The 57123-nt window shown below is 36.9% G+C and overlaps 1 protein-coding gene across 1 annotated transcript; it reads right to left on the bottom strand.

Annotated features, from left to right (window-relative positions):
• Positions 1 to 426: 426 nt before the first annotated feature.
• LOC149071781 (uncharacterized) lies at positions 427 to 56081 on the bottom strand. Its single transcript, XM_089247730.1, has 5 exons — positions 55946 to 56081; positions 12609 to 12741; positions 7203 to 7348; positions 6937 to 7072; positions 427 to 3231 (listed from the first exon to the last, which is right to left on the bottom strand). The coding sequence occupies exons 1-5, from the start codon at positions 55995 to 55997 to the stop codon at positions 2973 to 2975; spliced, it is 726 nt and encodes a 241-aa protein (XP_089103856.1). The 5' UTR covers positions 55998 to 56081; the 3' UTR covers positions 427 to 2972.
• Positions 56082 to 57123: the final 1042 nt, after the last annotated feature.

The following is a 57123-nucleotide window of genomic DNA, read 5'->3' as shown; positions in this document are numbered from 1 at the left end:
AAGCTATTTCCCAATTTTGCTTATCACTAGTATGCTATCAAGGAAATATACGTTTATTAACATATTAGAATTTGTACTTTCCGTACTTAATAATGGCAAAAAGATTCAGATTTTTAATGGTGCACTTTGATTCATACGTTGAACAACATAATCGGTATCAAGTGGTACACATTCTCGATGTGCACTGAAGCCGAACATTTTTAAAATGGGCATTAAATTACAGTATATATAAAAAAACAGGTAGAGAAAAAACAGAACTTTCAAAATTTTATTTATCTTTAAAAAATTATTTTTTTTGTTAAGTTTATCGAAATTAAAGCAAAGTCTGCCTTTTTTTTTGTAGAATTTTTATAAACTAAATTTGCTGATACAAAAATCATGATTTTTGTTTCTTCCAACTTCGAATTTTCCAAAGAAATCAAAAAAAAAAAAATTCGAATTAAACAAGAAATTTTAATATTAAATCCGATGAAAAACTAATGGAGAGTTCGTAAAAGTTCGAATAATCCAAAATTCGAATTAAACAACTTCTACTGCATTTCGCTTAACAACCATAGGGTGAGCCAAAACAAAACAAAAAAACTGTTTTTCATTCACTTAAGTGATTGTGTTTTGCTTCTTTTCAATAAAAGTGACTGGTACAGATATATGGTTTGACAAGTTCATAACATAAAAGAGATGAATAACGAGTGGCGAATGCTTCAAAAGGGAGGTATTGCAATAAACGAAGAATATCCGAATTTACTCATACTTATTCCTTCTTTCCTGAAAGCAAATGAAGATTCCAATTCTGGAGAATTGTATATATTAGGACCTCAACAATCCCCTCTCTTTCTTCAGGGGATGTTGTCTTAACCATCGTCCGAATTCGTCACCAGAAAAACTTGTAATTATTAGATGTCATTCAAGTAAACTTCTCAGTTAAAATTATCGTTGTTCCATTAGTACTTCCCGCATTCTCACGATATTCACTAAAAAAAACCTAATAGAATTATAATTTTAGAAGTAATATTGGTTTCAACTCGTCGAATTGAAATTAAAAAAATTGAATAATTGAATTTTCTATGTTATAGATTGAGGTACCACTGTAAAAAGTTAGGAAGAAATGGAAACGAACAGAAAAAGGGAAGAAATGTAAAGTTAATACCGAAGAAAATGAAGGGGAAAAATGAAAATAATAAAATAAAGCATGAGAAAGAACGAAAGTAGAGAAGGAGTGAAAAACGCAAAAGAAAAAAGTAAATACTGAAGAAGAAATAAAGAATGGAGTGAAATAAACTGAAGAGAAAAATGAAAATAGGAAGGAAAATGAATGAAAATATGAAAAAAGAAAGAAAAATAAATCAAAATAAAATGAAATGAAATAGGAAAGAAAAAGAAAGGAAAATATAGAAAAAAAAGGAAAAAAAAGAAAAATAGAAGTAAATAATTATTATTGTTTTATTTTAACAACACAACATAGACACGGTACCATGAAATACAAAATGCAAATACAAATGAAAGACAACACAACAAAGCAATACATACACTATGCATCTCTTAGGGACCCACTTGGTCCATCGTAGAGCGTGTGACGAAAAGATTATAAGATAATAAAATAATACAAAAGATTATAAGACAAACTGAAACAAGGGAAAGGAATGAATACAATGAATATAAAAGACATGAGAAAAAGAGAAAAGAAGAAAATGTAGAAACAGAACAAAAGAAAATTCTAAGAAGTGCATGGGAAAAAAATAATCAAGAAAATATAAGATAAAGTAGTAAAAATAAAAAAAATGGGGAGAAATAATACAAATACAGATACAAGGCCACAACAGGCAAAATGGCCAGCGAGGTGGTGGAGAAAAAGATGCCCATAACAAATATGGATGACATACGTTTCTAAAATACAGCAACCCAATTAAAAATGCAATTATAAAAACTAAAAACGATATATATATACAAAAAATATTATACAATTCCCATAAGAACTATTTATGGTTGTCTTATCAAAACTATTGTCTTATAATAGACAATATCTATCAAGTAAAAGAAGAGACAAATTAAGAGAAAAGAAGACAGATGAGAAGAAGAAAAACATAAAAATTATTAATTTCTTATATATTTCGTCCTTCCTAGTTTTTGTTTTCCTTTTTAAAGATAAGATAAATCCTTTTAAAAGAGTCATAATTTTTCAATAAAATTCCATGACATTCCTGTATGATGCATACTTTCAATCACAGAAACTTTTAATACCAATAATTATCGATAAATTTGTGAATCGAAGTAATTTTATACAGATGGAAACAAAAGTAAATAAAATAAAATAAAAAACGTGATCAAACTTAGAGAATTAGGAATAAATTTGCAGGGTTATTTTTATATTATATGATAAACGATAATAGTTCGAATGCCTGATATTCAATCATCAAATTTGGCCCGAGATTTATTGGAATAAATTTGCCATAGCTTAATTTTTTTCTTAGAATTTGGACTTGAATGGACTTTCTTAATTTGAGGACGGACCAAGCAAACATTATAGTTCCAACGTAAGATAGTTTGTCCGTAAATGATATTAACATGATATGATTATTAAATGATTCGAAGATAATAGGGCATTTAATTATTAAAACTGTGAATCATGCGGAATTTTCAACTGTTGTCGTAATTAATTTATCCATGGTAAAAATATCACTGCCAGTGATAAAAATTCATTTTTTTTACGACCACAAAAACTCGATTGGCGACCATATCGTACGGCTGTAGATTTCTGAAAGTGAAGGCGTTAATGGGATCACACACATGTCAATATTCAATCACCACGAGATTTCTCGAGAACAAAAATTTTGACAATATCCAAGTCCGTTTTTGTAAAAGGATAACAAAACATACGTCCTGCAAGTAATGATTGCATACAAATCGCCCATTAAACATGGACCGAATATATATCATTCCTTTCCTTAAAATATTCATAAGATGTACTTTAGCATTCAGTCCCTTTGGCTACTCATAAAGAAGAAAAAGAGGACAGCTGTCGCGCTGAGGAGAAGAGTCCAGAAAGAAGTGGTCGCCACCACTCTGGAACAGTTCGGCAAGCACTCCGGACTGTCGTGCTTGTATTCGGAACAGTAGCTCTGTACCAGTGCACCTTCAGCCTTGGAGATTATCTGCTCCCCTATTTCAGCGGCTTCTGAACTGCATTTGGCGAGCACAGATCTCCTTATACAGGCTTTATACGTGTCGAAATAGCTGCACAACACAAAAGAAAAGAATAATGGAATTATAATTTTGGTTTATATTACGATAAATTAACTAATCATAATGTCAGATGCGTGATAATGCATGAGGCTCTTATTTCATACTTCATCCTCAAGCGCTGTGAACAAGATCTTAACTTTGTGAATCGGAAGGACTTGCTCACTCGTTAGGCAGTGCCGTCTTAACGCATGGGTCCATCTGGGCACGGCCCGAGGACCTTAAGAGAAGAGGGGCCTCAAAAAAATCAGATCCGGTTGAAATTTTCTAGGATTTACCAGGTAGGGCCTTTGAGAAACCACTTTGACTGAGGGCCCATGATAATCTTAAGACGGCTCAGACGTTAGGCTACTTTCTAGTCAGTGTACCATAGACATGTGCATATGACGATCTATCTTCACACATGTTTAATAGCTGAGGGCTCTATCAGGACCAAAGTATCACTTGTTCATAACGTAGGGTTTTCACCGCACCTACAACGTCAAAATGACTGGAGACTTTCAAAGAACCTAGAATGTCAATGGTTCATAACTGTTGGTGTTATTACAGGAACAACAACGTCTGCCGTTTATAAAAGGGGCTTTCGCGAAAATTGCAACATCAGTGACTTGAGGAAAAAATGCTTCAAAAGGACATAAACCATCAAGAGCACTCACAGGATTTAGAACATCCACTCCTCCAAACCAGATCATGTCCCGCCGAGCTGTTTCGAAGAAGAAATATAAGCAGGTGATCGAAGAAGACCTTTGCCTCGAAGGGAAAGGAAAACAAGTTGCACATGTATGAGGGAAAACATGAATACATGGACATAGTAAGAGGGGAAAATGATACTCTCTCTACTCCAACATTTTTTTTTCCTTTCCCTTCGAGGCAAAGGTCTTTTTCGATCACCTGCTTATATTTCTTCTTCGAAACAAATCGGCGAGACATGATCTGGTTTGGAGGAGTCGACGTTCTAAATCCTGTGAGTGCTCTTGATGGTTTATGTCCTTTTGAAGCTTTTTCCCCCCCTCAAGTCACTGATGTTGCAATTTTTGTGAGATCCCCATTCATAAACTTCGGGCGTTATAGTTGCTGTAATAACACCAACAGTTATGAACCATTGACATTCTAGGTTCTTTGAAAGTCTCCAGTCATTTTCACGAACATAAGAGGACAACAACGAAACTTAGCAGGAAAAGAGGAAATGATCGCGTCCCGTAAAAACAGGACGTAGGGTCAGCTCGTTGAAATTATTGGAGTGGCATGCGCATTGAAAATATTCTTTAATTATCTCACGGCTTATAGAAAAAGTTTGGGCCACCCCTGATGTATTGTATGTACGTTTTTTTTTCACCACACGTGTATTTCGTTTTCTCTCTCTCGTCGTATCTCCCCCCCCCCCCCACTGCTATCAGACTTTGAACCGAAGCTGACTCCGCCCACTGACAGTTGATTTACAGGACGGGGGGGGGGGGGTCGAGGGAACTTACAAAAGTATCTGAGCTCGGAGTTGCCGTTCCGAGAAAGTTTGAAGAGATCGGGATAGTTCGGGATTGCCACTGTAAGGGTTAGACCGGAACCGACTTACTAGACTTTTTATACTCACTGAGAGATTGGTGCGCTAACCACTCGATGTAGGACTCCGCGCTCTAGCAACCCTTTTCTTTGTGGTCATGACGCCGTCTTTGTTGTACTCCCGCGTCAGGAAACTTCCTGACAAAGAAGAACCGGGTATCGAACTCGCGACACCGCTAACTATCCTCTGATAGGCTACTTTAGGTGAGTATCTTATCGACTTGGGCTACCGCGCCCCATCGGTATCAATGGAAAATCACTCGAGGTCACGATGACAAAATTTTTCCATAGATATCCTTTATGTTTTAATGGTTTTTTTCTTTTTAGATCGGCCAGACAATGACCATTTCACGAATGATCCATTTTATTGACCACGACGTCTTGTTTTTATTTCGGTGCCAGAAACAGAGACACTTACCCACCAGCAAATTACGGGACAGAACAAGAAAAATAATGAAAAATATCGGGGATTCTCTTTCCCAGTGTCAGGTACACATATCCGTTTTTTTTCCCTCTTACTCCTCCTCTACTCATATCATATATCCTCGAAGAGTGTCCGGAACTGGATCCGAGTTACAAGGCACATCAAAAGAGAAAAGAAATATAAAGAGACGGTGATGGTCCGAATCGATTACATCTTTTATGTGGTCTCAAGATGAGAGCTTGTTGACTCTGGCGTTTCCGAGTGTTTGGGGGGGGGGTTTGCCCTCCCACCCCCCTCTCCGTTAATGGATATTCTTCCCATCCCCTCCTTCTTGCTGGAATGGTCATGACGGGACAAAACTTTATTGGATATAATTTGATACGGAATATGTGAGAATCATGTGTTGTCTTTTTTTTTTGTTTACCTCTGTCACTGAAATGGGATTGGCTCTTGATGTATGGAAACAGACAGCCTCTGTAATGATGAATGAAAAAAAAATAGACTCGGTGGCCCGGTACCAGTGCTGTTTTCCCGACCAACAAACAAGGTGTAATTCCATACGGAATGCTGGGAATTCCAGGCGATTTCGAATGGGGAGACACGTGTCCATGTGTTAATTCGTAATCCATCCTAGGGGCTTGAATCATCACACATTTTTTTCTTTTTCCTTTCATACCGAGCACAATCCAGGTCCATCACCATCTATGGGCGATTTACTACCTAGTGAGTTGTGCCGGAAGTGTGCAGTACCTAAGAGTTTGAGTGTGTATGTAGTGTTGCGTTTGATTTTCCATGTTGCCATCTATATTTCGGATGAATCATCATATTAAGGAATACTTGAATGAATGATGAAGACTACTACTACTACTACTGATCGATACATTCACTTCGTCCATATTCTTTTGCGGAACTTCTAACCAACTGGTATATGCCGCAATGTGTGTGTATGTATGTGTAGTGAACCTGAAGTGAAGTTTATTTCTGTGTAATGCTTGTTGTGTGTAGGGCTTCCATCTGCCATCAGTTTTTGTAACTGTGGGTGAGGCGTAATGAAACGATGAAGACTGAGATGTGACATCTTGTGGAGGGGCACCATCTATCCGCGGCTTCCACAAAATTATCGGGTAAAAAAGGGAAAAATTTCGTTGTTTTGTTCTCGTGACTCACGTAAAAACTTCATCAGAGGGCGGGTATTGATGCTCCTGGAAATATATTTATATTCGTTTTAAGAGGTGATATATTTTTTGTTTGGCGCCATCTATCTGTGATCATTTCAGGTTGAAGCGGGGAACATTAATATTTTTTTGGCAATAGATTGGAATCGAACCTGCCGCTCGGTTCATAATGCTGTTTCGGGTCTGCAAGCTTGATCATAGTCATACGAAGAAATTTTTCTCTCCGCGAACCTGTGTAAGCCACATTTTTGACATCGTTGTCAATTCCCTTGATTATTCTTCCCCCCCCCCCCTTCTCTCTCATTTCTTGGAATCTTTCAAAGCAAGACACGAGTTTAACAGGTGGTAATTATTTTCTTTGTCTTAAAGTGATATTGGACATTTTTATACTGCAACGTTGCACAGTTCTCCGTTGCAACGTTGCAGAAACTGCTGCGACCCCTGTATTTTATTTCCGTGCCTTTATTCATCACAAAGACTTGTAAAGGCTTTTTTAATCCTAAACAATATTTATATCATATTTTATGAAAGTAAATTAATTACCAGCAAGATTTCAGCAGTTTCATCTCACTTCCCATATCGACTTTCTTCAGTGATTCTTGGCTCTCCGTGTACATTTCGGTGCATTTAGCGTACTCCAAGTGTAAGCTTTTATAGCAGGGAGCATGTTTCAAATACCCTATGTATTAAAGAAGAGAAACGTTATGTTATATGTGGATGAAGAGTTTTTGACGTTGATTTCGGTCCTGCGACCTTTCGACATCACGTGACGTTACTGATCGATCAATTTATATAATACTAATACTGACTCGATCTGAAAGTTGATCCGGGTGAGCACAAATCCAGGATAAGGTCTTGAGCTCCGCTTGTTAGTGATCTGTAGACGTCCTTCTGAGTGGGCTCGAAGCATCTATCTGTGAAATCGTTGACGCATTCCATGGCACGTCTTAAATGCCTGTATGTGTGTATAAGAGAAAAAAAACAAATATTATATAGGTATATGGGAAGCAAACAAGAAAAGGATCGATCAAATCCTTCGCTAAAAATATCGGATAACATTTTTCCTGGCTCCTGGAATTTTTCCCGAATTTTCTATCCAGGACGCGGTTCGCCCTCGGAACAAACCGGAATAAACGGTATCGGCGGACGGAGTAGATGTAGTACATACAGTGCCATGCATGGCAATATTTCAAAAAAGAAAAGGAAAGAGACCTGAAAAAAATACTTATCTTGCAGTACAGGCGGAAGATCCTCGTGGGGATGGCCGGGACATGGGGTTAGGGGGTTGGGTCTATAACATTATCCTTCCTTCGGGATTAGTGTTGTATAAGAAGGAAGGGGAAGAAAAAAAAGGAGGGGGGGGGAGGGTTAGGAGGGTGAAAAAATCCTGTTTTCTCCGGTCTACCCAAAAATCCTCTGGAAAAGTTTGAATATTGCTTCCCTGTATGGCTAAAGAAATTTTTCATATGGCGATCCGTCCTGGATTGATTGATTTTTTTTGTTTTTTATCAACCTCAAGTTAAGATTGAGCCCCGATCCAGGAATAAATACATTGAAGTATTTATTTTACGGATGATTTTTTTTTTTTTTTTGACACTGTGACGGATGGTGAACGTCGTCAACATGCATTCGATTTACATCCAGTAAATGAAACTGTATCCATCGCCCCGATACTGCAGCCTCATACATGTCTATCGCGATACGAAGATTTAAGGCTTGCATAACGTAATATGGAGATATGATGCCTTAGTATCGCGAAATGATTTTTTGGTTTTTATGAGGTTTTGGTATCGTGATACGAAGATATAAGACTTCGCTATTACCTTATATGAAGATATGATTCTTTGGTATCGTGATTCTTAAAGAGATATGAAGATATCTCTGTACGATACGCAAATATGAGACTGGCGTATCGGGATACGAAAATATGAAGCTTTGTTACCACGATACGTAAGTATGAAGCTTTGTTACCACGATACGTAAGTATGAAGCTTTGGTATCACGATAAGCAAGTTGCAAGTAGCGGAGTTTGGTATCATGGTACGCAAGTAGTAAGTATCGGACTTTGCTATCATGGTACGCAAGTATCAGGCTTTGGCATCGCGATACACAAATATGAATCTTTAGCGTTACGATACGCAAGTATCAGGAATCAGTATCACGATAGGCAAGGATCAGGAATCAGTATCACGATATTCAAGTATCAGGAATCAGTATCACGATATGCAAGGATCAGGAATCAGTATCACGATATGCAAGGATCAGGAATCAGTATCACGATATGCAAGTATCGGGATTTATAGTATCGCGATATGTAAGTATTGGTATTTAGTATCGTGATACGAAAGTATGAGGCTATAAAATCGGCTTTGGTATCGAGCTACGAAGTTACTTGTATGAGGCTTTGGTATCGAACTACGAAGTTACTTGTATGAGGCTTTGGTATCGAGCTACGAAGTTGCTTGTATGAGGCTTTGGTATCAGAATACGAAATTACGCGTATGAGGCAGTGTTATCGGGAGACGAAGTTATCTGTATGATCCCATATCATCAGGATACGAGCTATCCATATGAGGATTTGGTATCGAGATACAGAGATATGGATCGTGGGTACCGTGATCGGAGATGCGATGGTTGGTATCATACGATACGTGATGGAAATATGATGCTTTGGTATGACGGTACGTAGACATGTTTTTTGGATATCACAATATGAAAAAGAATTAGGTATCGCGATAGAGTTAAACAATAGCTCAAAACGGGGAGGATATCTTCGACTCACATGGGTTAACTCACACACACAGATCTAGCAGGAGTCCATAAATACGCTTACTTTCTGAATGAATCGACAGTATTCTTCATTAGATTCGTTAAACACACTGACCTTACATGAAGTAGCAAGTTTTAAAGCGGGAAATTTAAGCTTTTCAGGACATTCCCACGAACGGAACGATTAAACTGAGAATAAGCAACGTGATAAAAGTATCGAGCTGGCAAAGTTATGAATGACTAAAATGTGTTCGAATTGCTCACTGCAACAGAAAGTGTCCCGACATTATATTGATAACAGCATTTAGCATCTCATTTCCAGTAAGTTACATCGTTGATCGGTTACAACTGAATTCAGATTGAGGTTGGACTGAATGCCTTTTTCGCTGGAATGCATCAATGTGTTGTGACAGAAAGTAAGTGCTACATATAACAGTGTATAGTGACTTGTAAATGATTTTCCAATTCTTAAAATGAGGGGTATCTTTTTCGATTTCATATCATTCATGAATGTCGATGCCTCACAATCTTGACTTCATTTCACTATCTTCTACTATAGGGGTGCACAATCTCCGGCCTGCAGGGCAGGCGCGGCCCACCGATGGGTTCCATCTGTCCTGCAAAAAGTGTTCCTGTATAAAAGTATTTACCATATTTCCTTCATAAAAACACGGGGAATCGATATCCATATGAGACCTCACCAATTATCGCTATAAAAATTGTCAGAGGTAAGTAAAGTTGCCGATTATTGCCGAAAAAGTTGTCAGAGATAAGTAAAAATGGAAATTACATCACTAAAACTGTTGAAAAATTACCAATGGCGGAAAAAGGAGAGACTACTGCGCAAATCACAATGAATAAAAATGCAATTCATAAGAAAAACGAAAAAGTACATGTCTGTAAAATATGTGAATTATATGGTGACCATACCACTCGTATTTCTAGGGACATTCCCGTATTTTCCCGTAATTATTTTTTTTTTGCAAAATATCCCGTTCAATACTTATAATTCCAGATGTTACGACTGTCATTGTCGACTGCACACAGGGGATCATTGCTGGAATTAATATCGTCCAGGGATGTTATGCAGAGGATGCAAAGTTTGGTCCACAAGAACGGTGGCCACATTCAAGTGATGAATAAAGAGTGACATTTCACGGTAATTTCGTCATTGTCATTCATTTGCCTGTTTGTTGCTAATTTTACATTACTACTTAACTTAACCGAAACAGCGCAGTTTTACACTGTTCACATACATTCCCCCATCGGCGAAATTCGGAACTACACTCTTTTTTACCCCGGAAATTTTTTTTATTGTACAGAACACGTTGCAAAATACAAAAGAAAAACAGATGACAAGACAAAAATACACAAAAAAATAAGCAAAGATAAACAAATATGGAGATACATATACAACCACTTTGTGACCCTCAAATATACAAATACAAATACAACGCCAAAACAGGCAAAATGCCCAACGAGGTGGCTGAGAAAAAGATGCCCATAACAAATATGGATGCCATATATTTCTAAAAATACAGCAACCCAATTAAAAACTAAAATTATAAACAATATATACACATGATAAAATATTATACAATGCCCATAAAGAATACTTATGGTTGTCTTATTCTAAGAATGGATAGCTTCTCGATTTACCCCAACATGTTTATCGTATTTCTTTTTAAACGTGTCAATTGTGTTACAATTAACTACCTCCGGGGGTAAGCTATTCCATTTATTAACAACCCAATTAGAGAAAAATTCCCTGCGACAACATAATAACCTCGCATTGTCCCTTACCAATCTATACTGCTGTCCCCTTGTAAAAGCATGGTGGTGTATTAAAAGTTCATGGTCCATCTTATCCATCCCGTTGAAAATTTTGAACACTTCGATCATATCTCCCCGACACCTGCGTTCATCCAATCTAAACATATTCAAAAAATGAAGTCTCTCTTCAATGCCTTCTAGAAATCGAGGTAAACAACATCTGCATTTATTCTCATACCTTAGTCACAGCCTTAGTCAAAGTATGAGACATGAATTCATCTTCTCATGTCTTCATTAGTCCACCAACGAAGTTTGGTTTCATTCCGGTTGTTAGATCGAGATACAGATGACTCTGAGCAGTGTCAGTTTGAATACAAACACGATGTACTTTTTTTTCTACTGCCTACGCCTCTTTTTCATTCCACCACGCCGTATGAAAATGAAGTCCTTCATGAATACAGCTCAATCGGGTACTTATGCTGGATAAATACGCGCTAGCGTCATCCATCGCCGTACTTCCTTCGATCACCCACGAAAAAGACTCTGAAATCCATGTACATATACCTACCCATAAACACACTCACACGCGCGCGCGCAATTTTACTTTAAATGAGCCGATTAAGATACTTCTTAGAGAGGCAATACCATACTTAAAAACTATTGAGGAATATATTGAACCACTTCTAGCCTAAATGAAAAGAGAGAGAGAGAGAACTTAAGTCTCTCTTCCAACTTCGAACTAGATAGCAATCAACTAGAAAAAAAAAAAACCAGACCTTAAGAAAAACAGCAGAAGAACATTTTCAATTCCGACAGAAGATGCCATTGAAAAGAATCCCAAATTCCTGGACCTTTATCGATGTAAGAGAACTTTCAAGTGGCAAAAGGATCCGAACTTGATCCGATTAAGTACTTAACTGGAACATTGGAACGTTGAGATTTTCTTCTCTCTTTTCTCTCCCAATTTTCTTTTTTACTCTGATTTCATTACGTCAAACCTCTGACAAGAATCCGAGAAAGAGAGGCTAGACTGTCTTCTATTTAGCTAGAATAACATTTTTACAATGTAAAACATGTATTAGGATGCCTCAGTGGTAAAAATTTGATCACGCATCGCATGTTTTAGTCACTGATGGACTTCGTCTGTAGATTTCAACATAAATATTCAAGCAAAAATAGAGAGAGGGGAAAACAAAATCTTCAAATTGGATTTTCTATAAATAGCTGTACGCATATTTACAAAAAAAAGTGAAGTCAAAGTAGAGAGAAGGGCAGAGGCAAAAAACAAAAAAAAACCATGGCTGAAATCCTTGCATATGTAATCGAAAACCAAATCCTTGAGAAGTTCCAAACTATAAAATGCAGCTGTGATTTAGGAGTGGGTTCTTGATTTTTGTTCTGGAGGAAGAGAGGACGGAAAAAATCCCAGGATAGGGAGGGAAAAAAAAAGGATCAGTCGATATATAGCGGATAAATCGTTCAACCAAAGTTATGTATAGGAAGGATTTAAGAGAAGAAAGAAGAACTAAATAAAAAGTAGTAGGAGGAGGAGAAAATCTGGAGAGAGAAGAACAACAACAAAACTATGAAGAAAATCAATGTTTGAGAGGATGGATGGATAGAATGTGCGTGTATGTAGCACATATATCTTCGTCCAAAACTTATAGACTTACCCACAGCTCACGTTGAGTTCCGATTCAGTCACTGCGAATGCCAGATCCTGGTTGTTGGTGAGCACTTTAAGTTCGGTCATACATTTCATGAGGTCTGAATCCAAGCAAGTCTGAGCAAACACGGATACATTCTCTGTAAAGAAATAAATACATTAATATATATGGATATTGGTGTATACAGGGTGTTAGCAATTAAACTGATATTGCCCAGGGTCATCTGTAGCAGTGTTCTTAGACGTTTTTCTTCAATTATAGACCGGTGAAAGTAGTTGAAACGAATTCGCAGACCGATGAAAGTATGAGTAATAATTTTCGGACCGTCAAAAAACAAACAGGCAAAAAATAATAATTATAGGAGGTATAAAATGCGTATCGGTGAAAAATAAACATGAAGAAAAATATATAGGAGAAACTATTTGTGGACTGGAGGAAAATAAATGAATAAGAAAAATGATCTGAATGATTCCAATACGTTCTGATGCCTAAGACAGAAATAAAAACCTAATATAGAGACGGTAGGATCAAATTTAAAATCATTTAGTGGTCATATTGAACTAGACCAGCGGTTCTCAACCGGTGCTTCGCGCTCTCCAGGGGCTCGAAGAAACTAAAAAAAAAAAAAAAAAAAAAACTAAAATTTAAGAAAAAAAGAATTATAAATATTTTTAAATAGTAAAAATAAATCACTAACTTTGGTGAATAATTAAAACATTGGCCTACGGGGCTCCACCATAGAATATTTTTAATTGTAAGGGCTCCGCGGGTCAAAAAAGGTTGAGAACCGCTGAACTAGACGAAATACTTCGCTGATTATAATACAAATACAAAGGCCACAACAGGTAAATTGCCCAACGAGGAGGCTGAAAAATTATACCCATAAAAATGTGGATAGCATAAGTACAGCAACTCAATACGGAAACATATATCACCAAAAAATAATAATAAAATAATGATATATAATACGCTGCCAATAAAAAAGATTATGGTTGTCTTTATCTAAGTATGAATAGCTACTCGATCATATAACATATTATAATGGCCACGCAAGAAAATGTAATTATAATGTATGTCAAATAGGTCTTTGATGTTAATACGGTTATGGTATTGTAATCTTTTGAAAATTTTGCTTATATGTTTTCTTGACATTAGATAAATTGGTAATTCTTTCATTCATTTTTACATATTATAATTTGATTCGTTTTTACACATTTTTAATTTCATTTTCATAATTTATTTTATATTTATTTCCCGTTCCGATTTCACATATTTACTTTCTTCTTTTCTTCTAATTTAATCTATTATTTCCCTATTCTTTTAATTTAGTTCAGTATTTTATGTTCTTCTAATTTAATTTATTTTTATCATTTTCTTCTAATTTAATTTATTTTTATCATTTTCTTCTAATTTAATTTATTTTTATCATTTTCTTCTAATTTAATTTATTTTTATCATTTTCTTCTAATTTCATTGTTTTTTTTCCATGTTCAACTTCCATTCATTTTTCTTTTCATGCTATAATTTCATTCATTTATTTCAATTAATTTTCTAAAATTTAATTAGAATTATTTTATTTTTATATTTGATATAAACTGAATTTATTTTTAAAATTATTTGATTTAAAGCGTTGACTTCGGCCACGAAATGTGCAACAAAATTATTAGAGAATTTCATCAACTGCTATATCACAAAAAAGAAAAAAAAAATTAACCCCTAATTAATCTAACTTTTTTTTTGCATCAATCTCTCAATCACAGCTGAAAAATTGGCTTCCAAAAAAAAATCATGAAAATCACAAACTTTGAATTCAAATATCTTGACGAATAAATTTTGCAAGTTTTCAAAATATCAATTCTTTTACGTAGATGTTTATTAACACGAATATTGACTTAATTTGAGAGATTGTTATTATTGAAAGTTTTGTCTACTACTAGAGTTCGAGTAAAAAAGGGTGAGGACTTTATGGACCCGATGTATAAAAGATTTCCATTAACCTTTACAGTGACAATCCCGATATATCTCGTGTTCTTAACTGTCTCTTATATCGGCAACCTGTGCCCAGATATCGTTATGGCCGAGGGTCAGTTACACTGCTCATAAAACCTGTCAATCAAATCTGAGGGTCAATTACACTAGACTTCCCTCTTATCTTCTCCTGCGACCCAAAATCAACATGATCAATTTCGTGACCCATCGACTATTTTTAATTTAAAACTTCTTGTTAAATGTATTTCTGATTATGTAGCAAAATGTTTACATTTCGAACCTAGTTAAACCCAGTCCATGATTTCTTAACACGTGGACCAACAGGGACTGAGCTCAAGGATCTGAATCAAACAGGGGTGTCCAGGTTATTACAGGCCTTCAGTAATCCTCAAAAATATTTCTTCCTGAAAGTAAATTCTGAATTTTCATTTACTCTGGAATTATTTCTCTCTTTAATTTCAGAATTATTTTTCATCAATTTCAGAATTCAAGATATGCAGAAGACTGGATGTTGTGAAGATATTTATTATTTGAGATGTTAATTTTTTAAGGAAGGAAAAAGCTCATCTCTGCCTCTACCGGGAGTCGAACCCGGGTCCCTCGATTGCCGGACGAGTGCTCTGACCACTAAGCTACAGAGGAGATAGAGATTTTCCTTCGCTAGAGTGTATATATGCCGAACGGAACCGTGCAATGGACGGTGAAACCGATCAGCTAATAGCTCATGGACGACGAGCCACCAGAGGGCTATATATATATATGACATGAATGTCGCTCTCCACTTGTTAATACAAGATATGCAGAAGACTGGATGTTGTGAAGATATTTAACGACGAGCCTCTGGTGGCTCGTCGTCCATGAGGGATTAGCTGATCTGTTTCACCGTCCATTGCACCGTTCCGTTCGGCATATATACGCTCTAGCGAAGGGAAATCTCTGTCTCCTCTGTAGCTTAGTGGTCAAAGCACTTGTCCGGCAAACGAGGGACCCGGGTTCGACTCCCGGTAGAGGCAGATATGAGTTTTTTCCTTACTTAAAAAATTAACATCTCAAATAATAAATATCTTCACAACATCCAGTCTTCTGCATATCTTGTATTAACAAGTGGAGAGTGACATTCATGTCAAATTTCAGAATTATTTTTCATCAATTTCAGAATTATTTTTCATCAATTTCAGAATTATTTTTCATCAATTTCAGAATTATTTTTCATCAATTTCAGAATCATTTTTCATTAAAATATAATAGCAGAGCTATTAGAAGAATATTGCCACCGTCGATCGCAGGAGCCATTCAGCACATACACAGTGCGCCCCCACAATCGATGTGGTGCGATCATCAGTGGTGATAGATATTAACCTCTTCGCGTACAAGCGAATTGGCAAGAAATTCGGATGCTCTATATTTGATGAATCGGCAATAAAAATAGTAACCTTGTGTCCTAACCTAACCGCACGTTAGAAAAAGGGAATGAAAAAAAGACACAAATATAAAAGAGTAAGATAGTATAAACAGTGTTTCTCAACCTATGGTCCGCGACGATGGCGTAGGTGCTTCGCAGCCAGACTTGGTAATTCGATTTTAACTGAATGAAAATATATTCGTTGCGGTTGACATTGAAAATATCCATACGGGTTGAAAATAAAAATTGTATCTTCATATTTAGGTTCACCATACATCAAGGAAAATTCTGGAAATTGCGATCCTACATTTGGGATATCACTAATTGTAGTCAAAAGATGCAATTTACGACAAGTTTGCTAATTACTGAAAAAATGAGTGAAAGGTGGGGAAATAAAGAGCAGCTATATATATATATATACAAATTACAGTAGAAATATATATATATATATTAGGAAAAAAACTTTCAAATGACCAGATGACCATATTTCATTGGGAAAAATAAGCGGAACTGGGATCTTGAATACGGTAAAATACAGGATGTCACCAGTTGGCATCAAAATCGTTGTCAAAAGTCGACAAAATCCCTATTGTAGTTTAAATCGCTCAAAAATCGAGGAAAACACGTTGAACTTGACAAATATGAAAGATGAATATTTGTATTCGCAGCTGTAACTATCATAAAATGTGAGAACGCCGTTTATTTACGATTTTAGTAAACATTGCAAATCGAAATAAGCATGGAGAAAAAAAATTAGACAAAATGTACAAAGCAAGTCAGAACAACTATAAATGCAGGAATGTCCGTTAATACGGGACACAAGGGGTCCATCGAATTGTTTCAGACGTTTTGCTGGTCCTGGGGCTCAGGAAGGATGAGAAACGCTGGTATAAAAAGATAAGATGATAAGAATGTAGGTACAAGTTAAATTTCATTCCACCCTCTCTCTCACATCCAAGTGCAATATTCGCATAGATACGCGAATTCAAGAACTGGAGAAAAGTTGGAAAAGAAACATTGTCCGTTCGTTTTGTTGTTCTTTCCCAAGTTTCCTCTGATTTTTGATTACAAGTATCTCAGCAACCATTGCATTTCGAAACGTAATTTTTTGTTGGCATCAGAAGAGACAGGACAACAACTTTGTAATTGAGTTTTTGGGCACAGAGTGTCCATATAAAAATTTATTTTTGTATTTTAATTAATATATACCCCCCTTGCAATATGAATAAATTCCTAACTTCGCATATTTATATCCCGCAAGAATGCTTTAACATCTGCCACAGTTTTCTTGCCATTCCATTTCGGAAATCAAGTCAAGTGTGGGACACTCTGTACATACGCTCCAAGGATGGAGTCTGTTCTTCTTACCTTCGATGGTAGAGCATTCGTCCAGCTAGCAAGACACCGGGGTTCGAATCCCCGTAAGGGCAGCGACGAATTTCCTTTTTCCCAAAACATCAATATCTCTTCACGCAACGAGTATTCCGTATACATTATATAAAAAAAAAATTCTTTGAAAATAAATGGCAATTTTTCTATAAGGTTTTGTAATTTCCACTGTGGAATTTAAAAAGCGGATCAGGAAAATTTTTAAAAACCGCTTGAAGGGTTAAGGAAAAAGCTGTTTCCAAGGCTGTCCCTAACCAATACACATGATTCAACATGATCAAAAATAGGTAACTCAAGATACAAAAAAAAAACACAATCGACTTGAATATATCTAAAATCCCATTCTCCCCATATATGGTCCGATTTCCTTTTTTCTACCCGGGACCCAACAAAAAACCAGGAGGAAAAATTCCGTTCACGAGAACGGAATCCCTAACATCAATTTTAATCCGGTTTAGGGCTGATAGAGAAGAGTAGCCATATTGAACAAAAACGGGAGCGCGTATGTATAATTCAAATGCATGCGATGTATGACATTCATCCAACGTGTATTTTCAAAGTCTATTTTGGAATCTGCGAACTTGAGGTACGTGACGTGGATTTTGAATTCGGAAAATCGCTTTGAAAATCGAATTCCAACTTCAAAAAAGAAGAAGACAACGAATCTCCGATCAAAAGCCATTGCCATAAAAAAAAAAAATTTCTTCTGATCGGAGAAAATTCTTAAGAATTTATTTATTTTTTGGATGGGACGGACGTTTGATTTTCTTGGGAATGAAATGCCAATCTGTTTTTATGTATTACATATAATTCCAATGAATTCGTTTTTATAGGTAATTATTTTCCCCTTAAGTATTCTACGGTTGACATTCCGCGAGGGAAGATTCTTAAAATTTGTGGAAAAAAAATTTAGTGGGAAATATATATGTTGTCGTTCATTTTTACGGCTGTGATTTTGTTTGAGGAATTGAAATAGATTTAGTTTTTATTGTTTTTTTGCATACAGTTAAAATTTTATTTTAAAATCTTCCGAACGGGCTGTTATTTTCTGTCTTGCAATTATTTTTTATCACTCAATAGTTATATGAGTATTTCCTTCTCTAGTGTCTATATTAAGAACTCATGTTGATATTATTAATATGTAATTTTTATAGCACCTCCGCCGCTGCATGAGAATATTCTTTATTGTTTATATTGCAATTTTTAACATATTCATTTTTTGTTAATTATACTATTTTTATCTGTAACTATTATCTTTTTTATATCTTTTTCCCATCATATATCTGAAAATAATATCACTGTACTATTTTTTTAAAACCTATTAATTGTAACAACCAGTATGGGACATCTGTCTCCTTGGTTGCCAATAGTATCATATAACATGTATTCACACAAATTTTAAAATAAATTTGAATTGAAAAAAAAATAGTGGTTGTGTAGTTGTTTCTTTTTTTGCTCAAAGAAATTAATTTCACTCGTTTTTTTATATTCTACAATTAAATTGTTTTTCATATTCTAATTTAATTTTTTCATTTTCTAATTTAATTTTTTCATTTTCTAATTTCATTTTTTCATTTTCTAATTTCATTTTTTCATATTTAAATTTTTTTCATTTCATATTTAAATTTTTTTCATTTCATATTTAAATTTTTTTCATTTCCTAATTTAATTTTTTTCACGTTCTAATTTAATTTTTTTCACGTTCTTATTTAATTTTTTCATTTATGATTTAAAATTTTTGTATCCAAATTTAATTTGTTTCACATCCTACTTTGTTCATATTCAATTTAATTTTTTTTATATTTAATTTAATTTTTATTGTGTTCGAATTTCATCCATTTCTTTCGTATTGTTATTTCATTATTTTTTTATGTTCTGCAGAATTTGTCTTTTTTTTCATGTTCTAATTTTACTCATTTTTCATGTTCTAATTTCATTCATTTTTCATGTTCTAATTTCATTCATTTTTCATGCTCTAGTTTCATTTTTTATTTCAATTTCATACACATACACTCATTTTTCAAGTTTTAACCCTTTATTTGGCCGCGTTGCTCTCAAAAGCAATATGAGTTTCTGACATCTTTCAAATAAAAACATCGTATATTTCGAGATCGCTTCTGCAATGATGCCTCAAAGCTGTTTCTAAACATTCGATTTTTACTTGTGAGCTGCTTACGAAGTTTTTATAATTTGCCGGCTCAAAGGTACTCATGTCTTTTGTTCTAGTTCGTAGGTGTACACATCCCTTCGTGATTTGGCCAGCTCATTTCTGTTTGGAAGAGATAAGCTCCTGGAATGTCCAAACAGTTCAATTTGATACTAAGAGTCTTGCACAGAAAGAATGCTTTCTTTGAAAACATAGACTCGTATATATATATGTATATATTTTAATGTATTTTCTGATAGCCGAGAATCATTAATTTTAAATGAAATATTTTAAAAACTTTTAGCAAAGAGAAGCGGAGGTACATATGGAGAAAAGATTCAGAGGCGCACAAGAGTTGATCGGGTTTCACTGACAGTAATTCTGATGATGATTGGAGTTAAAATTCAGCTCACGACGCGGCTGTTTTATGTTTGCGCATGCATCCATATCAACGAAAATATTCGTTAGCCGAGATATCGCTGTAGTATTCTACCACTTCCATATACTTCTACCTGTAGGGCTATTTTCCACTTTAGTAAAGCAATGAATTCCAGAGGAATACGGTCCTTCCTACCTCTACTGTGAACTTCGTAATTGTGGAAATGTTCCCTTTTGAAAATAAGCTCCACCAGTGTGTTGTTTATGAACTTCTTTCGATGAAGAAGTGAATTTATTGAAAACATTGAAAGGGGCCCAAAAATATCATTAAGAGGACGGGGGGGGGGGGTTCAAATATTATGAACGACACACCCTGGGTACTTGCTATAATGGAAATTACAGCTGTAACTGAAAAATAATTTTGTATAATAAAGCAAGCGTGGCTGTGCCGGAACCATGAAAATGTTATGAATATTCAAAATATTATAAAAAATAAACGAAAATTATTCTTCCTACGAAGAAATCCTAGAATATTTTTGGGCCCTGCGTTTGGTAATGGTTACCCTGAGATTGTTTACCAAGTTATTAACTCTGCATCATTGCTGTGCGTAAGATATGTATTACGTCGTAACTCGCGGATGTGTTACTTACTATCCGCAGGATGCAAAGATGAAAAACGTGCGGGTAGTTTGAAATATCATAACATAATAGTTCTGCTAACTAAATGTTGAAAAGTAATTTGATTTCATTCATCATTGGTTACAGAAATTAAAGGATATTGATTAACAAAACAATTTGCGTGAGAATCTCCTTCGACTGAAGTGAAACTCGCATATAAAATTTGCAACTGATATTTTATTCTGTCCATCTCGGATTTTTTGAGTTATGAAATTATACAAGTGTCAAAACATGACTTTGGCGTCACCGTTCAGATTAAGATAATTGGGGAGGGGGGGGGGGGATGTGCCAAATATGGGGTCCCGAAATTATTGAAAATTTTCACTACTTCTGAAATTATTTTGTATAAATTCGCACATTTTCTTAAATATTCTAAAGCTACTTCTCTTATTGATTATCGATTATTTTTAATTATATATACTGTATAATTTTTTTTCGTTTATGGGTTCTATTAAAGCAATTTATTCATTGATTTTGAAGAACATACTAAAGTTCAAAATTCACGATAAAACAGAAAAAAAAAATATTTATTAGTTTCAACCAGTGGAAAATTATCGTTAGTTCTCAAGTTAATTTAAAATTAATTTCTTAAATTAATTTCAAATTTTCATTAATTTTTGTTTCGTTCGTTAATAGTTTGCATGACCAAAGTGGGTTGCTGATCGTACTCGCGACGATCGATAGGAACTTTACATCAACAAAACTTTGTTTTTCCTTCAAGCCGTACATGACCGGAAATTCATAGACATCCCCTTCCCCTACCACAACGTAATTCCGTCTACGGAACCGGTTTCTGAATGAAAGGGAAGCTTACATCATTTCCGTTTCTCCCTGTTTCTCGTTTCACTTTTTTGTCATTGAGGAAAGAAAAGGTTACTTCATTTCCGTTTCACTCGTTCTGACGTACATTTGAAAATTCGCACCCTCCCAAAAGAAGTTTCACTTAAAAAAAAAACAACAATAATGTAGCTACAGGAAACCAGGACATATGCTAACTCTATGTAAGAAAGGACGCCGATAAAATTCTTATCAAAAAGGAGTCGTGCTTCAATAAGTTTGTGAACCACTGCTTTAAGGAATACCCTGTATGATGAATTCATATGAAATTTTTTTTGAAAGATGATCATTTCGAGAGATCATTAATAGATAAATATGCAATATTCTCCTCTAAAGATTCTAAAGTATGGAAATGCGTCTTGAGAGAAGACAATAATAATGATACCTCAAGATAATAAACGTCTTGATTGAAGAAAATATTATTTAAACGAACGTATTCCTCAAGTTGGAAACTACCACGCACGAAAAAAAAAATTTAAAGTCAGAGAACGATCATCTGTCATAAATTATAAATTCAAATTAGAAGGATCATCGAAGAAAAAGAAATAAGATAAATTACTTTCCCACGGCTTCTTCGAGTCAACCAATGGCATTCAACCAATTGTCTGCCGTCATCAACGCTCTTTCAGAAATTCTTTTCCTCTTCTCTCACCTCAAGGATTAGATATTTCAAGCTATTTATAGACCAAACAAATCCGATCACGTTGCAAAATTCAGGAAATCAGGAGGAAAAGGTGGAGGGGGGGATTTTCCTGTGGAATCGGTCGAAAAGGTAATGGTTATTTCCACGCGAGGAGTTCCGATTACTCCCGAGGAGCCTTTTCTCCCCTCAGCGAAAGTAATTAAACGCTCATTCGAGACCAGAAAACTAAAAGGAATTGGAAATTTTTCAACAAAGACTCCGATCGAAAATTTCGATGTTTTTATTACGAAAAGGGGAATATCGGTTTCACAAGATATAATTAAGATTATACGCAAAAGAGCACCGTAATATTACGCAATAACCATTAGCCGATTTGACCTCCAAGTTTTAGAAATAATTTTAAGACATCACTTTTTTGCCGAATTTCAAAATGTCATCTTGAGGAAATTATAGGAATATGTAAAGTCTGCAATTAGCTCGAATTTAAAGTCGAATTAGTGCGTCAATCCTCTTTCCTCTTCTTACCAGATCATGGCCCGCCGCTCTGTCTCAATGAACAGATATAAGCAGGTGGTAGAAGAAGAGACTTGGACGGGCATTTGCTGGAAACTGTTCGTGTACGTGTTGTGGAAACTAAAAAAAGTGAAGTTTGTTTCTGCGTAATGCTTGTTATGTGTGTATTGCTGCCATTTACCAATAATTTTTCTAACTATGTGTGAAGCGTAATGATTGAATAATTGTATACTTCCAAAACTGTACAATCAGTCTGCTGCTCTCCGTGGCGAGACTTTTCAGCGCGGAGATCCACTCGCATTCGCACCTTGAAGTTGGGAACCACAGAAAACCAACTTCCGCCAACAACCACTGTGGCGACGGCGGGATTGGAACCTAGGTCCTCGCAATGTGCTTAGTGCTCCGGACGTTGCATCGCTCTTCCACCATGGCCCAAACCCTCTGGGTGACCAGCTTATATCCCGTATGGGAACAGAGCGGGGGTCATGATCGATTTCGGATCCTCGCAATGGTCCTTTAGTGCTCCGTACGCCACATTGCTCTTCAAACCTCCTGAGTAACAAGCTTATATAACTTCTCGCCACAGAGAGCAGCAGGCCTACAACAGAGCAAACATATATTCAATAACTACTCTTCACTCACAATTTGAAATATAGATGGCAGCACAAAAATTCACACACAACACTATATAAGCATAATAACCGATTTATCAAATTTACCGTAACGCATACATTGAGGTTGAGGCGCCACCTCCGCTGCCAAAAAAATATATATATATTTCTGAGCCCTCCCAATATTTCTAATACATTTACGCCTACGTCGACTCCTACACCTGAATGATATTTGAGAGAGTTCAATTAATCGCACATCACGTCAGTGGCAATAGAAGGCACAACGACTCCGACGCCGGAAACGAAAATGAACACTGAACGGAAGTAAACAACTCTGACCCATGCAGGCACTTACTCATTCCGATCACGTTTTCCCGTTAGGTGCAGAAGCTCTTTTGTTTCGCCTCGCCTTGAAAACGGCACCCACGAGTGTTACACATGAAGCTATCAATAGGCTCTTTAGCCACAAACCGAAATGTTGACATCTTCGCATTCAGTCCCAAAGAAATGACTTCGAATGCGATCCCTACCAGTTGCTAAACATTCGGATCCAGAAACATGTTAAAGTGTGAGTCCGGGAATTTCTTGGTAACATATTTGGTTTATTGGGATCCAGAAATTTCGACATTTTTTGCAACATTTCGCTCTTTATATTTCGTCCGTCCTGACCGTATGACTGACCAAGTGATCGGGTGAGTGACCGTATGCGTTAGTGAGTGACCGTAGGATTGACCAATAAGTGACCGGATGAATAAGCGAGAGTTCGTGATTGTGTGGTTGAGTAAATGACCATGTGAATGATGAAGTGGGTAGCCGCATTGGTGACTTACAGTGTGAGTGATGGTATGAATGATCGTAAAGGTGTGTGAGTTACCGTATGAGTGAGTGGGTTACTGTATGGTTCACTAAGTGAGTGACGGAATGAGTAAGCAAGATTTCGTGACTGTGTGGTTGTGTAAATGACCATGTGAATAATCGTATGTATGACCGTAAAAGGGGGAGGGGGGTGAGTAGTGACTGTATTACTAAGTGAAAGTTCGTGACTGTATGGCTGATTAAACGACCATATGAGTAACCGTGTAAGTGACCAAGCGACCGTCACGCACTTTGTCCCTCATATCATCACTCAGTTGGTCACTCATACGGTCAGCGCAGGCAAAATGTCGGGTTCAAAGTTTCTGTAAACCGACTCATTTTAGACGAATTTGTTGCAGCGAACGACGGACATTTTGGTAAATAGCCGAAGCGATAGTGGGAAGACGGCCATGAAGAAATTAAATCTTAAAACAAACCAATTTTCCTTCCAAACCGCTTAATGTGATCACGTCGGGGCAAGGAGAGAGGGGGTTCTGATAAAAATAACCAAATAATAACTATATACGGAAAATCCCGTTTGCAAGTACAGTGACCATACATCCCGTTTGATTAAATGACACGACTGGTAAACGGATATTGGTGAAACTGTGACAATTGGCGAACATCTGACAATTGTTTTTCCTTTAATACAATGCAGTGTTTCTCAACGTGTGGTCCGCGGAGCAGAAATGGTTCACGACAGTGGTAGAGGTGGTCCGCGGACAGACCCTAATCGAATGAAAAATTATTCAATTGTGAAACTGACGTTAGTGGTAAACTCTTGGGTTCAAATGAAAAAATGAAACCCCTCATACTTTGTATAACCATATTTCATCGAGGAAAATACGGGATACCTGTAATTGTCACTAAAACAGGCAATTCTCAATAAAATTGCTAGTTGCCAAAATTAAGGACTATTGGAAATCACAGTAAAGAAATGCATTTCACAAAAAAACGTTAAAACCTAGTATATTATAAAATATATTATATCATAATTATCATAACGTAAGTTATGAATTTTTCCTACGTTTACAATTTTAAGTATGAGACGAATTGTGCTCAGATGGCAAAATGTTATGGCACTTTTATAAAATTTCACAATGGCAAATTTGCGAACAATATCTTGCCAAAATGCGATGCTGTGGCTTTTTGGCGTATTACAATTTGCTTCTATTGTTTCCTCATAACCTGAAATATTAAGACGAAATTTTGTCAAGTTCCAAAATTTTGATGAACGAGACTCCGAGATACGAACAACCCAAATTTTTAGGAAAAGTGACTTATGACATTTTGCCATCTGATCGTTTGCCAAACCGTTTCGTAAAATACGGGACATATAGTTCAACTACTCATAGCAGTCTGTCGAAATATTTCTGACGTATTACTGATCCTTGGGTACAGAAATTTTGGCAAACCCTTTTTGGTTAAAAGCTTCTCGGAAAAAGAAATTTGAACGTGGTCAACTGAAAGAAACTGAACAAGAACTGTAGGAAAGGGGCTTTGTTTTTTTGTCATATATTTGCCTTCACTATAGGAAGGCCATTGCAAAAACAGCTCCATACGTATATGGGGTTTTAAGCTATAGCTTTGTCTTTCTATCAGTAGATAGCACTGCGACACGCATGAGGATGAATGAGATTAAGATATGCAAGGATGGTGCGAAACGCCACGTTTTTTCTATTTCTGTCAGTGTAACGTCTTGGGTTTTCTATGTCTGTGCGTGTAATAAATGTTTAGGAAATTGATGAAGTGTTTTTCTCTGTGAAGAGTCACACAGGTGGATCGCAGCGAATGCTACGGACCGGTTATGACTAAGTACGGAAATGTTTGTCGACAAGGCAGAGAGGAGAGAAAACCTTCAATCCTCCTTTATAGTCTTGCTACCCTGATAACGATAACTTACAAAAAAAAAAAAATCAAGTTTGTTCAAACCTTAGTTTCAGAATGCGCGAAAAAAGTCAACAGGGAAAAAAATGATAACATAAAGCAAAGTCCTGATAACTATAAACCAGTTTTTCCCCCATGTTATGAAATTGCTCCGTTCCGTTCTTTGTAAGTCTGATAAGAATACTCGAACATTATTCGTGATTATAATAAGCGGCGTCTACTGCATCAATATGTTTGAAAATTATGCCTCGGGTAATGAGTATTTTGTTCCTTGGAATTTAGGCGCATAATTAAGAATTCCTTAGATTTCTAATGTATGAGGATCCCATAAAAAAAGAAGAAAAAAAAAACAACATAAACCAACGTATTCCTAATTTGTAGGAAAAATCCACAAAATATAAAATCGGTTTCCCATTTAAGCAGAAAGGGGGAAAAAAACTGATTCCAGTTCATTTATTATTCAAGAGGATTATGTTCGAATAATGTTACATGTTTAATGAATGTTTACTTTCCCACATGGTGGCTATCGTGGAAAAATAAGAAGTTTCCTTGAAAGAAGATGCCAACAAATACTTTTCCAGATTTCGGATTCAATTCCGGGAAACTCTTTTGTGAGTTTTATCCAACATGAAACATTTCTTAACTTCAACATTTGTGAATAAATATTTCATGACTTCATTCCAATAGACTTTTCTTTTGCTCTCTTGTAAAACATTGATATTTCTGCATATATTTTCAACAACGAGCTCAAAAATATTCATTCAAATACACGGTGTCCCATAAATTTAGGTGATTTAAAAAAAGGAGCATTAAAAACTATCGAATTGATGCACCTGGGTGGGGTTTGTATCTTTAGTCTTGCGGCAAAGATTAGGAGTTTTTTTCCCCTCACATACGAATAGACTAGTTACAGTTATCGTCGATAGGTGGCACTGCATGATGTTTTTTGCTGATAATGAGAGAATCAATAGCTGACTTATTGGACAAATTAGTCCAGGGAAAATAGTGAGTACGAGTTGAATTACGGCTTTGTTTGTGTCCTTGAAAGACTGCGATGTTTATGATGAGTAAGTTATAATGACGGACGAATGATGTTGATGTCATTACATCATTTGCTGCAATCTAGATCAGTGTTTCCCAACCGGGGTGCCACGATATCAGCTAAGGGGTGCCGCGAGATATTGCGGAGATAAATTAAAAAAAATATTACAGTCCACTTAAGGTATTAAAATAAATCAAATCGAATAAATTACTCTCGTGCATAGACTTATTGGATAAGTTGCCATCTATGGTTGCAGTGTCAGCAATGTGAGCTTTTGCCCGAGTCTGGCTGTCCATGTATGGCCCCGTTCAGAGCACACGAGCTCTAAGGAAGGATGATTTGTTGGCTTTGTAGTTTAGCTCGCTAACTCAGCAAGTGAGAGGACGTAGGTTCAATTTCCTTCAAAGAGAGTTGAGTTTTCTTCCTTGGACTTATCTTTGCATCTGCCAGCTGTCAAAACCACACTCAAAGGTAAGTTCACCAAGAGTGAGGCGACGGTGGCGGTTTTTTGGCTTGGATTGAGAGAGGAGTATCTTAATCTAATGAAAGCAACTAACGCACTCTCACCCTTTTCAACATCATATCGTTATATGCGAGGAAGCCTTTTTTTCTGATTATGCAGACAATAGTTTTTACATTTCTCGCCATAGAAAGCAATAAATACACTGCAGGGCTTTGAAGACGATATGGGTGTTTCCTTGCCAAGGTCTGATATCAAGTGCCCGTGCTCTATGCATCAATCAAAAGTTTCACATTAATGATTAATCGAACAAAACTCTATTGATGTATTTTCACTTAGTGATTATTGTTGTAGTAAACTCTGTAATCAAGGAAGGGTGCCTTAAATTTTTACGTCATTCCCAAGGGTGCCGCTAACTTCAAAAAGTTGGGAAACACTGATCTAGATGTTTAAAAAAATCAATATAAAATTGATGGGTACACTCATCCTTCGGGACTGCTTCAATATCTATTTGAGATGTGGAGCGGGTGGCTGTCCAACCCTTCAATTTTCAGTTTAATCCAGATTTTTTTTCAGGTACTTTGTTAACGTGGTGCTAAGTAGAGCCAGTTGGAATGAATATTTCATGGCCATGCTTGATGTACGTGTGCTCGTATGACCGATCCAACAAGATGTAAATCCTAAATCGGAAAACATTTCCTGGCAAATTACTACAACCTACGTCTTTCACTCAAGGTTTCTCCCTGGGAGAACAGAGACTGACCGTGAGCTGAGCTTGGTTGGCAACCTATGTCATGTTGTTGACAAGAAGTACTGATCCGAGTCCTTGAAAATGATACCAGTGATACCTGACGAGTATGATGATGATGCTGCTGAAACATGGAAGGGAACAAAGTGCGTTGGACTAGGTCGTGTTCTATATTCGGTTCGGACAAAATGCCGGTGGGGAAAGAAAAACGACACACATATCCGTTTCCCATTCATGGCATTGTTACATTACATTCATCAAAGTCCATTGCCCTTTTAGAATGGATTAGAAAGTGTTAACAAGGTATTTTAGGACGGCGTTCCATGAAAATAGCATCGGAACGGTCAGCGATCCATCACTTCGATTCAGAAAAAATATTTTTCGGAAACTATGAAAACGAATTATAGTGTAAGGAAACGATCGAGTTTAGAGATCGCTCTTCGGATGGACTAAGTTTTTCCCAACTTTATGTACGAGTCATTACCAGATGTGGTACTCTAAAAATCCAGAACAGAATTTCTCACCCGGGACGTTACGACACCTCGTTTATGCTTCTATTATCGCTAAGTGACACATCCTAACAAACTCTGCATGACATTGCCGATTGATGCAAAGCACCATTAAAATCTCAATGACTCATTATTAGGACTCTGTGGCACATTGACAAGAGTTATAAGACGCAATCGATTTGAGTTTTGCGATTCACTTTCTGGGGTTCCACGGCACCGCTATTTGGTCAGCAACTAATTGCTAGTGACTGCATGACATTATAAGTTCCGTGATACTTTGAAAAAAGTTCCGGACGCATTGCAAGGAGTTCCATCAAAAGAGCCCTGAAAATCATCAAAAGAGCTCTGAAAATGATCAAAAGAGCTAAATGAGTAACTCTGTAACTCATTTTTTTCCAAGAAGTATGTAATATATACCTGCAACTTCAGCAACTATTGCTGGTGGCTCTGCGACAATTCGCAAGTTCTGTGGCACATCAGTACAAGCTCTGTGATGCATTGCTGGAGCTCTGAAATGAATTGTTACGAGTTCTGCGACACATCGCGAGTAGCTCCGTGACATATAGCTACATGATTCCTTGATAGATCATTAGAAACTCAGTGATAAATTTCTTGGGCCGCTGTGCAATCGTATGGTCAAAGTGTCGGACTTGGATCATGACGCACACACGTATATTTATCAGGTTTAAAATTTTTTCAGCAATTTTACTTACGATTGGTGATTGTGCCTACTTCTGACAATGATTTTGACAGCGATTGGTTATGTCCCGTGTTTTACGGATTATTATTAAAGTTCCGAATTTACCGAATTTTATTTTCCTCAGTGAAAAATATGGTCATCAGATCACTTAAATATTTTTATCATGAAATGCATTTTTGTTTACTGCAATTTATAGCAGCCCTTTATTTCCACACCCTTCAGCAATTTTAGCAGTAATTAGGAAATTGTATTTAAAGCAATATTCTGCAATTTTTCGCAAAATTGAGATATCACATATTAAGGATAGCAATTTCCTGCATTCTCCTCGATGATGTAAGTATAGAAGTATAGTTTTATTTTAATCCAATATGGTTATTACTAATATCAATTACAACGGGTGATAGTGATAGTGATAGGAACCGAGAGACACCCAGGCTCTGTCACACTCGGTGATATAAGCACATTGTCCCTGGGCACTCGGGTGCTTCCGGGGAACCTAAAAATTTGTTGAGCTTGAGAAAGATATATTACATACATGGGCAGGTGCCATTACGCACCTGGCCAGTAAGCAAGTATAAAATTTATGATCGAAAAAATGGTTATTCATGTAAATAAATCACAATTATAAATCACAAAATCATCATAATAATCGTCATAATCGAGAATAGTTCTTAATAAAATTTGTTCTGCTTCTCTTCAGGGATTTTCGTTGAATCAGTAACTATCACATCAATGAAAGCTGTCAATTCTGCTGCTGGAATTACAACGGGCGAATAATTTCGTGAGTGTGCTTGCGGACCATAGGTTGAGAAACGCTGCTTTAGAGAGAATTAGGAGGGGTTCCCTATACAAACTATGAATATTTTTTTCAAGAGTCCTACAAAGTCAAAACGAGTAAGAAACTCTGCTTAGCAGCATGAATCCTAAAAATTTGAAAATAAAATGGAACAGTATTAATTGGCCCAGTAGAGCATGCTACCTATATGGAATATTCAATAGACATGTAAATTGTAAACGTCGTCATGAATAACCATCGGATGGTTTTGTCCAACTTTTTGAATTCACGAGCGAGAGAGAGAGAGAGAGAGAGAGAAAAAAAAAACAAGAGAAAGCTTGAGAGTCCATCCGACTTGTATTGATTAAATTAATAAGAAACTCGTAATTATCCTGGGAAAAGATACATAATTAATGGACCAAATTCGGTGAATAAATAATATCCAATTTTTCTCATGTAAAATGCATTAACCAAGCGGATTAGAAACGGTATTAGTGAGGGATTTTTAATGGAGATGGGGGAAAAAAAACCTACCTATAAGATAAGATATCGCTACTAGAATAATAAACTAATTTAATTAGATTACTTCCTGTGGGAAATTGGATCTCTGTACATCGGGCTACTAACAGGATATTCAGAAAACAAATGAAAAACTAAGAAGAGAGCAGGAAAGAAAACGGAAAATCAAAAGAGGCTAGAAGGCCGGGGAGGCAAAAAGCCTAGGAAAAGAGGGAATCCAGAAAAAAGCAAGAAGACGGAAAGTCGGAAAAGTGCAAGAAGACAGAAATTCAGAAAAAACTGGGAGTGGAATCTCAGGAAGAGCAGGAGGAAGATGAAAAATATAGAACCTCAGAAGAAAAGCAGGAAAAGGGCAGGTATTCAGAAAAGAGCAGTAAGGGTGGGAAGAAGTGAAAGTTCATAGATCGGGGCAATGGTGCAGAAATTCAGAGAAAGAAGGGTGCAAGAGCTCAGAAAAGAGCGGAGAAAGGACATCAAAGGGACGATTTAAGAAAACAGAGGGAAAAGGGTAAAAATTCTGATAAGAGCAGGAAAGGCGGAGGGAGAAAGAAAGTTCAGGAAAGAGCAGAAATTCATAAAAAAAAGTGAAAGGAAGCAGAAACAATTTGGAAAAGAGCAGGCAATGAATGAATGAACACCAGAACTGCGCCACTGGACATATCCCGTTGCCGAGATCTCTCCCAGCCCAGCTTCGTGGCTGTCCGGAACATTTTATTTTTTAAGAGAAAGAAAAGAAAAAAACAACAAACGCACAAAATTTTTACAATATCTTTTCTCAGACGGTTGGGTACTGTGCGATTAACAAATTTTGTGGTGATTACAGAGGAGATGGGGTTGGGAGTTGGAAAAAAGTTCCGGGATTTGAAAAGAGCAGGCAGAAATCCAAAATAGAGCAGAAAAAAGGAGACATTATGAAAGAAAGAAGAAATTCAGAAAAGACCAGAAAAAGAGGGCAGAAATTCGGGAAAAGAGTGAAATTTCGGAAAAGAGCAGTAAAGGTGGGAAGCAAGACTTCAGAGCAAACAGTAGTACAGAAATTAAGAAGGTAAAGGAAGAAATAAGAAAGGAGCAGAAAATGGAAAATTAAGGAAAGAGCAGGCTGAAAATCCATAAAAAAAGCAAATGAATTCAAAAATAGTTGAAATTCAGAAACGAGCGGGTAGAGCTTAAAAACCCGAATAAGAGCACAAAAGGCGGAAAGAGAGAAAGTTAAGTAAAAGCAGCGGCGAATAATCTCATTGATAAAACAAACAAAAGCAGAAGAAATTCGGAAAAGAATCAAAAAGAATCAGAAAAAAGCAATTTCAGAAAAGAGCTGGAAAAGGGAATTACAAAAAAAGAGTAGAAAAGATTTAGCGGAAATTCATAAAATAGCAAGAAGATGGTAGACATCCAGAAAAGAGTGGGGGGGGGGGGGGCAGAGATTTAGAAAGAGGCAGAAATTCAGCAGTAGATTGAAGTTTCAGAAAAGAGCAGTAAATGCGGGGAAGAGGAGCAATAGTTCAGAAAAAAGGCAGTAGTGCAGAAATTTAGAAAAAATACAAAAAATGGGAAAATTATATATATAAAGAAAGAGCAGGATGAAAATCAGAAGAGAGGGAAACAAAGATGAATTCAGAAATGAGATGGGAAAAGGACGAATTCAAGAAAAGAGAAGAAAAAGGGCAAATTCGGAAAAGAGCGAGTGAAAATTCATAAAAAATCAAGAAGATGGTGGACATCCAAGAAAGACCACAGAGAAAGAAAGAGGGCGAAAATTCTAAGCAGAAATTAAGAAAAGAGCAGAAAGATGCCGAGATCCAACGTGACCGCAAAATTTCAGAAAATAGCAGTAAATACATGGAAGGGAAGCAAAAGAACAGTACTGAAGAAATTTATAAACGGGAAGAGAACAGAAAAGAGTAGGAAATGGTGAAAATCTAAGAAAAAACAGCAGGCTGAAATCCAGAAAGAGCTCGAAAGAGCACGGGGAGAGAAATTTCAGTAAAGTGAGTCTTCACTTTAATGAAATAATTCACTTTTGAAATAAACTCATTCAAAAAGAAATAATAAAGCGGAATATATCAGGAAAAGGGTAATCCCAGTAAAGAGTGGGCGGAAATTTATAAAATAGCAGGAAAATGGTAAACATCCAGAAATAAGCAGAGGGAGGGGGGGGCAGGAATTTCAGAGAAAAGCAATAAATGCGGGGAATTGGAGCAAGAGTTCAGAACAAAGACAGTAGTGCAGAAATTTTAGAAAAAGGACCAAAATGAAGAAATTAAAAAAAGAGCACGCAGAAAAAAAGAAAACAAAGATGAATTCAGAAAGGAGCTGGTTGAAATCCAGAACAGAGTGGGAAAATCGCAAAAATCCAAACAAGAAAGGGATGGAGAGAAAGTTCAGTAAGAAAAGCAGTGGTGAATAAATTCATATTGAAAGAGCAAATAAAAGCAGAAGAAATCTGAAAAATAATAGTTCAGGAAAGAACAGACAAAATTCGTGGAATAGCAGGAAGATAGTAGACATCAAGAAAAGAGTAGAGTGGGTAGAAATTCAGAATAGAGCAGAAAGAGGGAAGAAATTCAGTAAAGAGAAGAAAGAGGGAAGAAATCCAGTGAAGAGAAGAAAGAGGGAAGAAATTCAGAAAAAATAAGAAAGAGGGAAGAAATTCAGAAAAAATAAGAAAGAGGGATGAAATTCAGTAAAGAGAAGAAAGAGGGAAGAAATTCAGAAAAAAGAAGAAAGAGGGAAGAAATTCAGAAAAAAGAAGAAAGCGGGAAGAAATTCAGTAAAGAGAAGAAATTCAGAAAAAAGAAGAAAGAGGGAAGAAATTCAGTAAAGAGAAGAAAGAGGGAAGAAATTCAGTGAAAAGAAGAAAGAGAGAAGAAATTCAGTGAAAAGAAGAAAGAGGGAAGAAATTCAGTGAAAAGAAGAAAGAGGGAAGAAATTCAGTGAAAAGAAGAAAGAGGGAAGAAATCCAGTAAAGAGCAGGAAAGGGATGATTTCAGAAAAAAGTGGGTGAACATTCATAAAATTGCAGGGAGGGCAACCAGTAGGCATCCAGAAAAAAAGTAGAGGAGCTAGAAACTCAGAAAAATGCAGGAAAAGGGCAAAAAAAAAAATCTCTGGGGTTGTGAAAATTCACAAAAAGGGAAGCGGTGCAGAAAATCAGGGGAAAAAGGCAGCAGAAAGTTATAATACAGCAGAAAAATGAAAAAATCAGAAAAGAAATCTTCATGAAAAACTATATTAAAATAATTTCAACATATAACCACGTTTTCATTGGCCAAATCGTAAAAACATGCACACTAAAATACATGGAATATACAGCACCTATAAACGATAAGGACTTATTGAATAGGTGACAAACAGTAGTGCCCCTCCCTCCACCTTTTCTTTAAAGGGGGTATAATCGCCTTCTTCTTCTCCACTCCGACTCCGGTGTCCCCGTCTATTAGCAAATAACCCCCCCCCTCCGACCTCCAAAATGACCATCACTGGATATAAGGTCGTAATAAATATATTTTTTATGACCACACGCAGACACAGCGTCGACGTCTCAGAACTGATTGAATTGGAACGGGACAATATCAGTCAATTTTTCGTCCGAGAGATGTCGTAAATCTACCGGATATAGAATCGATGGATATTGTCGATAAATTACGAATCCTTATTCGTAATACGAAAATCATACGCGTGTTTTTTGAAACTTATTTGAATTTTAGTAATTAATAAATGAATTAATTACTTATTAATTGATAGTCAAAACTTCTGTTTGGTTGGGGAGTACGAATAAAGCTTGTGTAACTGGCCAAGAGAAAATTCAAATTACAGCGCATGGGCTGACTATATATGATTGAGACGAAAGAGGGATATCAAGCAATGAATGAATGAACGCCAGAACTATGCCACTGGACTTATCCCGTTGCCGAGATCTCTTCCAGCCCAGCTTCGTGGCAGAGTCTGGAACACTTTATTTAGTGTCAAAAAAGAAAACATACAAACTTTTTTTACAACATATTTTCCCCGAACAATTGGGTACTGTCGCGATTAACAAATGTTGTGGTGATTACAGACGAGATGGGATTAGGAGTTGGAGAAGTTTCGGGGTTTAGTTAAGATGAATGTACACATATTAGGATGGAGGTATGTTTTAAAAGTAATTGAGGGCCAACCCCCCATGCCATCTCATCTGTTATCTTACACTTGCCATATTATATACACAGGATACAAAAAGAAATGAGAATCTTATTTTGAAATAATATATATATATATCCATCGGAGCGAGTCATCTCGCTCAACACCTTATTGGTGAGCAAATGGGTTTGATAACTTGCGGAATAGAAGCCAGCATCAGTTTTATTGGGTTGAGTTCACTCGCTCCGGTGGATTTAATGAAAATATACAAAATAGAAGTATTGTGTGGGGGAATATATACAATTAGGGGGGATCACCCGTGGCATTTCGCTTAGCACCTTATTCGGTGAGCAACATGAATACGACAATATCAGTACGCACGTGTGTTGTGGACATGAAATGCATGGACAACTTGAATGGAGGAAAGAGAAATACACACATTTATATACGTATATATAACTGCCAGGTCGAGTCGTCTCGCCCTAATTCTATTTTGGTGAGCAATGTGGGCTTGATTTAAATGGGTGATTGTCTGGAGAGAGCCTTAGCTAAGGATCAGCTTCGGTCTTGGTGTTTTGGTTGACTCGATCTGGCTGGTTATATTTATATTTAAAAAAAGAAAAGAAAAGAATATATATATAATATAAACTACATGTGTAATGGTTATTATGAAACCATTCGTGTCGTCTCTTCTAGCACCCTAGCTAGAATAGCGGCATGAAGGACACTTGTGGTTATCACATTTACATCATTGTAACGGTAATGTCATAAAAATTCTTGTTCGGGTCCCGTTAGTACATGCTATATCATGTATTAGTAGTGGCAGTCATGTGGATATGATTTTTGTTGTTGTTTTTATCCATTTCTGTTTTTTCTCCCACTTATTTTTGTAACATTTAAAACATTATTTTATAAATCTGGTGGACAGATTTCTTGTTTTTCGTTGGCGTGTTTATATCTGACAAGGCTTGTAATCCTTGCTGCTGTGTCGGGATATCAAGCAAGCAATGTATCACCCTCATGCTCGGGGTGACCCGCGGTGCACCTCAAGATCACTTACGTGCCCCGCGGTACACCTCAAGATCACTTACGTGCCCCGCGGCATATTGCCAAATCGTTTAAGTGACCCGCGGCACATTTAGAGATAAAATTATATTATATAAATTTAGAGTCACTTAAATGACCAACGGTATATTTTCAGATCACTTAAGTGTCCTACGACAAACCTACAGATCACTTACGTGCCCCGCGGCATATTCACAGATCATCACGCCACATTTCCAGAGCACTTGAGTGACCAGAGGCGCATTTAAAGATCACGTAAGTGTGCCATGGTGCACCTAAAGATCATTCGAGTGTCCCGCGGCACACCTACAGATCACTTCAATGACACACGGCATATTTACAGAAATTATAGATCGTCGCGGCATGTTTATAGATAACTGGAGCGAACTGCTGCAGCGTTCCAGATCACTGAAGTGGCCCCGCACTGTCCTAAAGGTTTAGCACCCTTGCCTTAAATAAAACATCATGTCTCGATTTGGCGAAATGGCTACCGCAATTGACACTCGCATGCCAATTACACGGTCGAAGAAAAAATAAAAATGATTAAGAGAAATATATATTTCCGTGGGACACTTAAGCCACCTCATTGGGTCTCAGCCACCTCGTTGGGCATTTTGCCTGTTGTGGCGTTGTGTTTGCATTTGTATTTATATTTATAAGCGATCTTTAGGTGCAACATGGGACACTTAAGTGATCTTTAAATGCACCGGGTGCTCTGGAAATGTGCCGTGATGATCTGTGAATATGCCGCGGGACACTTAAATGATCTGGGAATATACCGCGGTGCACGTAAGTGATCCTTAGGATCACTTCACTGATCTGAAATGTGCCCTTGGTCATACAAGTGACTCAAAATTTATATAATATAATTTATCTCTAAATGTTCCGTGGGTCACTTAAACGATCTGGGACTATGCCACGGGGAACGTAAGTGATCTTGAGGTGTGCCGCGGGTCATTTGAATGGTCTGAGAATGAGCCACGGGCCACTTAAATGAAATCGAATTGCACCGTGGTTCACTTAGGTGATCTTGCAAATATGGCGCTTAGTTCATTTTTACAAAAATCAGGTTTGGAGTTGTGGGCCATATCAGATGACACCGAGGGCCACATTTGGCCCGCGGGTCATGGGTTGAGCATTTTAACACATATGATGAGGATATCACGCACACGGAATCTCTTCGCGCCACGATGTATATATTGCCATTAATCAATTTCATACTCCCTCTCTTTTGCCCCCTTGTCAGTATCGTAAAAACATCAACCTTGAAGGATAATCCCCGAAAGAACCGTTTAAAGACCGTAAAAATTCCAGAGTCCAAAAACAGAAATCAGAACATAATTCTTATAGGCTTCCTGGAAGGACAATTGTCCCTTGGGGCCACACAGATGTCTTTATTGTTTGTGTGCGCGCTTAGCGCTCAATTTCATATGTATATTTGTGTATTGTTAAATTAATTAAAAAAAAAAAAAAAATAAAGTCGAAACATTGTCCAGAGAAAAAAAAAAAAAAAAAAAAATCGCTGACTTATCACTCGCACGTGAATTTCGTTTATCGCTAAAACTAGACACGTCTACTGATTACCACAACACTGAAAATCAAGATAATTATTCTATTTTATCACTTCGCATACATAATTGTCGATATGCAATAGCTTTCCTAGAGCAGCGGCGGGGAGGGGGGAAGTCATATGTATATGTGAATAACCTCCCCTCCCCGAAATTGGTATGCCCCCACCTCCCCGAGTGGAAGTATTTTTGAATGACGGCATATATATATTTCATGATCTATCAGTTTTTTCAACCGCTGTGTCGTGAGAGGATCGTAACTGTGCCGCGAAAAATTCTCAGAGGAAATTAAATGCAGTCGGTGTCGTTTATGAGAATCATGGATAATGTAACCATTTGGGTACTGTTATCACTTTTGCAAGAAACGGACCGATGCCATAAGGGAAAAAAATTGTTTAAGGTTATAGGGATTTTGGATAATGCTATCATGCTATTCTGCGCATACTGAAGCTATGGTAACCAAACTTCATTATTTTTTTCTGTCAGTTATCGTTATCAGGCTGTAGCTGGGGCTAGAAAGTGTTCTCTCCTCCTCCCTTTTGACAGACATTTCCGTAATCCATGCCGTACTAATTTCGTAGTGTTCTCTGTGATCCTTGCATGTGTGTTTTTGCAATGGCCTTCCTATAGTAAAGGCAAATTTATGATGGAAAAAACAACCAAAAACCATTCAGTTTTTGATCAGTTTCTTTCAATTGATCAGATTAAATTTATTTTCCCGAGACTTTTCTTTTCCTTATCAAGAGATTTTGCGCATTAGAAGAAATCGTAATTTGCGATATACATTAGACAGTTCCTAACGGCTCGCAATGGCTGAATAACAAAAATGAAGAATTTTAGTTGGGATATCTAATCAAATTTTGTTTCAGGAAATTTAATTCTTTTTTTTTTTATCAGAACTATCAATTAAAAGTAATAAATAAATCATGAATTATTGATAATTAAATCATTAAAACTATTTTTTTAAATTACAATTTAAGTGCGCAGTGAAAGCCCAACTGCGAGTTGAAGTGTGCGTGTGTGTTTGTGTTGTATTATAGTGGCTCTTCTCTGCACCCCCTTCAACAATGAATGAACGCCAGGGGCTCTGCCACCGGACTTATCCCGTTGCCGAGATCTCTTCCAGCCCAGCTTCGTGGCAGAGTCTGGAACAAAGTGAGTGCACCTAACAGTCTGAGTGTGTAGCTAGTGTTGTGTTTGATATTTCAGTGCTGCCATCTATACTTGAAATTGTGAGTGAAGTGTAATGATTGAATATTTGTATCGTTGTAGGCCTGTTGATCTCTGTGGCGAGACTTTTTAACGGGGAGATCGGCTTGCATTTGCGCCTTGAAGTTGGAAACCACAGAAAACCAACTTCAGCCGACCATCACTGTGGCGCCGGTGGGGTTCGAACCCGGATCCTCGTGATGCGAGTACGTCACTATGACCACTCGACCACCACAGCGGCACCCCCTTCAACAACCAAGTCTGCATCTTTCTGAAGATACGGTCTGCAAAACCTTACGGCATACGCCAGTCCAGGACGAACTAAGTCCCGAAAAGAGGGAAGAATGACATCAGTGAAATCACTCTGTCTCTTGAAAAAAAGAGACGAGCTTATATAAACACACACACACAACCACTCACCTTTATCCATTGTTGCGAGAAAAGAGCACTTTGTGTTATACATCCATGGAGATCTCCTGAATATGTCCGTCTTCTCAACACGAAAGAATGGATAGGCCGGCCAAAGACCCTTCAAAACCGCAGACAGCCTCAAAACAAAGACTTCCCAAGGAACGATATTTATTTTAGAAATTTGCATAAAATCGATCAAATTTCAAGACTGGATACTGGAAAGATGTCTTCCTTCAGATGATGATGATGACAATCCATCCTCCCCCCCCCCCACCGCCTCCTCAAAAGTCAACATTTACATTTCGTTAGCTTCAAATTCCGTCGAACAGCAATTCAAATTCTAGTCTTATTCCCCCCCCCCTATTTTTTTTGCTGGACCGTAAACATCAAGGGGATTGTGATCGGATTAAACTCTCTGGATAAGTACCGATGTGTCTTATATGGTAAAAAAAAAAAAATCATCAATATGTTAATAATTAATGCCGTGAATATTCATGAAATGATGACCCGAGGAAGTATCAATGAAGGGTCATCATCAGATTTTCGAAGTTATAGAATCTTCTAAAAATTAAACATTTTTGAGATTAAGCTTAGAAACTGGTTGAATCCTTTATTCAAATATTTGCTGGTTTGAATTAAAGGAGGAACGAGAACACTTGAGGTGGCTGGATTTTCAAGAAAACTCTTAAATAGCGTGTCTTGAGAGTTACAAAAACGAAAAGGATTTAATTTAAATTCTCTTCTTATTCTTCTCTTTAGTTTATACAGGGCTTTATGCAACTATAAGATCATCCCATGTGTATATGTTACCGCCAAATCACGAAATTGGCCAATTCGTGACGGGGCCGGCTACTTCGTGAATTGGCCAATTTCGTTAAATACTGACCCGGCCAGTTCGTGAAGTTGCCGGTGATTCGTGGCCGAAGTACGATAACAAAAGAGGAATCGGGATCATCGTAAAGTTTGCGTGTTTCGCGATATTAATAAATCTAGGTAGGTAGTAGTCTACAACATTCAATCAATTAATCAATTTCTGATGGGGCCGACCACTTTGCGAATTGGCCAATGTCGTTAAATATTGAAACTGCCAATGACCGAATTTTGGACATTAACTGTCCAGCTCACGACGTGGCCTGGCGACGTGGCCGCTGATGCCTGGCAAATGTCCGATAACAGAAGACGATTCGGGAGCAACGTAAAATTTGTGTATTTTTTCGTGATAATTATGCCCACGTTAGTTATGGCAGCCCATCAAAACACAGTCATGATGTGGTAAAAATAGATGGTAGCACTACAAATAACAAACATTACACAGAAACAAACTTCACGGAAGGTTCACTACACGTACACACACACATTCCAACATGTACCAATTCGTTAGAAGTTCCGCAGAGGAATTTGGACGAGGTGCATGTCTGGTTTAGTAGTAATGCTGTGGTAATCATTCTCTTCTCTCCAAAATTTGGCAGGAAAAAAATCTTTACATAATTATTTTCATAGTTTCTTGTCACAAATTTCCTTTCTTGTCACAAATTTCCTTTCTTGTCACAAATTTCCTTTCTTGTCACATGGAGCTAATTCAATACAGCTGCTTTATAGAGACATGTATCACATGTTGACGATAAAAAAACAATGGATTTGGTTCCTACCGGGCCGTTTTACATCAACACATCAAGCTTTACCAGTCATCTCGGGCTATTTTGCGAAATGGTGGCCAAAGTCTGAATCTAGGACTTTGGCCAAAACTCTTGGCGAATTAGCGAAGTGGCAGCACTTCAGGCTTTTGCAGTTACATATTCTTCACTAGTAATGTTAAACAATACTAGATAAGTACTGATAAATAAGTTCATAAAAAAGGACAAAAACATATAGTAGTTGCAAAATAATTCAAGATTGGGTAGACAACATAGACAAGGTAGATTTAGTGTTAACCTGGATGTGTGTGTGTGTGCACCACGAGAAGGCCCACCAACCTACACCCCATGCGTCACCGAAAACACAAGGACATTCGGCAACGCTTCGATACAGCAATCTGAAAAATTCACGACAATGTACAAACATTTATAGAGCCAAAAAGATGATGTCACCCTACTATCGATAGATATTTTAAGAGACCTTTCAATAATATTTCACATAAAACAATAGTAAAGCAATATCTCAGCATTTCAATGCCGAACAATGTGAGAAGAACAATGATTGATGCAATCAGAAGACATATATCACTTTTTACGAATGAAGGTGAGGCCATTATAGTTAAAACGAAAGGATGCCCTCAACGCTCCTGTAGTGGGTTAGTGTGCCCGAGTGGCATGGTGGTAAGATGCTCGTCTACCATCGTGAAGGTTGTTGTCAGAGTCCCGGGTTCGAACCCAAGGGAGGATATAGATAAGATATTTTCCCAAACGAACTGGAGGCGACCACCGATAGACAGCACCTTCACTTCCAACCCATCTCACTAATGGCAGAAAATTGCAATATAGCGATATGGCCAGAGTTGGTGTTTGGTGAAGTAGTAGTGGGTAAATGCTTTGGAGCCTAATCATAAATAATTTACTCACGAAAGACTGGCCTGGAAATAAAAAAATTTAAGCGTATGCTGGTGATGAATAGGGGATTCAACAATTCGCAAAGTCACTGAGCACACAAAAGCAGCAATGATATCATTGGATGCATGGCTAACGAAAATACTGCGCTACAAGTATTAACTAACAATCTTCCGGTACATATACTTTTAGATACAGAAGTACAGAAAGCAAATCTAAGGCTCAAGCGCGAAATTAAAATAAGCAATGTAACATCTTCCTACAGATGTAGAGCATAAGCATCCACCATGGATATACCACCCAGTGAAAGATATTCTCCCAATGCAGGTCTTGATAACGAATAAAGAAGAATCAACCCATCGGATTATTATTACAGATGGCTCCAAGACTGGTGTAGGAGCAGCTTACACCAGTGTCGGCTTGGGTGAAGTAGAGTCATACGCAATCTGGATGGAGGAAATTTATGCAAAAGGTTTTGCAGAAAAATCCGCTTTAAACACCGATATCATTCCTAGTATACAGGCAATACAGGACGTGGAATCCCCTTATAGCCTATTGTATGACATTAGCCACCACCTAATGAAATTATCGGCATCCTACATTAAAAGTCTGCTCTCACAGGAAGTGTGAGAGAAATGGCTACACTATTGTCAAATATGCACAACTGGAATAAAGGTCTTCGACGTAATACCAAAAGTGGGTAAAATGAACGAAGTCATGCCGAGAAAAATAGTAATGTTCCTCGCAGAACACGGTCCATTCGACGCAAAGGTTCAAAATCAGCCAGACCAGCACGTGTAGATGCGGCCATTCGGGAAGCGCGATACACTATGTGGTTCAGTGTAACAACACAAAGGGATAACATTTAGAAGCACCACCAAACGGACGAGAGATCTTACGGAAACAGAAAATTGCTTTACAAAGATCTGCAACGAGAAAACTACAACAGGTCTTGAACTATCTGGTGAATAATATAGAAACTATTTTAGTAATAACTGGAAGCAGTGAACATACCACTAGTGATTCTCTGAAGTAGAATCTGGAATAGAAGCACATTCAAGACAAAAGGTCAACTTTGGTTCCTATACCATAACATATACGTAATATACACTGCAGTATTTATGATATGGAATCAAGGACATGTGAGCTATTTTTGAAGTAAAGAATTAGTATCCTCACACACCTTACTGTAAAGACGACACATTCAGCGACACTGTCGTAAACAACCGGAAGAATAACACAAATGTTTTCCTGCACACACACACACACTTACGTAGTATGATAATAATTTTGTAGCCTTGAATATCTGTATGAACTCTCATAGTGATATTTGTTTGGATGTATTTCCTTCATAGTAATATTTATGTGCATTCCCAATTAAATAAAAACGGGAAATTTATATAATGTAAATATATGTCAGTAAAATTCAAATCTAAATGCTCAGCACTGTGAACGGAGGCTCTATTTGATTATTCCCGTCGCAGTGAAAGGCTCTGAGTGTGTTTTCATTTATGTGTGTATATTGTATATTCCGTAGAAGGAAAGGGAAGTAAAACTGTCCAGACGGAGGCTTTGTTTCTTCGTTTCCCGTCACAGGGAAGGCGCTGGATATATATTTTGTAAATTGTGCACTTAGACCACATTCTAGAATCTCTCCCGCTTCAACATGCCAACTTCTTCTTACTTGCTCCACAAGTCTTCTCTACACTTCTTTTGAAACCTCAGGCTGCGGTATCCGGCCCGTATGTGCAACTGGGCGCAAATGCAATTGTTCTTCCTGATCATTGCGTTCAGCTATTTTTAGTCAAATGACGTGTACGTCACACCGGCTGGATATCTGTCCTCATGCGGGAAACGCCGCAAGTTATTTCATAATTTCGAGCACGAGGCAAGGGACGCCACTACTATAAATCTTTGCTAACTTTTTCTGATACAACCCAGCGTCATTTGAGATAACGGAAGTAAGTTGCCTTGCATCAGCCCGGGGTTATGTCTGAGCTGTTCAATCTATCTATCTATCCTCTCCAATTGTTAATGCAAGATATACGTAAACTGACTATATGTAGAGATGCTGATATTTCGGAAAGAAAAAATTATCTCTGCTCTCACGGGGAACCGAGCGAGTGCTCTACCACTAACATATTGAAGTAGATGGAATGTTTTTTCCTTGGAGCGTATATATGCTGAACGGCACCAGCGTACGGCAGACAGTGGCAACGATCCGCTAATTGCTCGTAAATTAATTTTTCTTTACAATATCTCAGCATCTATGCATAAAGCTGATTTACGTATATCTTGTACGAAAAAGTAGAGAGAACATCTTTCTCTACACGTCTCCATCTGGTGGCCCCGATGTCATTTGCAAATAATTAGCTTATTGTTATTGTCCATCGTACTGTGCCGTTTAGAATATATACGCTCCAAGGAAGAAATATTCTGTCTGTCTTCATAGCTTAGTTAGTAGAACATTCGTCCGGCGTACGGCAGACCAGGGTTCGAGTCTTCTTTCCAAAATATCAACCTATCTATATAAAGCGTTTCCGTATATCTTGTACGATGATTGTGAGGTGTTATTCCGTCATCTTGCAGATATTTCCATATCTTTGGAATACAGTAAAGCCTCTCTTTTGCGGACCCAACGGGACAAAAAAGTTTTATCCGTAAAAGAGGGGGTGACCGTTAATCAGGGGCGTGAAATGGATATATTTAATATACAAGAGGAAATTATTATTTGGTCGTGAAAGAGGAGCGTCAGTTAAGAGGGGGTTTTAGTGTATATCCATATAGCTGATGGCAGCACTATAACACGCATTGCACAGAAACAAACTTCACGTTAGGTTCACAACACGAACACTCTAATTCAAACTTATACCGAATCGTTTAGAGATAAGTTCCGCTATGGAATAGAGACGAGTTTCATGCGTGGTTCAGTAGTAGTAGTAGATATTCCATATCATTTCATCAGGTGAATTCAGAATCGATTCACCAATAACTATAGCCAAACGTTCAAAATTCCGAATGAAGTGGGGGAGTTTCGGGCCCAGAATTTTTACATTTCTAATAGAAATTTCAGTGAGACTTTATTTTCTTGACTTTTCAGACGGATGTAAGAGGGCATAAAGACCTAGTACTGACCAGAAAGATTGAAACGTTTCGGTTCGAACCCAAAATCACCATCGTGGCAACAGGATGATGAATCGTGAGAGGAACGAACAAGGAAATAAAAGCATTGAGAGAGAGAGAGAGATTGGATGTTGGCTTTTGCCCACTCAGCAAGTCTTGCCCCTCACCTAGAACAGCAACAACAGCAGCAACAACAACAACAACAACAGCAAATAACGATGACCACTTAATCAAGCCGAACACCACCAACCTAACTCAGAAATGGCTTTTTTTTCCATGGTAAATAAAAAAGGAAACAACTTCCGGACATAGTTGTTTCTTGTTTCTTTTTTAGCTGACGGAGACAAGCCTTTCATCACAGATCTCTTTCCTCTCACACAAAGGTTAAAGAAACACTAAAATAAGTATAAAATAAAATTCGGTTTGACTCTATATCGATTTCTCTTTTATTTTCACGCGATTGTGCTGTTTCTTTCCCCCGTCTCGACTTCATCAACAAGAGATTTTGTTTCTTTACATTTGTTTCTAATCTCTCTGAGATACAGGCCCGATACTTTTACACGTCAGTAAGTCCGAAACAATGTAGATATGCGCCAATAGCTATATACCGGAACAGAAGCTAGTTCTCAGGGAGAAGAAGTACCGAAATTGGCGATTATTCGGTGATTCGTAAAGCTCTATGAAATGGGTGGCCAACCTTTTTTTTCCAAGCTGTGCTACAATCAAGATTATTTCCAATGTGGGTGCCACTTTACAACTCTTCAGACGCAAACCATGCGTCCCGTTTTTACAGGAGACGAGCATTCTCTCCGTTCCTGCAAAATACTGTTCGGCTACCCCATTCTTTTCATAAATTGTTCAGTTAGCCACTTTTTTCAGTTTTAAATTGTTTTTATTTTTGAGTTAGAAATTCAAATATCGCAATGCAGATTGTGTATGTACGTCACCTTACCTATACTATGTTGGGCGTAGACACCGGAACCTGATTCAGGGTGCTTGGGGAATCCCTCCCGTCTCGCAAATAAACTTTGTAAGAAGGCTTAGCCAGCTCCGAAGAATTCATGGATGCACAATGTAATTGTATTATACAAAATGCATGCCCTCCACGCGGACGAACCTGAATCTCGTACACATGAAACGGCCAGAAACTATGCTCAAAGATGAAAAACCGAACAGGGACACCTTGACTACAAAATCGTCAAATAACTATAATTTTAAGAGTGTCTACCGTACTAAATATACGTTTGTCAGTCTATATACAAGACCATCATTCATAAGAAAAAAAGATTGTTCAATCACTTCATGTTTTTGGCAACAAATTTGGGTTATCTCTATTGAGGAATCAGCGATAAATGTGGTAACCTCGTCCTAAATAACTGCACGTTAGAAAATGAAAGAAGGAAAAAATATAAAATTAAAAAGTATAATAGATAAGGGTGATAATAGGAAGTTTTTTCACAATTTCTTTTGAACACCCCAACCCCCACATGTTGTCTTTCGTTCTTACATGGGGATATAGTAGAAAGATACATTATACATGAGTGGGATAAAATCATTAACGGTGGTACAGAAAGAAAGGAGGGAAAGAAAAAGCAACTTCAATTGATAGGGTTACTATAAAGCTAGTGATGATGAAGAGAGAAGAAAGAAAAACACAGGAAACTTGTTTTTGAATTTATTCCACCGGCGTTTGGACGCAGTATTACGTCTGTAATCGTAAATGGGTTAAATGTTGAAGATAATTTCTTCGATTGAGAAATGGAATGTAATTTCTTTAATTTTTGAAAAGCATTTGCGTGCCACTCCTCATAGCACTTGCGGCACGCGTGCAGCGGGTTGGCCACCCCTGTCCTATGGCTTTAATAGAGACTAATGAAAGGGGTTTTTGTTGTTGTTGTTTCTGCTAGGCTTGACGAGTTTCTGTGAAAACACAGTGCTGACACAACCGCTGAATGCGATATCCCTGCCGTTGAATGTACGACGAAATAGGGTATATGCATGTTGTGTATGTTCGAAATTCACAACAGACCCCCCACAATTCTCTTAAGATGGCCTTGCATGACGATCAGAATTTGCATTCTCGTTCCACACTGTTCAAGCTGACCGTCACGCTGTGCTTCGTGAGAAATCGGAAGTCAAGAATCAAACACTAACAACTTTCCTTGACACTAAGCAATAGGTGAGGCTCGGTGCCACCCACGTGGCTCTTGAGGTTCGAAATTGAAATGAAACTACTCGTTTCTTGTCCCGTGACTCTTCGTTTTGGCCACACTACTCGAGAGGGCAACAGCTCTCACGAGTGTTTCCGACCTGTTTCTTCATTTTTCGGAAAAATGAAATTTTTCCGTGAAAAAATTCACGGTTTTATTCAACTATAATTTATGATCGAAAACCTAGAGTTTTCTTTGAAGTCACTCTCGATTCTGCGCAATCTTCTTTCATTTGGTTGTGGAGTGTACTATTACGTTTTTTCAAAAAGTTCCGAAACATTTTATTACGGAAGAATGACAGATAGAATCCGTTTATGTGGTGTTTTCTTTAAAGTAACTACTCTGTGCAATTATTCATTTTTGTCATTGTTCATACGAAGATGTAAATGTGGATTGGAAGCCTTTTTTTTGGCACGCCTTCCAGTGCCTTCATCATTGCTCGCGGCACTTCGCAACCTGAGAGTTGTTGCCCCCTTAAGCAAATTATTCATACGAAGAAAAAGGAAAAAATCACATGGGACGAGATAAGCTGGCTGTTGAAGTATCGGAATGTGACGTTTTGACAGACGATCTGACACCAGGAAGGACATATGAGTCGCCACATTATCGTGATGGAGCACCCACAACTTGGCTTTCCAAAAAGATGGTCACTGGCGTTTCACCGAATCATGTTTGACTCACAGGTCCCTCCTGGTGCCCGGTTACGTGTCAAAAAATCAAATTCCGGTACTTTCACAACCAGCTCATTCCCTTGATCTTGCCCCATGCGACTTTTTCCCCGGATAAATAATTTGCTTTAGGGTTAAGGGGCAACGGGTTCGGGAGAAGTGCAGCGACGAAGGAAATGGAGGATGTGTCAAAAAAAAAGGCAATCGGCATTTACATCTTTGTAGTGAACAACGGGAAAAATTCATAATTTCACATGGTAGTTACTTCGAAGGAAACATAAAATAAACAGGTTGTAAATGTATTAATTCTCTTGCGCAGTAAAAAAGGTTTTTGTGATACACTCTTTGTCCTTCACATTGGCCTTCGAGACAAATGACCGACTCATCCCGACCCAAAATTCGGTCTTCATGGGCCAGATGGCGCCACTGATTACATGGCGAATATGCGCCCCGACAAGCACTTGAGGCAATTAACGAAGTACCAAGACAATAAAGTGAGCATTTATCTTCACCTCGACTCTCGATTCAGTGAGCAGCAGCTCGTGGATCAACAAGTGCAACGGGGGGAAAAAAATAATTCGAGAGCATTAACTGAAATAAATGAAATTACGGGGAACCCTTACTTTTAGCGCTGTCTCTCAGTTTTAAGTAACTCGGTTACTTCGTCCTCGTGGAAATTAATTAGGAGAAAGCGGCGACATTGTCTCCTTTTTTCATTCGCCATTAATCGATCCCTGTTCTAGAAACTTCTCTTACATATCTATAGCCTTTTTAAGACCCCCCCCCCACCACCCTTCCTCTCTATCATTTCTTAAGAACTTCTTTGAACACTTTCAAAGCGGCATTTTATTTAATGGCTGGATAATCTGAAACACTTTTAAGTGGAAATAGAAAGCTCTATCTCTCCTTTGCTGCAATCTTACAAGCTATTCAGCTAATGACGAGATGAAACTTTGAACGGGAATTTTTACGAGACCTTATTCAGCTACGGAGCTCTTAAAAAGGTGTCGTTTTCAAGCTTATGAAAATAACTTTTCTCTGATATGCATGAACATATAGTCTTTTGAAGAATTGATTTTTCTGGTTTTTTTTTTTGTTTTAGAAAAATCTGCATTCTAAGGTTTCCAGGTGCGGATCTATGGGTTGGGAGTGATCACCCCGATCAGCGAAATATGCAATATTGCCCAAATACGATAATTCATTACACTTTAGTAATTTATGTATGATAATACTGCATTCAATTTATTTAAAATTTACCTGTATCAATGTTTTTGATTAAACAACAAATTCAAGAAAAATTCGACTAACGGAACGGAGAAAAATTGTTATTGCCCCGGAAAATACGGGAATTTCTATTCACAATGGTAATTCTATTCACAACAATTTGTAAGATCACCCCCTCTCAACAGCGAGCTCTAGATCCGCCCCTGAAGGTTTCTGGTATATTTGCTTCATCGGAATGCAATTTTATTTTAGATTCAGAAGTTTTGATTTAGTCGTCTTTTTTTTAAAATTTCCTGTGTGTCTCAACACTCTTTCTTATCTGTCGCCCCCCCCCCCCCCAGTGCTTCTATGGGCGTCTTGAAAATACATGTCAACCGTCGAGCACAGAAGATCGATACAGTGTTACGGTGAGTCACTTTTCAAATTATCACTGGATTGAGGAAGCCAAGGCTGGACGGTCACCTGTGCAATGGAACCAGAAGCTAATCATTATAGCGATATAGTTATCACTAGGGAAAATAGCTGCAGATCGCTAATTTATAAAGATCTGAAAGTATATCTTCTAAGGTACGGGTGCGCCGCCTTTTCAATCTTCGAACCTCACCGGCATCACAATGATAGTAGGTTGAAGTTGGTTTTCTGTGGTTCCAAACTTCGAGGCACGAAGGAGAGCCCCGATTTCCCCATTAATAAGTGCCGGCACAGAGAGAAACAATCGCACTTACGGTGTAAATCTTCAATTATTACACTTCACACTAGAATCAGAAGTTTAAAGCCCGTGACTGGCTCTATTTCGAGCCATAAGCGGGCGTCACTTCACTCATAATTCGAAAAATAAATGACATATGACCTCACTATAACAAGCATTACACCCAAACCTCATGTTAGCTTCACAACACGTTCCGCAGAGCAATGTGGACAAGGTGCATGTGTGGTTTAGTAGTAGTATAGTGACAGTATAATTTTCAATCCGCGGTCCAGAAACTTATAGACTGACCATATGCTCCCCATTATACGGAACATTCAAGTATTTTCCAGTAACCTTGGTCATTCAGATTTCTAGTGACAAAAAATATCCCGTATTTATAATGAAGCTCACTTGAACTTTTATTCTTTACTGAAATCTGGGATTAAGATTATTTTTTCATCACTCATAAATTGTATTATGATAATTATAACTGTCATTATAAGTATTCATATGGATATTCATCTGGCATATTTTGTCAAACTGAAAGCGCGGAATCCCGCCTCCTCCCCCCCATCATTGGCAATGTTTTCAGTGATTTCAGTGACTAATGGCAATTTTGCTTATCTTTATGAACGTTTTTAGGTAATAATTGGTGGTATCTTGTATTTAGACTTGTACGGGATTCCTATTTCCCGTATTTTTTTTAGAAAAAAATAAAGTCAGCCCAAGTATATATATATTGTTTTTTTTTCTTATGAGACTTTAGATAGATACTTATCTTGTGGAAAGCACCTTTCATGTGAAAACACCTTTCACACGGAAGGATGAAATATGCTAAGAACCCCTTGGAGGGCCACATTTGGCCCTCAGGCCGAAGTGCACCCTTAATTAAGGTGATCTGGAATTGTGGTACGGGTAGCTTAAGTGCTCTGAAACTGTACTGCGGTGATTGTATTCTGATTTCTTTCAATCAATTAATTATACTTCATTGTCCCAAATTTATCCTAAGGTAGTACTTATTTTACAATGATGGGAGGTTTTCTGTTACGTAGACGGAGATATAAGTACGTATCGCAATAATTACCTCATAGTGTTTATTGTCATCGATGGCATGAATAGATCACAGAAAAAGTGAGTCCGTGAACTTTCGCACAGTAGTGGGCAACAGTTTAACCCTGTAAGCGGCAATTAGAAATCACTAAATCCCTCTTCAAAATGCCATATATTTTTTAATGAAGTTGGCTTTCTTTCGATTTGCAGCAAGTGCAAATTAACGGATATAGGGAACAGTTTTCCATTGAGAAATCATTTTTACAAAACTCCTGGGCTTGTCAATGCCAAAATAAGAGGCTTTTATGGAGGCGAGATATCTCGTCATTGCCGCTCATAGGATTAATAGTAGAAATTTCATTTATTTATAACTGAAAAATCCTTGATGTTTTTAAATATGGAAGAAAAGGTTATGCATAATCTCAGGAATTTATTTTATTCAGGAATAATGAAATTTGAGAAGTTTGGGACCCCACGTTTCTCATCAGGTAATCCGAAGCCATTATATATAAATATTATTGCTACGGCAGAGTTTACGAATTGACGGGTTCCAGAATAGACGCTTTCCTTTCTCTTCCGAATATACCAAAATAACACATGGGCTTCTTTTCTTTTTTTTGACGCTCGGCCTCCCACAATTTGAAGTTCTTGAGAGCTTTTAGAGAAAGAAGAGACCCTCCCTTGTCATCCAACCAACGAAACGCTGTTCTTGCTTTTGCTGCTTCTGATGTTACGCCAGTTTGTTCCTAAGTGTTCCCAAAATATGACCGTCGTAGTATTTATTCTGGCAACACGGATCTGAACCACTATAATCGAAAATTCGTCGATTTTAAGAATATAATTGCCCTCTATATGTTTTTAATTGCGTCTTTCAAGTTTTGAAAGACGCTAAATTTTTTTTTTTTTTGCAAAAAAGCACGAGAAATTCCAAAATTTCCGAAACCACGCTATAATTCAAAAAAAAATTAAGCAATACTCTCATAAAAATAGGTCTCATTAAGCAAATTTTATCAGACGAGAAAACTTCATTTGCTCTAAGTTCTAAAGGCACAGGAGACGTGTTGGCAAATTTAAAATGTTCAGAGAAGGTGATGAAAGTGGAAGGGAGGAAAAAATTTCAGTGCTCACACGGGACAAGAGCGAGAATATTTTGAATGCTTCAGAATACGTGCTGAATGAATGAACGCCAGAACTTTGCCACTGGACTTATCCCGTTGCAGAGATCTCTTCCAGCCCAGCTTCGTGGCAGAGTCTGGAACACTTTATTTTGTGTCAAAAAAAAACAAAAAAACACAACATACAAACATTTTTACAACATATTTTCCACGGAAAATTGGGTACTGTCGCAATTAACAAATTTTGTGGTGATTACAGGCGAGATGGGATTAGGAGTTGGAGAAGTTTCGGGGTTTAGTTAAGATGAATGTATACATATTAGGTCAGAAAATGTCCTAGGAAATTTTGAAATACTCAGGCCAGACAAGAAAATTGTTGAAATGTTCAGAAAAGATGCGAGAAAATTTTGAAAAGCTCAGGAAAAAACCCACAAATATGCTCAGAAGCACCACAAAAAAGCTCAGAAAACACGGCAGAAATTTTGAAAAGCGGAGGAATAAATAATAAAATATTTTAAAATGCTCAGTTGAAAAGAGAGAAAATTTTGAAAAGCTCACACAGAAGAGACGCGTGAAATTTTTGAAAAAAGCTCAGATAAAGTGTGTAAAATATTTGAAAAAAGCTCAGATAAAGTGTGTAAAATATTTGAAAGCTCAGGAAAATTGTGTAAAAGTTTTAAAAAGCTTAGAAAAAGTGCATAAAAATTTTAAAAAGCTCAGGAGAGACAAAAGAAAGAAAAATTGGAAATGCTCAGGAGAAACGCGAGAAAATCTTGAAAAGCTCAGAAAAAACGCGAGAAAATCTTGAACAGCTCAGAAAAAGCAACAGGAATTTTCAAAAGCTCAGAAAAAACAACAGGAATTTTCAAAAGCTCAGAAAAATCAACAGGAATTTTCAAAAGCTCAGAAGAGAAGAAATTTTGTGCAAAAGTTTTGTGTAAATTTTGTTTGAAAGTTTTTGTGCGTTGTGATTTCCATCAATTCAGGTAGTAGGCCTCGCACATGCTATGGGTTCAGGGGGTGTGCTGCCATCAAGCTTTCAATTCGATAGTTAGGAACTGACAATCGAGCTGATATTTTTTTGACAGTAATTTTAGTGTTGTGGATCTGCTGCTGATTGTGGAGAGATTTCAAGAAATACACCTGCCTGTTCAAAATGCGAAACCATGTAAACACCTAATACTCGACGCAAATTACATCCTATGGGTTTTATGAAAAGGGCAAATTTATTTTCTACTGTTGAAATTTCATCAATTTTATTAATTACAATTTCAACGGCACTATATTAGGGGTTCTTAACCTTTTTCAGCCGCGACAAAAAAATCAGCAACAAGATCAGCTTCTGCGAGGATGATGTCACTCTCCGCTATCCATACGGAGGTTTTTAACAGCTCGCTGATGCGGAGATATATTTAGGTAAGAGAAAATTCAACTGCCCTTGCGGGGAATCGAACCCGCCGTACATGGGCCGTTGATGTACGGTCCCGTTCATGTGCACATGAGCTCCAAGGAAAGATAGGGATATTCGTTGCCTTTGTAGTCTAGTGCGTACACCCGGAAAGTCAAAGGATATGGGTTCTATTCCCCACTCGGACACAGTTGCATTTCCTCTCTTTCAAAATATATCATCGTACCAGCCGGCTGTTCAAAAAATTCGTAAGATCAACTTCGCTACCCATGTCACTTTGTTTTTCGAAATTAGTCAAACCAGTAACGCAATAAGCGCATTTATAGCAGGACCGTTAGTGTATTTGTACGAATTTGGTCAGCTGAAGTTGGTTTTCTGTGGTTCCCAACTTCGAGGTGCGAATGCGAGCCGATCTCGCAGGCCTACAACGGCGTAATTATTCATTCATTACACTTTAATCGCTATGAGTTGAGGAAAAAAACTCATAGTTTAAAAAAACTTATTGCGGATGGAAGCACTACACATAACAAGAGTTACACAGAAACAAACTCCACGGAAGGTTCACTATACGTACACACACATTCCAACGTGCACCAATTCGTTAGAAGTTCCGCAGAGGAATATGGACGAGGTTCATGTCTGGTTTAGTAGTGTATTCGTACGACACATCGTGGAAGCCCCTGCACAACAACAACAAATTTGTAACGCGACCCATAGCTCAAGATCCCCTGGCTTAGCGGGTTTTTACGACCCATCTCGGTGGCACCAGCGAATGACGGTTGGGTCGTGATTCGTAACTCAAGAATCCCAGGCTGTAAGTGGATTTGTACGGCTTTACTCGGAAGCCCCTGCGAATGACGTTTATGTCGGGACCCCATATCACAGAGTCCCTGGTTGTTCCTAACTCATCTCGGGAGCCCCAGCGACCCACGTTTGGGTCGGGCGCATAGGTTAAGAACCCCTGCTCCATAGAAATTACCAGATAAAATTCTCCGGATGCTATTAATTGTTGAAATCAATATTTACTTTTTTTTATTTCTTGTTTAAAATTATTAATCAGAAGTCATAAATTATACAAAAAAATTGAATTTAAAACTTGAATAAATTAAAAGATATCAAATAAATGAATTATAATTATTATGTAATCGACGTGTATGTGTTTTAATGCGTGTACAAAAATTTATTTCAAAAACATTACATAATCAAAATATAATAGCATAAAGAAATTCAGAAATAAAACAAATTAATAAATTTTTTAAAGACAAAATTTACGTCACGAGAATTTAATTAATACATGTATTTGTAGAAATGGAACGGGATTTATACGAATGAAAAAAAAGAGCAAATATCGGAATAAAATACATTTTGTTGAAAAATTGAATAATCGATGTTGAGAAATTTTTGAATAAATTTATTTTAGGAAATGCAGTAACAAAATATTTAAAAAAATAGTAATTTCAAAGAAATAATACATTTCACTAAAAATTATGTGCATTTTAAAATAAAAATCAAATTCGTTTAAGATTTATTAAATTATATTCATTAAAAAAATTAAATGAGAAAATATTTTGTGAATTCGGAAAAAATTATGTAATGTAAATGATAAAAATTTGAATAACGAAATAAAATTTGCTACAGTATTATAACATTGAATAATTATGCGGAATTAGTTCTGAGTTATATGACCGAAATTAATTTTATTTTACGACTATTTATTTCATTTATGACCAATTTGATTTAAATTCTAACAAATATTTTCTGACATTTTTTAGTTAATTTATCAGAGTAATATTATTACTCTGATAAATTAACGATATGAATTTTCTCAAAATTCTTTCATAAATTTCCTAAAAAAAACTTTTCCCTCTCAATTCAAAAATTTTATCTCAGTAAAATAAATTTGACACTGATTTATTTCGAATTATAATCAATTAAACGACTTTTTTCTCATTACTTGATAAATTAATCATAAGAATTTTCTTTTAATTCTTCCATATTTTCTATATGGAAAAATGCTGCTCGACATTTATTTCTTCCTCTCATGACAAAAATTTAAAAATCTCAGTAAACTACTAAAATTGATTTATGACTAATTTATTTTAAATCCTAATATATTATATGACTTTTTTATTACTGTGATAAATTATTGATATGAATTTCCTCTGTATTCTTTTATAGAATATCCTATAAAAAACTTTCTCAAACTCAGTTCAAAAAATGTATCCTATTACTAAAATACTAAAATATTTTTTATTTTAAATTCTAATAAATTTATGATAAATTTAATATTTTAGATTTTAATGAATTATATGATATATGATTACTCTGATAAATTAATGATATGAATTCTCAATTCCGCCATAGATTCCTGCAAAAAAATTCCTTCCTCTCGATTCAAAAATTTCATCATTTGAGTGAAATATTAAAATGAATTCATGGTTAATTCGTTCTAATAAATTTTCATTCTAAATTCTAATAAATTTATGTTTAGTTCATTATCTGAATTCTAAGAAATTTATGATTGAATTAATTCTGAATTCCAATAAAATTATGCTTAGTTCATTCTGAATTCTAATAAATTTATGATTAATTCATTCTAAATTCTAATAAAACTATGTCTAATTTTCTTAAATAAAATTTTATCATTTTGTTAAGACATAAAAATAAATCCAAGACTAACTTTCAGTTTAAATTCTGTTAAATTATGTATCGACCCATTACTCTGGTAAATTAATGATATGAGAGTTTTCTGGATTTCTTGGATAAAAAAATTTCCTGCAAAAAACTTTCTCCCTCTCATTTCAAAAATTTTTTTTGTCAGTTTCAGTAAAACATTAAATAAATTTAATTTTCAAACTCACCAAAGAGAAGGACCAAAGCCGCCGGCAACAAAAATCTCGGACGCATCCTCATTTCAATATCAAGAAAAAAAAAGAGAGAAATTCGTATTATATATTAATATTATTTATAGACAGAAAGAAAATGAAACTAAACGCATCCGACACTGAAAACACATCAGATGTGAGTGATTCCGAAACTTGTCGCTGTCAGGTGGAGCGGCGCTGCGGTCGATTCATCAAACTATCCATCCATCCAATACCGTTCCTTCCTTTCTCGTGTCTCCGGAAGTTTCTCATGTGTTTTCTATCCTCGTTTACATAAATTCACAGTTTTTTACTTGTTTTCGTTATCTCTATTCACTTTCAACCATTAGAGATTCCAATTCATTTAATTATCGTAAACGCGGGCAATTTTTGGTCCATTTTTCAAAAATTTCAAATTCACTTTGCAGTAGAACCAATATTATTTAACACAGCGTTTCCCAACCTATGGTCCGCGGACCAGAGGTGGTCCGCATGCAAACTTGATAAAATTATTCATCCGTTGTAGTTGATAGTGATAAGATCCAGGTGGATTCAATTAAAATTATGCGTTAAGTTCACACTCGTGTTCACCGTGCATCATCGAGGAGAATGCAGGAAAATGCGATCTTAAATCCGGGATGTCACGACATTTCGCCAAAAATTTCAATTTTTATTGCTTTAAATTCAATTTGCAAACTACTTCTAAAATTGCTGAAGAATGTGGACATGAAGTTGTGCTACAAATTGCAGTTAACAAAACTGCGTAGAGTTTCACGAAAAAAGTATTCAAATGATTTGATGACCGACATTGAGGAAAAACACGGTAAACCGGAATCTTAAATAATAATCCGTAAAATACGAGAGATCACCGATTTTTATCAAGGAACGTTGTCAAATGAATACACAATCACGGATCGTAATTAAATTGGCCTAAAATTTGCAGAAAAAAAATGTTGAACCTGACAAATGTATGAGATGAATATTTATAATTTTTGCCATAATTATCATAATATAATATATAGGCCTACTACTATGGAAACGCTCTGTGTGTGTGTGTGTGTATGTATTACGACTTTTTTGGTAATTATTACAAATTGAAATAAGTATCGTTGAAAAACGGGACAAATATGTTAAAAAAAATCAGAACAACGAAAATTACAAGCATGCCCCGTAAT

This window comes from Pholcus phalangioides, unplaced genomic scaffold (assembly GCF_987345545.1).
Source record: "Pholcus phalangioides strain wild (caught in Gottingen) unplaced genomic scaffold, Ppha-v1.0 ptg000018l_1, whole genome shotgun sequence".
NCBI classification, from domain to species: domain Eukaryota; kingdom Metazoa; phylum Arthropoda; class Arachnida; order Araneae; family Pholcidae; genus Pholcus; species Pholcus phalangioides.
Note: the sequence above shows the minus strand (reverse complement) of the source record. Positions and strands in the feature narration are given on the sequence as shown.

Excerpts from the sequence above, each read along its gene's own strand:
- LOC149071781 (XM_089247730.1), bottom strand. The coding sequence starts at position 55,997 with ATGAGGATGCGTCCGAGATTTTTGTTGCCGGCGGCTTTGGTCCTTCTC. Across the intron at positions 12,742-55,945 it reads GGCTTTGGTCCTTCTCTTTG|AGAATGTATCCGTGTTTGCT; the intron begins GTGAGTTTGAAA and ends ATTTCTTTACAG. Across the intron at positions 7,349-12,608 it reads GAACTCAACGTGAGCTGTGG|GCATTTAAGACGTGCCATGG; the intron begins GTAAGTCTATAA and ends ACACACATACAG.